Below are 71,832 nucleotides of genomic sequence, written 5' to 3'. Positions count from 1 at the left end.
TTGATTATATTTCTAACGCTAACCCGGCTTGTAGTTGTGATTAACTTTGTAAATTTCAGTTTCGCCCTATTCACCCCCCTCTAGTGAGAGCACCTAGAGGGGGGGTGAATAGGTGATCCTGTAAAATTCAAACTTATAGCCACAAAAAACTTGTTAAGCGTTAGCACAGTTAATGCCAAGTGGCTAGAGCGAAGATCTTGCACAATATGATAATCACAAGAAGTTCAACACAGAGAAGACACAGTGATTTATCCCGTGGTTCGGCCAAGTACAAAACTTGCCTACTCCACGTTGTGGCGTCCCAACGGACGAGAGTTGCACTCAACTCCTCTCAAGTGATCCAATGATCAACTTGAATACCACAGTGTTATGCTTTTCTTTTCTTGTCGCGTTCGCGAGGAATCTCCACAACTTGGAGTCTCTCACCCTTACACTTGAAGTTCACAAAGAAGCACGGAGTAAGGGAGAGAAGCAACACACACAAATCCACAGCAAAATGCGCACACACACGGCCAAGAAACGAGCTCTAAGGACTATCTCAAAGTTCTCACTAGAACGGAGCTCGAATCAATGAGAATGACAAACGAATGCGCAAAGACTGAGTGTGGATGATCAAGAATGCTCTAAGGTTGCTTGTGTATCTCCTCCATGCGCCTAGGGGTCCCTTTTATAGCCCCAAGGCAGCTAGGAGCCGTTGAGAGCAAAACAGGAAGGCCATCCTTGCCTTCTGTCGTCGGGTGCACCGGACAGTCCGGTGCACACCGGACACTGTCCGTTGCCCGATCTCCTTCCAAAAATGGCGCAGCCGACCGTTGCAGATCTGGGAGCCGTTGGCGCACCGGACATGTCCGGTGCACACCGGACAGTCCGGTGCCCCCTTCCGACCGTTGGCTCGGCCACGTGTCCCGCGCAGATCGCGCGGCCGACCGTTGGCCCGGCCGACCGTTGGCTCACCGGACAGTCCGGTGCACACCGGACAGTCCGGTGAATTTTAGCCGTACGCCGTCGGCAAATTCCCGAGAGCGGCCTCTTCGCCCGAGGCAGCCTGGCGCACCGGACACTGTCCGGTGCACCACCGGACAGTCCGGTGCCCCAGACCGAAACAGCCTCTTGGCTGTATACAGCCAACTCTTCTCTTTTCTTCTTCTTTCTGTTTCTGATACTTAGACAAGTATATTAGTACACAAAACCAATGTACTATGACTTAGAAACATACCTTTGCTCTTGATTTGCACTTTGTTCATCCATGGGCATAGATTCACATTTAAGCACTTATGTTGGCACTCAATCACCAAAATACTTTAGAAATGGCCCAAGGGCACATTTCCCTTTCAATCTCCCCCTTTTTTGGTGATTTATGCCAACACAACATAAAGCAACTAGAACAAGTGCAAAATCACTTCAAATAAAACTCAAATTCATTTTGTTTCAATTTTGGCATATATGGATCATCCTTTGCCACCACTTGGTTTGTTTTTGCAAATCAAACTCAAATCTCTATCTCTAAGTCAAACACACATGTTGAAGCATAAAGAGAGTCATTCCAAAAGAGATTGATCAAAGATTTCAAAAACTCCCCCTTTTTCCCATAATCACTACTTCTCCCCACAAGAAGCCAACTTTTGACAAAAGAGACAACAAAAGAGTTTTGACAGACAACAAAAGAGTTTTGACAAACCAAAAGCTCTACTCTACTATTTTCAAATCTCTCAAGTGGTAGCTGATCCATTTATTGCTTTGGCCTTTATTTTCTCCCCCTTTGGCATTAAACACCAAAACGGGATCAATCTTGGCCCTTTAATCCCATTGCCTCACAAAAGTCTTCAATAAGAATACAAAGGCAATAAGAGTACATGAGATGAACTTGGAATAGGTTACCCTCTAACCGGAGTGCAGTCGAAGTCTTTCATGGTCCAAGTCCACCTGTTCCCTTTCAATCCTTCTTTGAGGCTAAAACAACCAAACTCAAGCATATGGTTAGTCTCAAAGGGTCAAGTTGTAGCAGAACTCCCCCTAAATATGTGCATCACTTACACAAGGACTTGTGAGGTCCGGGGAATGTTTGTACAACTTGAGCACCACAATAAGCAACAAAATGCAGAATGAACATGATCAAGGGCATAAACACATGTATGCTACAATTCAATCCAAGTTCCGCGAATCTAAGACATTTAGCTCACTACGCAACCTGCAAAAGGTCTTCTCATCTAGAGGCTTGGTAAAGATATCGGCTAGCTGGTTCTCGGTGCTAACATGAAACACTTCGATATCTCCCTTTTGCTGGTGGTCTCTCAAAAAGTGATGCCGGATGTCTATGTGCTTTGTGCGGTTGTGCTCAACAGGATTCTCCGCCATGCGGATAGCACTCTCATTATCACATAGGAGTGGGACTTTGCTCAGATTGTAGCCAAAGTCCCTGAGGGTTTGCCTCATCCAAAGTAGTTGCGCGCAACACTGTCCTGCTGCAACATACTCGGCCTCAGCAGTGGATAGGGCAACGGAAGTTTGTTTCTTAGAGTTCCATGACAACAGGGACCTTCCTAAGAATTGACACGTCCCCGATGTACTCTTCCTATCGACCTTACATCCAGCATAGTCGGAGTCTGAATATCCAATCAAGTCAAAGGTAGACCCCTTTGGATACCAGAGCCCGAAGCAAGGCGTAGCAACTAAGTATCTAAGGATTTGCTTCACTGCCACTAAGTGACACTCCTTAGGATCGGATTGAAATCTAGCACACATGCATACGCTAAGCATAATATCCGGTCTACTAGCACATAAGTAAAGTAAAGACCCTATCATTGACCAGTATGCTTTTTGATCAACGGACTTACCTCCTTTGTTGAGGTCGGTGTGTCCGTCGGTTCCCATCGGAGTCTTTGCGGGCTTGGCGTCCTTCATCCCAAACCGCTTCAACAAGTCTTGCGTGTACTTTGTTTGGGAGATGAAGGTGCCGTCCTTGAGTTGCTTCACTTGAAACCCAAGGAAGTAGTTCAACTCGCCCATCATCGACATCTCGAATTTCTGCGTTGTAGGAAACGGGTGTCGCCTAAGAGGGGGGGGGGTGAATTAGGACTTCTAAAACTTTCGCTAAACTAGGCCACAATTAAATCCCTAGAGCAAAACCTATGCAAATAATCAAAACTAGAATGTGCAAACTAGGTTTTGTCTAAGTGTTGCTTTCTCTACCGCAAAGGCTAAGTTTCAATCTACACTAAATAAGTATGACTACAAGATTGAAACTTAAATGCTTAATATAAATGCGGAATGTAAAGAGCTAAGTAGAGAAGAAAACTCTCGTGGAAGACGCCGGTATTTTTACCGAGGTATCCGGAACCACGCAAGGTCCCGACTAATCCTCGTTGGTGCCCCTACGCAGAGGGAAGCCCACGCGAGGGCCAAGCACCACGGTCGAGTAACTCCGTAGAGAGCTGCGGGCCTTCTCCACGCGCAAGTGGTGCTCTGCTTCTGGCTCCTCTCGGACGCTCCCCGCCGTCTCCACTATCGAGCTTCCGGCTGAAACGTCGTGGGCCTCGTTCCCTCCGGTACACGGTGGCGGCCGTGACACAAACACGGTTGTCACGGTCTCGCAAGACTCTCGCCCCACTCGGTACAATTACAACGGCCCGCGCAAGAGCCGAGGGGTTGTGTGGTTTGTCTAAACTCACTCAACTAACTAGGATTCACCTAGAGCAAGCGCTAATGCGGTCTAACTAACCTAAGCACTTCGCAAAGCACCTACGCTAATCACCGAGTGATTCTATTAAGCACTTGGGTGTTTGAGCACTTGGAAATGTCTATAATATGCCTTGATATGTTGCTTGGGCTCCCACCCTAGAGAATGGCCGGTTGGGGGTGTATTTATAGCCCCCAACACAATTGTAGCCGTTGGAGAAAAGCTGCTGCTCTCTGCGGCACACCGGACAGTCCGGTGTGCACCGGACAGTCCGGTGGTGCACCGGACAGCGCACTGTAGCCTGTCCGGTGCGCCTAGCCGTTGCCTGTCCGACTCCTGTCAGAGCAGGTGACCGTTGGCGCCGCAGGCTCCGGGTGCCACCTGGAACTAGCCGTTGGGCTGCAGTTCCCAGGTGCACCGGACAGTCTGGTGTGTGGTCACCGGACAGTCTGGTGTGCCACCGGACAGTCCGGTGCTCAACGCACAGACAGTCCGCAGGCAGCACACGCCTCCTTTCTTGGACTTTTCTTGATCTTCTTAATGTCTTCTTTTGAGGTGTTGCTTTCCTCAATTCCTTAGTCCAAGTAGTTCTTGCATCCTGTGAACTACAAACATAAACACTAGAAAACTTGTTAGTCCACAAATTGTGTTAATCATCAAACACCAAAACTTACTTAGCCAATTGGCTCGGGGTCCATTTTCCTTACAATCTCCCCCTTTTTGGTGATTGATGACAACACAACCAAAGCAAGCAAATAATACAAGTATTTGAATTAAAATATGCAATCTACTTGCTAAGATGCATGATTATCCCCACAATGTGAAATTATGGATTTAAGCCTCCCCCTAACTCCATAATTCACTTACTTCCTATATTTGGACCAAATAACCAAAACCACTTGAAAAACCATTTGTAGATATAAAATTTTAAATTGGTGGTGTTTGGTGTTTGATAAAGTTTTCATTGCTTTGGTCCCTAAACTTCTCCCCCTTTGGCATCAACCACCGAAAAGGAAGACATTAAAAGCATGTAGGAAGTAAATAAAAGCTTGCCCTCAACAAGAATTGTATCAAATGATATCACTAGAAGGATATTAAAATAAACCATATGAATGATACCAGTTGAAAGGAACTCCCCCTAAATGAGTGTTCTCTTTAGAAAGAAGTTTCTCCCCCTTTTTAGAGATGAAGAAATACTCCCCCTGACAGAGATCCTCTACTTAGGAAAAAGCATGTGAAAAATTAGAGGTGCAAGACATGGTTCGAAAAGACTAACTTCCCTTATGCATAGGTAACAGAATATGAGTTAACTACTTATGCATTTTTAGCAATATGGAAGCATATGATATGAAATATAGTCTAATCAAATATTGGAGAAGACATGTAAATGATACTGAATGTAGTCTCAAAAGATAGCAATTGAAGATCAATGGCGAGCTTGAGAGACATGAGAGTTCTTGGAGATTTCGCAGTGGAAGATTGTTGTCTTTCTCTGGGGACTTCATTTTCCTTACAATGAGACTATCACATTAAATAGACTTGAAAAGGTGTTAGTCTCAAAGTGTTAGATTATAGAGTAACCTCCCCCTTAAGGTGTGCATACAAGTTTTGAATACTTGTAGGAGACATGCACTTTGATTTGATATCAAGAGGGGCAAATTATCCATAATCCAAACTTTGGCACATATAAGTTAAATGATACACTTTGTAGAAATCAAAATTTTCAATTGATGCATCATTTACTATGGAGTGATATAAAAGCTATGTGCCGTGCTTTAACTAAACATTTTAAGCCATGTAGGTTTGCTTAAGTATATGAATTTAAAAACTAGCAATCCTACCATATGATTTACCTAGTATGCATGATTTTGAACAAAAGTACATAACAAATGTAATACTAGGCAAGAAAGGTAAACTAGATAAAAGATAAATAGATACGCATATCTAAAAACGAGAAATACAATAAAACTAGTTACCTTAGTCATGGGTGGGAAATTTGGGTCCAAAATTTTCACTAACCCACTTGGCAATAATCTTGATCCAATATGATGTATCCCATGATATACATCCCAATTTAGCCAAGTCTCCAAATTTCCCGAAGACCTTTGGTCCACTTACTTCCCTTTCTGTATCCAAACCTTCTTGGTGCTTTTCATGGTTGAAATTATCTCCTTTGGCACCCAGATGCGTTTGGCCCCTTTTTCTTTGTTGGCTTGCTTGTTGGCCTTGATTGCTATCACCTTTCCATTCTTCTTCTTTTTGATTAAGTATGGTGTAGCATCCTTTTTGTTCACCTTTTTGATGTAGGTGTTGGAGATTTTGCTTGATGGCTTTTGCTTGAGCTTTTGCCTTTGATTATCCCTGGTCATCACCTTGCATTGGAAAGACTTGTGGCCTTCCATGTGGCATAGCCTACAAATCACAGTTTCTCCCTCTACAGGCTTGTTCACTCCCGCAGTGGTGTTATCCTGTGGAGGTTGGATTTGTTTGGCTTTGCCTTTCTTGTCATACAAAGCCTTTCCAAGGCGAGCCACTTCTTGCTTTAATTGCTCATTTTCCTTTGCAACCTCATCCGAACATTTCTCTAAAACAATATTCTCAACAATGACTTGGTTGCAGGAGTTAGAATCATCAGTTAAATCAAAGCAGGAAGTAGAAGCATCTTTCTTAATTATTTCAGGTATTTCAACTAAAGATGCTGCTGGGGTGCTACCAATGTTTTCTAGTTTAGTAGTTAGCTCATTATTGTGTATGCTAAGAATTTCCATTTTCTCTAGCAAATTTTCAATAGCTTCTTGGGAGCTAGCTAACTTAGCCTTAAGTTTTTCATTCTTTTTAATAAGGCTATCATCGGTAGCAGTGGATGGAGCACTAGATTCTAATAGCTCAATTTTAGTTGATAGCTCACTATTTAAGTTTGCAAAAGTTTCAAATTTTTCTAGCAAACCTTTATAATCATTTTGGGAGCTAATCAACTTATTTTTCAAAGTTTTAAGTTGAGCTTTTTGCTTAGTGCAAACATCCTGAAAAAAATTCTACGGCTTTCGCAAGCTCATCTAGAGAGGCTTTTCCCTCACCTTCATCATCACTACTACTTTCATCACTAGAGGATGGAGTGCTTTTGTTACCTCTTGCCATAAGGCATTTGTGTGATGACCGTGATGATCGTGACGAGGACCGGTGGCTGCGCGTCTTTGGAGGTTCATCTTCACTTGAAGAATCATCCCAAGTTCTAACACTTGTTAGCGCCTTGCCTTTGCTCCTCTCCTTTTTGGGCTTGGCCATATTTGGACAGTTGTCCCTAAAGTGGCCCTTCTCCCCACATGCGAAGCATCCTCTCTTCCTTTGCTTCTTCCTGTCAATGTTAAAGAGAAGATCCTCGACCTGCAGGGGCACACCCATTAGATTAATCTTGCGGATCATCCCCATTACCTTTCCGACGCGTCGGATTGTCTCTTCGTCCTCGGAGGATGATGTGCATGGTTGATTATCTTCATCATCATCACTTTCTTCTTCTTCCTCTTCTTCACTTGAGGAACTTGGAGTGGGAGCCTTCTTTTTGCCCTTCCTTTCATCACATGCAAAAGCATATGGTCTTGAGGAAGTTGGCTCCTCTCCCCGACTCATTTTACGCGACATCTCAAAGGCCGCGATTTTCCCAATCACAATGGTCGGGGTCATGTTGCTCAAGTCCTCCATGTTGTGAAGGATGGTGATGATGCTCCCATATCTTTGTTGTGGTAGCAGGGAGATAATCTTCCTCACAATGTCCGCATCACCTAGCTTATTAATGCCAATAGAATTGAGCTCATTGATAATTAGATTCAATCGAGAATACATGTCTCTAACAAGCTCATCATCTTTCATAGCAAAAGAATTATACTCATTTAAGACTAGGCAATGTTTTTGCTCACGGACATTGGATGTGCCGTCATGGAGCTCATGCAATTTTAGCCAAATCTCATTAGCAGATTTCAAGGTAAATACTTGATTGAAAATATCCATGCTAAGAGATTCATACAAGCAATTTTTGGCTCTAGCATTTAAATGGATTTCTTTTTCCTCACTCGTGGTGGGTTTCTCGGGATTCTTGAGGGGTTTCATCCCGTCACGAGTGACTCTCCAAACACCTAGATCAACGGCCTCTAGGTAGCAAGCCATTCTAGCACTATAATATGGGAAGTTAGTGCCGTCGAAGTGTGGTGGCCTATGGGTATCCATCCCTTCCTCTAAAAAGCGTCGGCTCTTTTAGCGGTGAAGCTAAAACGTTTCAAATGAGCCAAACCAGGCTCTGATACCACTTGTAGGAAACGGGTGTCGCCTAAGAGGGGGGGGTGAATTAGGACTTCTAAAACTTTCGCTAAACTAGGCCACAATTAAATCCCTAGAGCAAAACCTATGCAAATAATCAAAACTAGAATGTGCAAACTAGGTTTTGTCTAAGTGTTGCTTTCTCTACCGCAAAGGCTAAGTTTCAATCTACACTAAATAAGTATGACTACAAGATTGAAACTTAAATGCTTAATATAAATGCGGAATGTAAAGAGCTAAGTAGAGAAGCAAACTCTCGTGGAAGACGCCGGTATTTTTACCGAGGTATCCGGAACCACGCAAGGTCCCGACTAATCCTCGTTGGTGCCCCTACGCAGAGGGAAGCCCACGCGAGGGCCAAGCACCACGGTCGAGTAACTCCGTAGAGAGCTGCGGGCCTTCTCCACGCGCAAGTGGTGCTCCGCTTCCGGCTCCTCTCGGACGCTCCCCGCCGTCTCCACTATCGAGCTTCCGGCTGAAACGCCGCGGGCCTCGTTCCCTCCGGTACACGGTGGCGGCCGTGACACAAACACGGTTGTCACGGTCTCGCAAGACTCTCGCCCCACTCGGTACAATTACAACGGCCCGCGCAAGAGCCGAGGGGTTGTGTGGTTTGTCTAAACTCACTCAACTAACTAGGATTCACCTAGAGCAAGCGCTAATGCGGTCTAACTAACCTAAGCACTTCGCAAAGCACCTACGCTAATCACCGAGTGATTCTATTAAGCACTTGGGTGTTTGAGCACTTGGAAATGTCTACAATATGCCTTGATATGTTGCTTGGGCTCCCACCCTAGAGAATGGCCGGTTGGGGGTGTATTTATAGCCCCCAACACAATTGTAGCCGTTGGAGAAAAGCTGCTGCTCTCTGCGGCACACCGGACAGTCCGGTGTGCACCGGACAGTCCGGTGGTGCACCGGACAGCGCACTGTAGCCTGTCCGGTGCGCCTAGCCGTTGCCTGTCCGACTCCTGTCAGAGCAGGTGACCGTTGGCGCCGCAGGCTCCGGGTGCCACCTGGAACTAGCCGTTGGGCTGCAGTTCCCAGGTGCACCGGACAGTCTGGTGTGTGGTCACCGGACAGTCCGGTGTGCCACCGGACAGTCCGGTGCTCAACGCACAGACAGTCCGCAGGCAGCACACGCCTCCTTTCTTGGACTTTTCTTGATCTTCTTAATGTCTTCTTTTGAGGTGTTGCTTTCCTCAATTCCTTAGTCCAAGTAGTTCTTGCATCCTGTGAACTACAAACATAAACACTAGAAAACTTGTTAGTCCACAGATTGTGTTAATCATCAAACACCAAAACTTACTTAGCCAATTGGCTCGGGGTCCATTTTCCTTACATGCGTCATCACCCTGCTAAACTCTTCACAAGACTTTTTATTAGTAGAACCAAATATGATGTCATCTACATAAATTTGGCACACAAAAAGATCACCGTCACAAGTCTTAGTGAAAAGAGTTGGATCGGCTTTCCCAACCTCGAAAGCATTAGCAATTAAGAAATCTCTAAGGCATTCATACCATGCTCTTGGGGCTTGCTTAAGTCCATAGAGCGCCTTAGAGAGCTTACACACGTGGTCGGGGTACCGTTCGTCCTCGAAGCCAGGGGGTTGCTCCACGTACACCTCCTCCTTTATTGGCCCGTTGAGGAAAGCGCTCTTCACATCCATTTGGAACAACCTGAAAGAATGGTGAGCGGCATATGCTAGCAAGATACGAATGGACTCTAGCCTAGCCACAGGAGCAAAAGTCTCCTCAAAGTCCAAACCTGCGACTTGGGCATAACCTTTTGCCACAAGTCGAGCCTTGTTCCTCGTCACCACTCCGTGCTCGTCTTGTTTGTTGCGGAACACCCACTTGGTTCCCACAACATTTTGCTTAGGACGAGGCACCAGTGTCCAAACTTCATTGCGCTTGAAGTTGTTGAGTTCCTCCTGCATGGCCAATACCCAATCCGGATCTAGCAAGGCCTCCTCTACCCTGAAGGGCTCAATAGAAGAGACAAAGGAGTAATGTTCACAAAAATTAACTAATCGAGACCGAGTAGTTACTCCCTTGCTAATATCACCTAGAATTTGGTCGACGGGATGATCCCTTTGAATCACCGCTCGAACTTGGGTTGGAGGTGCCGGTTCCGCTTCTTCCTCCATCACATGATCATCTTGTGCTCCCCCTTGATCACACGCCTCCTGTTGATGAACCTGTTCATCGTCTTGAGTTGGGGGATGCACCATAGTTGAGGAAGAAGGTTGATCTTGCTCATCTTGTTCCTGTGGTCGCACATCACCAATCGCCATGGTTCGTATAGCGGCCGTCGGAACGTCTTCTTCATCTACATCATCAAGATCAACAACTTGCTCTCTTGGAGAGCCATTAGTCTCATCAAATACAACGTCGCTAGAGACTTCAACCAAACCCGATGATTTGTTGAAGACTCTATACGCCTTTGTATTTGAGTCATAACCTAATAAAAACCCTTCTACAGCTTTGGGAGCAAACTTAGAATTTCTACCCTTCTTCACTAGAATGTAGCACTTGCTCCCAAATACACGAAAGTAAGATACATTGGGTTTGTTACCGGTTAGTAGCTCATATGAAGTCTTCTTGAGGAGGCGATGAAGGTAGACCCTGTTGATGGCGTGGCAAGCTGTGTTCACGGCTTCCGACCAAAAGCACTCGGGGGTCTTGAATTCTCCTAGCATCGTCCTCGCCATATCAATGAGCATCCTGTTCTTCCTCTCTACCACACCATTTTGTTGTGGTGTGTAGGGAGCAGAGAACTCGTGCTTGATCCCTTCCTCCTCAAGGAACTCCTTTACTTGAAGGTTCTTGAACTCGGACCCGTTGTCGCTCCTTATCTTCTTCACCTTGAGCTCAAACTCATTTTGAGCTCTCCTGAGGAAGCGCTTGAGGGTCCCTTGGGTTTCAGACTTATCCTGCAAAAAGAACACCCAAGTGAAGCGGGAAAAGTCATCAACAATAACTAGACCATACTTACTTCCCCCTATGCTCAGATAGGCGACTGGTCCGAAGAGGTCCATATGCAACAGCTCCAGAGGTCTTGAGGTGGTCATCACATTCTTGCTGTGATGTGCTCCTCCCACTTGTTTACCTGCTTGACAAGCTGCACAAGGTCTATCTTTTTCGAATTGCACGTTAGTCAAACCTATCACGTGTTCTCCCTTTAGAAGCTTGTGAAGGTTCTTCATCCCCACATGTGCTAAGCGGCGATGCCACAGCCAGCCCATGCTAGTCTTAGCTATTAAGCATGCATCTAGACCGGCATCTTCTTTTGCAAAATCAACTAAATAAAGTTTGCCGTCTAATACACCCTTAAAAGCAAGTGAACCATCACTTCTTCTAAAGACAGACACATCTACATTTGTAAATAGACAGTTATATCCCATATTGCATAATTGACTCACCGACAGTAAATTATATCCAAGAGACTCTACTAAAAACACATTGGAGATAGAGTGCTCATTAGAAATTGCAATTTTACCTAACCCTTTTACCTTGCCTTGATTCCCATCACCGAATATAATTGAATCTTGGGAATCCTTATTCTTGACGTAGGAGGTGAACATCTTCTTCTCCCTCGTCATATGGTTTGTGCATCCGCTGTCAATAATCCAGCTTGAACCCCCGGATGCATAAACCTGCAAGGCAAATTTAGGCTTGGGTCTTAGGTACCCAACTCATGTTGGGTCCTACAAGGTTAGTGCAAATATCCTTAGGGACCCAAATGCAAGTTTTGTCTCCCTTGCATTTTGCCCCTAACTTCCTAGCAACTATTTTCCTATCCTTTCTACAAATAGCAAAGGAAGCATTTAAAGCACAATAAATTGTAGAAGGTTCATTCACTACTTTCCTAGGAGCATGAATAATATTCTTTCTAGGCACATGATGAGTAGCATTTCTCCTAGACATATTTCTACCATGCATATAGGAAGAACTAGACGCAAACATGGCATGAGAGTCAAAATCATCATAAGCATTATAATTCCTATAAGCATTTCTAGTTTGTCTCCTATCATGATACATAAAAGCATGGTTCTTTTGCACACTACTAGCCATAGGGGCCTTCCCTTTCTCTTTGGCGGGAATGGGAGCCTTATGGCTTGTTAAGTTCTTGGCTTCTCTCTTGAAGCCAAGTCCATCCTTAATTGAGGGGTGTCTACCAACCGTGTAGGCATCCCTAGCAAATTTTAGTTTTTCAAAATCACTTTTGCTAGTCTTAAGTTGGGCATTAAGACTAGCCAATTCATCATTAAGTTTTGAAATTGAAACTAGGTGTTCACTACAAGCATCAATGTCAAAATCTTTACACCTAGTGCAAATCACAACATGTTCAACACAAGAACTAGATTTGCTAGCTACTTCTAGTTTAGCATTTAAATCATTATTAACACTTTTTAAAGTAGCAATGGTTTCATGACAAGAAGATAATTCACTAGAGAGCACTTCATTCCTTTTGATTTCTAGAGCAAGAGATTTTTGTGCACTAACAAATTTATCATGCTCCTCATATAGAAGATCCTCTTGTTTTTCTAGTAGTCTATTCTTGTCATTCAACGCATCAATCAACTCATTAATCTTATTAATTTTAGATCTATCTAATCCCTTGAATAAGCATGAGTAATCTATCTCATCATCATCACTAGACTCATCCTCACTTGAAGAAGCATAAGTACTAGTATCATGAGTTCTTACTTTCTTCTCCCTTGCCATGAGGCAAGTGTGACGCTCGTTGGGGAAGAGGGATGACTTGTTGAAGGCGGTGGCGGCGAGTCCTTCATTGTCGGAGTCGGAGGAGGAGCAATCTGAATCCCACTCCTTTCCGATATGTGCCTCGCCCTTGGCCTTCTTGTAATGCTTCTTCTTCTCCCTTTTGTTCCCCTTTTCCTGGTCACTTTCATTATCGGGACAGTTAGCAATGAAATGACCAATCTTACCACATTTGAAGCACGAGCGCTTCTCCTTAGTCTTGGTCTTGATTGGCTGTCCCTTGCGACCTTTAAGCGCCGTCTTGAAGCGCTTAATGATGAGGGCCATCTCCTCATTATTTAGCCCGGCCGCCTCAACTTGCGCCACCTTGCTTGGTAGTGCTTCCTTGCTCCTCGTTGCCTTGAGAGCAATGGGTTGAGGCTCGTGGATTGGACCGTTCAACGCGTCGTCGACGTATCTCGCCTCCTTGATCATCATCCGCCCGCTTACAAATTTTCCGAGTACCTCCTCGGGCGTCATCGTCGTGTACCTGGGATTCTCACGAATATTGTTTACGAGATGAGGATCAAGAATGGTGAAGGACCTTAGCATTAGGCGGACGACGTCGTGATCCGTCCATCGCGTGCTTCCATAGCTCCTTATCTTGTTGACAAGGGTTTTGAGCCGGTTGTATGTTTGGGTTGGCTCCTCCCCCCTTATCATAGCGAATCTCCCAAGTTCGCCCTCCACCAATTCCATCTTGGTGAGCATGGTGACGTCGTTGCCCTCGTGAGAGATCTTGAGGGTGTCCCATATCTGCTTGGCATTGTCCAAGCCGCTCACCTTATTGTACTCTTCCCTGCACAAAGATGCTAAGAGAACAGTAGTAGCTTGTGCATTTCTATGGATTTGTTCATTTATAAGCATAGGGCTATCCGAGCTATCAAATTTCATTCCATTCTCTACAATCTCCCATATGCTTGGATGGAGAGAGAATAAGTGACTACGCATTTTGTGACTCCAAAATCCGTAGTCCTCCCCATCGAAGTGTGGAGGTTTGCCAAGAGGAATGGAAAGCAAATGCGAATTCGAACTATGTGGAATACGAGAATAATCAAATGAAAAGTTCGAATTGACCGTCTTCCTGTAGTCGTTGTCGTCGTCCTTTTGGGAAGAAGAGGATTCGTCGCTGTCGTAGTAGACGATCTCCTTGATGCGCCTTGTCTTCTTCTTCTTCCCATCTTTGCGCTTGTGGCTTGAGCCCAAGTCGGTAGACTTGTCATTCTTTGGCTCGTTGAAGATAGACTCCTTCTCGTTGTTGTCGACCACCATCCCCTTTCCCTTAGGATCCATCTCTTCGGGCGATTAGTCCCTTCTTGAAGAGAACTGCTCTGATACCAATTGAGAGCACCTAGAGGGGGGGTGAATAGGTGATCCTGTAAAATTCAAACTTATAGCCACAAAAAACTTGTTAAGCGTTAGCACAGTTAATGCCAAGTGGCTAGAGCGAAGATCTTGCACAATATGATAATCACAAGAAGTTCAACACAGAGAAGACACAGTGATTTATCCCGTGGTTCGGCCAAGTACAAAACTTGCCTACTCCACGTTGTGGCGTCCCAACGGACGAGAGTTGCACTCAACTCCTCTCAAGTGATCCAATGATCAACTTGAATACCACAGTGTTATGCTTTTCTTTTCTTGTCGCGTTCGCAAGGAATCTCCACAACTTGGAGTCTCTCACCCTTACACTTGAAGTTCACAAAGAAGCACGGAGTAAGGGAGAGAAGCAACACACACAAATCCACAGCAAAATGCGCACACACACGGCCAAGAAACGAGCTCTAAGGACTATCTCAAAGTTCTCACTAGAACGGAGCTCGAATCACTGAGAATGACAAACGAATGCGCAAAGACTGAGTGTGGATGATCAAGAATGCTCTAAGGTTGCTTGTGTATCTCCTCCATGCGCCTAGGGGTCCCTTTTATAGCCCCAAGGCAGCTAGGAGCCGTTGAGAGCAAAACAGGAAGGCCATCCTTGCCTTCTGTCGTCGGGTGCACCGGACAGTCCGGTGCACACCGGACACTGTCCGGTGCACACCGGACACTGTCCGGTGCTCGATCTCCTTCCAAAAATGGCGCAGCCGACCGTTGCAGATCTGGGAGCCGTTGGCGCACCGGACATGTCCGGTGCACACCGGACAGTCCGGTGCCCCCTTCCGACCGTTGGCTCGGCCACGTGTCCCGCGCAGATCGCGCGGCCGACCGTTGGCCCGGCCGACCGTTGGCTCACCGGACAGTCCGGTGCACACCGGACAGTCCGGTGAATTTTAGCCGTACGCCGTCGGCAAATTCCCGAGAGCGGCCTCTTCGCCCGAGGCAGCCTGGCGCACCGGACACTGTCCGGTGCACCACCGGACAGTCCGGTGCCCCAGACCGAAACAGCCTCTTGGCTGTATACAGCCAACTCTTCTCTTTTCTTCTTCTTTCTGTTTCTGATACTTAGACAAGTATATTAGTACACAAAACCAATGTACTACGACTTAGAAACATACCTTTGCTCTTGATTTGCACTTTGTTCATCCATGGGCATAGATTCACGTTTAAGCACTTATGTTGGCACTCAATCACCAAAATACTTTAGAAATGGCCCAAGGGCACATTTCCCTTTCATCTAGGCGACTTTCAAGTAGCCCTCTCTAGTGCATATACACTTTCCTCCATTTGCATATACACTTCCAACATGAGGAACCAAGCTTTACTTTGTAAGATCGAGTGATTTTTGTTAGATCTAGACATAGAGAGATGTGTGTTGCTAGAGTGCTTGTTTGAAGAGCTAGTGTGTGATCTTGAGCAAGAGTTTGTGTTACATTTGTCATTCGCCGGAGAGCTACCAAGTTGTGGTTAGCCTCGGGATTTTTGTAACACAACATGAAGATATAGTTGAAGCTTCAGTTTATCACATGAAGTGATAAACTTGAGCAAATGGAGGAAAGAGTTGAAATAGGCTCAAAGCTAAATTAGCTATCTCCAACGTGGATGTAGACAAGCATTTGAGGCTTGGCCGAACCACAGGAAAGTTCGTGTGTCTTGTTTCTTGCTCTATTTTTTATTCACACTTCTCATCTTATATTTGTTATAAGTATTTGTGAAGTGAATGGTATTACTTGGATAAGGCACTATTTAATTGCAATCGACTCTTCGAGTGAAGTAAAAAAGATCAATAGAGTTAAAGTTTTTATTAACACCTATTCACCCCCATGTAGCGACATCCAAGGTCCTAAGTAAATCAAAATGTACTTTCAACCTCATAATAGCAGTTTTGAAAGTGAAATCATAATCGATAAAACTTTGAGTCTTGTTCGTTCACTCTCTCGAGTGAACTCTACTCTTATTCCACCCATCATACATCGATCAATGCTCCTCAACCATATTTCTTGCTATAAACTAACAAGAGGAATAATGAGTGTTCACAATATTAGATTCTACATTAGAATTCTTACATATATAGAAAAAGATAGGTCCTAAACTCACCCAAGAATGTCCAAAAGAGTGTGAACCTTATGACGAGTCACAAGTTCGATCAAAGTCGACAGCATAACCCCTTTGTCCTCTAGTTGCACACGTAATAATGGTGCATTAGAGAACAATAGGATTCAACTGCTCTCGGCTATCCAAAAAGGAAAAAAAATCCAAACTAACATGTCGTACATGTGTAACACATGTATGTCATGCAAAATCAGAATCGACTATCCAAAAATGAAAAATTCTGAACTAACATGTCGCACATGTGTAACACATGTATGCCATGCAGAATCAGAACATGTGTCACATAAGTTTTGTTACACCAATGTATTTGTTAACACTAATGTATTCATTACACTAAGATATTTGTTACCACCACGTGCCCATCCTATTTTAGGCTTTTGCCCTCATGTCTGACACTGTTGGATAGGATGGCAAGCTAGTTTTCTTTTACCATCCCAATAGACATAAGACACAAGCTATTTGGTTCAGTACCAATGCAACCATCATACATCCATCGCTCGACTCTACTCAAATTTATGCTATATATTTTGCTTCGAGGTGTGTATAATTTGTAAGCCTTCGAATTTTATATTTCAGAGACAAACCACTTCCTCCTTATTCATCATGAAGCCCTTGCTTTCGTTGAGCAGGCCACTGAGCAGCAAATTCTTATTATTGGAATCAAGGTAAGCATGATCAATTCTAGTGCTAGAATTTGTTTTGGAGTCTAGCACATATGTTCTCAGTGCGTGAATGATGATTATACATTATAATATAATGCTTATTTGACATACAGGTCGTGGATCTTCTTGCACCGTACCAAAGGGGTGAAAATATTGGTCTCTTCGATGGTACACAAGAGTGGGTAAAACTGTGCTCCTCATGGAGTTGGTTAATAATGTTGCTAGGGCACATGGTTGGTATTGTCCATAGTTTCCTGCTCAATTAGGAAAAATTACATGGACCCATAAAATGATGGATGATTACCTTGGCAGACTGATGAGTCTGTGATGAGAGGAGAATAAGAGCAACATCGTACATGCTCCTACAGTCGTGTGTGCGCTACTCTACCAAAGCATCGATAACTGTAGTGGCTCCTGTCTCATCGAGGAGAGTTAAAGTAGTGACACAAAAAGTTTGTAGGAGAGGGCAACATAGAGGATAGGGTGGCAGTGGAGAAGAGGGTGGCAATGGAGGAGACGACGTTGGCGCATATTGAAGAGGAGAGTGAAAGAAACTCGAAGCAACAGTGGTGGCACACGACCAGTTATGTTGCTTAACTTTCGATGACACATAGATGTTGTTGGAAATTAAGTTAACTTCCGATGGCTCCAAAAGCAACCATCAGAAGCTAAGATAACATTTGATGACCAAAATAACTGTCGACAAACCTAGAATTAGCTGTCCAAAATCACTTTGGCCGTTGGAAGTCAGTCTGTTTCCTGTTGTGTGTGTGATGTCCCCTCATGCCCTGCTCAGGTGGCAAAACAGCCTCCACCCTACCATCACCCGAGCAAGGACAACAATAGATCACGCCATAAAATGTGGTGCATAACACCAACTAGAGAGCTAATGTAGATGACCTATCCATTGGGTTATGGCTCAACCAACCCCACGACAGACATTGGCATGCTTAGTACACCACCGTGGGGCGACCCTTTGGCCAAGGACAATGATAAATTCATTCGACGCGCCTCAAAAGCTTCACCAAGTGATTGTTGAAGAAAGTCACCTACTCGCTAATTCATCAGCCTTCCAAGTACCCGTCACCTACTAAGTATGTCTTCAACAAGGATCTCTAAACGCTCATGTAAACTAAATTAGTGATCGTAACGTTTGGTATATCTTTCAACAATAAACTGTAAGTCGACCGCTAAGGTAGCAGACATTGTCTGCACATACTATTTCTAGCATTTTACTGTGCGTCCGCTGTAGTGCGACAATCGACCAGCATGGGCATTGTGTTGCACTATTAACGTTGTGTGGGGGGGGGGGGACAAGGTCGCACATGCACCTCTTGAGACCAGGAGCTCAATAGGAGGCGACGAGCATGGACTGGGCTTACAGGTGTGCTGACGTTGAGCGTTGATTGTTGTCCATTTTATTTGGTCCAAAAAAATGTGATGATATGGTTAGAAAAATATAAAGAATAGTATATATATGACGAAATTTAGAGAACGCGGGTAAAGATATAAAACTATAGAGGACGGAATCTTTCGAAGCTGTTCAGACTGCTAGAGCTGCAATCTATAGAGACAAAATACTGTAGAAGCCACAGCAAGCTGCAGCGAACCAGCATATCATAGACCTCGGTCACAGCGCTGCTAGTTCAAAACCTGTCCAAACTACTAGCGGCATAGCCAACGTCTACCACTGATGGACCGATGCGGTGAGTTGCCGTCCGATCTAGTATATCTAGCCCTTATCCTATAAGGGCTCGGTTTTACCCTAATCTATATGAATTGAGGAGGATTGAGGGGGTTTCAATCCCTAGTAAGGTCTTGTTCGGTTAATCCCGTTACCTATGGATTGGATGAGATTGGAAAAAAAATATGAAGAAGTTTGACTTACTTGGAATTTAAACTCATCCAATCTCACTCAATCCACATGGATTGAGAGCTAACCGAACAAGCCCTAAGTCAAAATCCCTCCAATCCGTATCAATCCCCCCAATCTATATAGATTAAAAATAACCGAACAAGTCCTAAATGGTGAGCAGTGGCCGAGTAGTGCATCCCTTGACCGCCATGATGATGTTACGGCAGCCTAATGCGTTGGCTGGACAAGTTAGATAGACATGACGGATTGACGGATGGTTAGCATTGCTCTAATTGCACTTGCAAAGATCTTCTTCATTTGCTAGCACACGCAGGCACGTCTCACCGTCACCGCCTACATGAACCCAAAAAAAAACACTACAGATACACTAGCGAAGTCCACACCCTGACGCATCCCTCTCAAGTACTAAATGCGATCGTCGGTCGGCAAACTCGACGAGCGTTCCAACCACGCAGCAGCAGTCAGCAGGAATGGCCTGACCATACACACGCGCACAGCTCATCCGTGGGCTTGGGCACGAGGGGCTCGGCAGGTGAGGGAAAGATCTGGATGCCACCATGCATGAAGAGAGCGCAGGCTACCTACGCACGCATCAGCTTTCCCAGAGTCGGCAGGCCACCGCCTCACCGGCAGGCCCCCGCGGTTGCCGCGCGCGCACACGTCCGGGTCCGGCCGTCGCTCTCACGCGCGCAGTCTCGGCGGCCCCCGCACCGGCCGGCTCATCCCGCCTGAGCTGTCATGTACACGTACTACCGAGGTCCAGGAATTGACTGGCCGGTCCGGCCGGTGGAAGGATACGTGCAGTTGCGCGGCGTACCAGCCCATACCACCACTTGACACGGCCACACACGGGCTACACGCCGCGCGACACGTACATACTTGCATCCTGCAGGCAACCGGCTAGGGCTCTACACGAGGCCACATTCCACAGTTTGGTGGTGGTGGTGTCCGCCGCGGCATTTGGCATTTGGCACCCGGCCGGCCTGCCTGGCGGCTGGCTGCCCCGTGAGCGAGATATGCACAGCACCTGCTTGTCGCCCGGCACATGCATTATCTGAACATCTGTGCTTGTCACAAGACAGTACCAGAAACAAAGCTGCCGCGCCTAATTAGCGATTACCTTTAGCGCCCGGTTAATCATGGCGGACCGCCGCGGGGACGTACACGATCACATGGATGGCGGCATGGCGCCGAATGAAAGCGCTGGCTCCATGATTTGGCTGCGCCATCATGTTTTCCGGCCGAGGGAACAGATGGAAAAGAGAGAGGTTGTACGTGGAAGCAGCAGTAAAGCTATGGCTAGCGGAGTTTGAAACGAGAGACATACTGTTGAGCAAATTTGTTATGCGTGTTTTAAGGTTTGGACGAGAATTTATACCGGTTCTGTTGGAATATCCCTACTCCAGTATTCACTGGTTTTCGCTACCGGTACATGATTATTTGTAGTAGGGGTACAAGCTGAGCGAGAGATGCAGGAGCTCCCAAGTCTTTGGTTCGAGGGTTGTGTTTGCTTCATGAGCGTGTGTTTCATGCATGGTGTTATGTCCTGATTATGTCGGGTTGGATCGAGTCTATTCTCCTTAGATCGGTCGGATTGAATTCGAGTGAGAGAGTGAGAGTCCAAGATCGAGAGTGTGTCGGTTGTCCTTCTTTTATATGCCAAGAGAGGGATCAGTTATAAACGTGAAGACGAAGAATAGATGAAATGTATTGAAAGGATGATCATGCTCGCTCCGTTGACGTCATTCCTCCTCCTCGTCCATTCCCTTATAGCCATGACCTTGTTGACTCATCTTGATCAAAGGGGTAGCATGGAGCTCGTGGGAGCGCGGTGGTTCAGACCAGTGTCTGTCACTAGTTCAAGTGGAGGTCCCATGCCAGAGTTGGTAGTATAGTGCCGCCTCTGGCGGTGATTCTCACTTCTGGGATGGGCTAGCAAATCGATGAGTTTGTTCATCCGCTCGTGTCCGATTCGACCGACCTCTCAGGCGGGATGCGATTCACCCGGCCATAGGACCGGCATCGGGTTCGGTTAGTTGTCACCCAACAGAGGTGATAGTGGTTCGCTCGACCCATAGGCACTCCTGCTTCATGCCGGGGCTAAAGGCGTATGTCACCCTCTAGAGGTGATAGTGGTCCGCTCGCGCTTTGGAGGTTAGTTGGGCCTTGCTCGGGCCTCTTCGGGTCGGGTTTACTCATCATGACCCGTGGGCTTCGAGGCCTGGGGTTTTTAACCCCGACAAAGCTGCTAGACATAACTTAAACAAACACTCTAGGTACTCTTCCCCACTCCCTCTCACATATCTTGTGCCTCTCCCATTTCAAATCTTTAAAGAGAAATCTTTGAGTGAGAGTGAGAGTTGTGGGTCTTCATGCTTCATCTCCAAATCCATCTTGTTCTTCTTGATTCGAGCTTTTATGCAACAACAAGATATTTGTGGATTCATTACTCTTGGAGCGTCTAGCTTCTAGACGACTGACGCTTGAGAGTCTCCAATCTTGTGGATAACCTCAAGAAGATTGTATTACCGAGCAAGCTCTACTAGGTGACCTTACTTGGATCCTTGTGGTCACTGAGGGGAGGATTAGGGTTGGAAAAGACCTGACTCTTTGTGGGTGCGGAAGTAGGGGACATTTGTGGTGTGACCGAACCTCGTGATAAATCTTGTGTTTCTAGTGTTCTTATTCATTGTGTTTGTTCTTATTCTTCATAATATCACCTTCTGCTAGAAAGATGTGCGCATAACTTTTTTGTGTGTAGGTTTGGAAGAGTGTCCCTCTTAGATCTACTACAGACAACCCTTAGGAACATCAAGGACGTCACAAATCTCATGCTAAGTTGCTTACTTTTGAGATCAATTCGTTGTATTGTTGAGATAACCAGTTGAACTAGTTTAGAGCGATTGAACCGTCATTGGAGCAGTTGAGCTGTCCTACACCAGTTGAACCCGTCAAACTTAGTTTGTTTCTAGTTTTTGGTTAAAATTCCAGGTTTTGGCCTATTCACCCCCCTATAGGCCACTTTAAGTTATGTTGCATTGAAGACCACAACATAAGACATGACTTGAAGGCATTGGTGTAATTCATATGGTTTTGGATGGTGCAAGTTATAAGGCTCGAGATATTCTAACTCAAGAAGGTCATGGTCAGAAGATCAAGTTAATTGTATCAAAGTCAGAACTTGGAAATGCATTCATATGTTCATACTTTGATTAAGGAGCCAAAAAGCGAGAATTTTCAATGAAGAATTAGATTATGGGTCATTCTAGAGTTTAGAAAAGTTCTTAGTGACCATTAGAACATGTTGGAACTCAAAGACGGAGGAGAATTGATCAAATTAAGTGTTTGAGGTTTGAAGTCCAATGATCAGCTTGAATGAGGCAAAAAGGGCAAAACTTGGAAAAGGTGAGCTTCAGTGAGTTCACATGTTTGAATGAGTTCTAAAAGCCCTTATAAATGTTTTTGAGCACTTTGGATAGGATAGAAATATCATATATTGTAAACGCATGTTTTGGTGCCTGTTTTGAGTTGAAACAGGGAATTCAAGTTAAATACGAGATTTAGGTATGAATATATGACTTAGGCAAGTTGAGTATACTCTAAATATGTCTGTCTAAGTCATAGGGAAGGTCTCAAAGTCATTCAAGTCGATTTGGAGAACATTTGGTGAAAAAGGACTACAACTCAGTAGTCTGGGGTGCAGCGGACCTTAGGTCTGTGTGCACCAGACCATCTTACGAGAGGTGCCAGAAGAGGAAGTCATGGATTGGCACACTGGACCTTAGGTTCGTGTGCACCTGACCACTTTACTAGGGAGGTATGTAGAAGGACTTGGCAGCCTAGTGCATTGTACCTCGAGTACGGTGCATTGGACGTCTAGGGTCCTATGGCTACTTCACGGGGAACGGGTAGCGCAACAACTAGATTACGTGGCACGGGGTTTGGTGGTTCACTAGATCGGTCCTGTGCAAACGTTAGATGGAAGGTATCAATCAAGTTCATGGAGTCCGTGCTATAGGACTCGATCTGGTGCTCTTGTGAACAATGCAGTTCCCCAGTTCATTTGCAAATGACTCTTTGTGCCTTGGGGGCTATAAATATACCCCTCTCAATCCCCATAGTACCAACACATCACCAAGAAAGTAGCGAGCAAGTGCAAACTCATATCCTAGCCCTCTCTAGTGGATTTCTTTGTAGATCAAGTGATTAGTGTGTGATCTAGTCATAGAGAGAGGCACATGTGCTATAGTGTTGTCGTGTGAAAGAGTAGTAGTGATCTTGAACAAGTGTTTATTAGTTTAAGTATTCTCCATTGAGATACCAAAGTGTGGTTTGCCTCGGATCTATGTAAGGCATCAAGAAGATAGTGGAAGTCCTAATTTATCACCTTAGTGATAAACTTGAGCAAAGGGAAGAAGGAGTTGAAATAGAATCCAAGCATGCTGTCTAACTCCAACGTGGATATAGGCAAGCATTTGAGGCTTGGCCAAACCACGGGGAAAAATCACTATGTCATGTGTCCTGCTTTATTTCTTGTTTGCACTTTCCATCTTATATTTGTTATAAGTGTTTGTGAAGTGCAAGTATCTTGGACAAGGGCACCATTCGGTTGCACTCCGCTATGCAAGTGAAGTAAGAAAGTTGTATAGAGTTGAAGTGTTTATTAACTCTTATTCATCCCCTCTAGGAGACATCTAGGTCCTAAGTACCTCAAAGGTTCTTTCACCATATTTGTACCTTTGTCTGCCGTCTTTTCTCCGCTTGTCCCCTCAGCTTTAGCTGAGCCCTTTGAAAGGGAATTAGGCTTACACCTAGTCCCTAATTAATTTTGGTGGTTGAATTGCCCAACACAAATAATTGGACTAACTAGTTTGCCCAAGTTTATAAGTTCTACAGGTACAAAGGTTCATCATAAGCCAATAAAAAGACCAAGAAAAAGGGTTCAAACAAAGGAGCAAAGGACCAACCGGAGGCACCCTGGTCTGGCGCACCGGACTGTCCGGTGCACCACCGGACAGTGTCCGGTGCACCAGGGAAGGTCGACCTCAAACTCTTCACCTTCGGGAATTCTCGGAGCCGGCGCGCTATAATTCACCGGACTGTCCGGTGTACACCGGACAGTGTCCGGTGCTCCAAGAGGTCGCGGCTCCGAACTCGGTAGCCTCGGGAATTCACTTCGGCTGCTCCGCTATAATTCACCGGACATGTCCGGTGTACACCGGACTGTCCGGTGTGACAGCGGAGCAACGGCTACTTCGGCGCCAACGGTCACCTGCAGCGGCATTAAATGCGCGTCAGAGCGCGCAGAAGGCAGGCACGCGCGACATGGCGCACCGGACACTCTACAGTACATGTCCGGTGCGCCACCGGACATCCAGGCGGGCCCAGCAGTCAGAGTTCCAACAGTCAGAACCCTAACGGTCGGGTGACGTGGCTGTCGCACCGGACATGTCCGGTGTGCACCGGACTGTCCGGTGCACCATACGACAGACAGCTTTCACCAACAGCTAGATTTTGGTTGGTGGCTATAAATACCACCCCAACCGGCCACTTCAATGTGTGGGAGCCCAAGCAACATTCCAAGTCATCTAGTTGACATACTCAAGCCCTCCCGACCACATATATTCATTGATCCATCCTATACACAAGATTTAGTCCACTACAACCAACACAAGTGCCACAAAAGAGAGAGCAAGCAATTGAGAGCTACTCAATTGAGTTTAGCCCTAGTGCCTTGTGAGATTCGTTGAGAGATAGTGTGTGCTACATCTTTGTGTTCATTTGTGCGTGGAGTATTGACTCCCATCGAACTTCCTCCAAAGTTTTGGAGGCTTGTAAAAGCTAGCAAGAGACACCAAAGAGTGTGGTGGTCCTTGTGGGATCGAGAGTGATCCTTGAGAAGAAGAAGAGCTCACCGATCCTTGTGTGATCGGGGGAGAGAGGGAAAGGGTTGAAAAAGACTCGTCCTTAAGTGGACTCCTCAACGGGGACTAGGCCTTCGAGGGCCGAACCTCGGTAAAACAAATCACCCGTGTCCATTGTGTTTATTGCTTGTGATTTGTTTGTTTTCCCTTGCTCTAAGTTTTCTTGCACCATTCTTTGCTAATATCATTTGGTGTTGCTTCAAGTTAAATTCCCATTTAGTGAAGTAACACGTTGCAAGAAAGAACTTGCCCTAGTGCTCTTCTCATCTAAGACTTCTTGCTTTGTTATTCTATAACTTATTAATTGTATTGATTCATCACTCCCGCATTATTTAGCAATACTCTTTTCAAGCAAGAACTTAGTTTGTATACTCCTATATTTGTATATCTTGTTCTAACCACTAATCAAGGGATCTAGTTGGGGGATAAAGTTTTAATTTTCAGGTTTCGCCTATTCACCCCCCCTCTAGGCGACTTTCAATTGGTATCAGAGCTAGGCACTTCATCTTGAGTCTAACAACTCGAAGTGATGGCTCGTAGAAGATCCCAAAAGAACAAGAAGACTCCTTCATCGAACGCAACTCAAAAGGAGGTAACTCTTGAAGTATTATTTGATGATTGTTCTAATTATGACTCATGGTCCTCTAGTGTGATAAATGCTTTTAGAACTATAGATCCACGATTAGAACAAATTATAGACAAGAGTATTTTTCCCTCTAATTTCAATGGAAAAATTAATTCTGAGGAGGATCAAAGATGTTATCGCTTAAACTATCTAGCTTTTGACATCTTAACTAAATCTCTTAGTAAAGAAGATTATCGTGCCTTCATATCAAATCATGACGAATCAATCCATGATGCGCATGATATTTGGACTAGAATTAGAAGCAAATTTGATGAGTCCTATTATGATAGTCCATTTTGTGCTTCTACTTCCTTTGGTATTTGTGATACTAACCCTTGCAAGGAAGAAGAAGAAAATGAACGATGGAGACCAAACGATGAATCCACCTCTCCAAAAGGTTTGACTTCCCATTTCGATTCCCACATGTGTTGTGTGGCTAATAAAAATGATAGCGGAAGCACAAATGAGGATGAGGAGGAAGAAAGAAGCTTTGTGCATCTCTACGCTCGCCTAAGCCAAGAAGACAAGGCGGTCATGCTCAAACTTCTAGAAAGAGCGAGAGAGCAAAGCGAAGCTCGTCAAAGGCTAGAAGATATTCTCTCCATGAAAATGCTACACTTTGACGAGTTGACTAAAGAACATGAGGAGCTAAAGTGCTCTCATGTTGATTTGGTCCAAAGGTATGAAACTATTTCAATTGAGCAAGATAACGCTTTACATTGTATCGCTCAATTAGTAAATAGGAATACCTTGCTTAAGGACCAAGTAGAAAAGCTAAAAGTTGAAAATCTAGCTTTTCAAGAAAAATATGATATGCTCCTATGCTCCCATGAAAATCTTATGGATGATCATATCATATTAAATATTGCTCATGAGGTTGTGATAGAAAACTTAAAATTCCAACAACCTCACTCATGCACATGTATTCAAATTGATACTATATTACCATGTGCTAATGCTTGTTGTCCGTCGACAAGCAAATCTTCCTTTGAGCTAGAATTTGCAGGAACAAACGATGATTCATATCAAAAGCTCAAGGAAGAAAATGAGAGGCTGAAGATGAGCTTGACACAACTAAAAGGGAAGTGCATTGCTCAACCTTCTCAAGATAACCGTGACCACATGGTGAAGAAGCTTGAGACGGGAACAACCGTGGCATGCACTAAAACCCTTGAGGAAAATGTCAAGGATTTGAGGATTGCCAAGAGGAAGAAGCAAATGATGAAATTCAATACATCCTCCAAAAGCCTCAACCACGCCTCTACAAAAGGTAACATCCAAGGTATTGATCAAGCCACACTTCACATTAAGAGGTGTAGTGAATGCTTTGAAAAGGGGCACTTGATTAGGTCATGCCCCTACATTAAAAATGGCTTGATTATTAACAAGGATGATAGACTTTGTTTTAAATGCTCTAAGAAGGGACACTTGCTTAGATCTTGTCCCCATTTAAAACAAAAGGGCATAGGGTTAGAAAAGAAAGTTTTTACTAACCATGTAGCAAGCAACAAACAAGGAAAGAAGAAAACTTCAAAACTTGAAAAACGCCTATGCTACACATGCCGAAAGAAGGGACATCAATGCAAGGATTGTCCCATTGGTAACAATTCCACTCCTAGCTTGTCAATTAATTCTCATGTAACTAGGCAACCCAAAATTGCAACTTGTGCTAGAAAGGTAATGAGTTTACCTAGTGCTAACACAAAGGACTTTTGGGTTCCTAGATCTTTGTTGACTAACCGTGATGGACCCATCAAGCGATGGGTACCAAAATATGCTTGACAAGCTTTGCAAGAAAAGGAGATGATATGAAGCCTTGGGGTGCTTGAGAGAGTCCATTCGATTCTTATCAACTCAAGCTATCAATCTTCAATAATCTATATACATGATTGACCCAAGGTTATTTTTCAAATTGCTATGTCTTAAACTCATATCATCTCGAGGAAAATATTATATGTTGTAGGAAGTGAAGAGACATCATGTGCGAAAAGTCAAGACCTACAACATAGAGGAAAGTCAAAGGATGGTAACTTCTATGCTTTTAAGTGCAAGTATTTTAAATCATTATCTCTTATGTGTCTTGTGTAGTCACATAGAAATGTGTAGCACTTCAAATATCTTCAAATTTATATTACCATTCTTTGAAGAAATTTTCTCTCATATGGTAGATTGCATATTCATCATTTCCATTCTATAGCAATCTACATGCTTTAAAATATTGCAAGTATCTCATGGCATGTTTTTTCACTAAGTGTTTTATTATTGCCATGATTCTAGATATAGAGAGATATTTCATATTCTTAAAAGGATGAGGTGTCATGTAAGGAACTCTAATCCTTAGGACACTTATAAAAGGAAAACTCTCTCTATAACTAGAATAGTGATACTATTGATTTTTATTTAAGTAACCCAAGTAGTCTCACTTGTAGAGAATAAGTTTCTCTTTGGAAGTGTGTAATCTAACATGAAAAGAAAAATCAATCCAATGTTTTATGTTGTATTTCTACTTGCTCAAATTGGATATGATTCTTTCACATTTATCGCTTTCCAAATCATGAATTAGATTTATTCCTATAATCTCAAAGGATTATTTATGCTTGTTTTATGAGTTAAAATTGAGCATAACATCATCTATGGATAATCTAGTTCATACTATGAAGTTTCCATATTTTAGTAATCTAGCTTTTTCATTCCTTATCAAAATGGTTACAAAAATGGAAACTAGTGCTTGTGTTACTAACAAAGTATCTCTTGAGCCTACTTATGAATATCTACAAAAAGAAAGTGCACAAGCCTCATGGGTTGCTCTTCACCCAAAGGAAGAAAGGTAAAAGCAAAGGTACGGGAACTCATCTTCTTAAGATAGTTTCCATCTCAATGGTTATTTATTCTAAATTATCTTATTCTACCTATGTGAAAAATAGATTCTTTTTGGGACTTAATTTTTGCTAGGTGTGCATTCAATCTCATTCTCATAGATGCACTAGTCCATTAGAATCTATTTCATACCTTTGTTATACATATTCTCATATTGATTTACTTCCAAGTAATGATTAATAAACTCAATATGAAGAAGTAAAATTCCTATGTTTGATCAAAATACTTATAGGATGCATATTGTTGTATTCTAACGTTAAGGAATTTACTTCATGTCTATGTGACTTATGGATGATGAATTGCTTTTACCTCCTATCTAAAAGAAGCATCTTCCATCATATACTCCCTTGTGCTATTAACATCTTTCTTGAGTATTTTCAATAAGTTTGAAAGGAAAAGGAAACAACTACAAAGGGAGGACACTCAAATGAAAATGGAGGACATCAAGAACAACAACACCTACTTGGATAATAAGATCTACAAAACAATCAATGGTGTGGTTGTGAGTATTCTAAACCCTTTCATTATGAGAATGCTAGGCTTAAGTTGTTTATTGCAAAATTTATGAGCCTTGATCAAGATGTACAATGCTTCTCCAGATTTGTCTTTAAAGTAAATGCATCCATTCAATTCAAATACTCGATGCATATCTTTAGGGGGAGTCTATTCTTATATCTTGATTTTGTTGAGACTATTGCTTTATCTTAGTAATTTCATATAGTCTCTTGCATGAGAATAAGTTTCTCATGAAGTATGCTACTATTTTTTAAATTCCTGTCTTTCACTCTAAAGTAGCATATTTGCTGGATTCTCCTACTCTAAGCTTAATTGATAATCTAATGCGTATGTTGTTCTTTTGATCACATGTGTTATTTGTTTGATCATTGAATAACTTTCATTAACAACCATGCCTCTTAGTGCCTCATATTCTTTCAATCAATATCTCTCTTGATATGCACTAAGTTAAAAGGAGAATTCATGATTCATTTATACAATTGGTGATCCATTTGATATATGTTTACAATAACTTGAAAAGGATCACTAGTTGTAAAACTCTCTCTTGTGCAAAATATTTCCATATATTGTCATTGAAGATAGGTCTTAAGCATGTAAAGACTTTGAACAAAGCACAATGAAGAAGAGCATCTCTATGTGAAGGTACAAAAGGGTAAAACTATCTCCTTTCATTTAAAACTTGTACCTAAATCTTCCTTTTCCATACATTCTTTGGATATCCTATATAAAAGGAAGAGAAAGCATGTCCATGTATTATCCCTACTTCATACCTAGTTTAATTTCCCAAGATTCATTCCTGCTTTAGTGCATCTCTGGTAAAACTAGATGAAGTGCTTTTATTGTCAAAGAGCTTAAAGCTTAACCTTGTAACGAGGATAAGCTGCCTTTGTTTCAAAGGTGGATGGTCCTTAAGTCTCTTTGAAATCCTTAAGGGAAAATGCTTAAATTATTTCCAACATGCTTTCATAAGTGCATAAATTGTCATGAGCATCACACTTATACTATGACACAATGCACTTCACATTCTGTATGATATAGATATGTTCTCATTTACCTAATTATGTGCAATTGGCATTTGAGGCAAAAAAAATATGTTTTCCTCTCGCACATATTTAGGGGGAGCAATCTATGTTATATAGAACTATGATCATGTTTAATTTGATATATCCTCTTGATCATATCTCTTTTATATGCTATGACTAATGTGTTTTCAAGTGAATTTCAAACCAAGTCATAGGTACATTGAAAGGGAATTGGAGCCTTCGGCGAAGACAAAGGCTTCCACTCCACTCTACCACTCATCATTCGTCGTCGCTCCGCTTCTCTCTCCATCTTTGGTATAATCTTCACTCATATATTTTATTTGCCAAAGGGGGAGAAAATAGTAAGAAAAGGGCTTATATCTCACTCAAAGTATCCGTTTTTGGCGATTCATGCCAAAGGGGGAGAAAGTATGAGCCCAAAGCAAAAGGACCGCACCACCACCCCTAATTTTACAAATTAATGATTTTCAATTGGTAAATTTCAAATTGGTATCTCTTTGTGTTTTAAAGGGGGAGAAAGTGGTATTTTCAAAATTGATATCTTAAAACCCTCTTGAACACTAAGAGGAGAATTTATTTGAGGGGGAGTTTTGTTTAGTCAAAGGAAAAGCATTTGGAACAAGGAGAGAGAATTTCAAATCTTGAAAATGCTTCTCAAAATCTTATTCATTTACCTTTGACTATCTTGCAAAAGGACTTTGAAAAGAATTTACAAAAGAATTTGCAAAAACAAAACTTGTGGTGCAAGCGTGGTCCAAAATGTTAATTATAAAGAAACAATCCATGCATATCTTGTAAGTATTTATATTGGCTCAATTCCAAGCAACCTTTGCACTTACAAACTAGCTCATTTATGCACTTTTATATTTGCTTTGGTTTGTGTTGGCATCAATCACCAAAAAGGGGGAGATTGAAAGGGAATTAGGCTTACACCTAGTCCCTAATTAATTTTGGTGGTTGAATTGCCCAACACAAATAATTGGACTAACTAGTTTGCCCAAGTTTATAAGTTCTACAGGTACAAAGGTTCATCATAAGCCAATAAAAAGACCAAGAAAAAGGGTTCAAACAAAGGAGCAAAGGACCAACCGGAGGCACCCTGGTCTGGCGCACCGGACTGTCCGGTGCACCACCGGACAGTGTCCGGTGCACCAGGGAAGGTCGACCTCAAACTCTTCACCTTCGGGAATTCTCGGAGCCGGCGCGCTATAATTCACCGGACTGTCCGGTGTACACCGGACAGTGTTCGGTGCTCTAAGAGGTCGCGGCTCCGAACTCGGTAGCCTCGGGAATTCACTTCGGCTGCTCCGCTATAATTCACCGGACATGTTCGGTGTACACCGGACTGTCCGGTGTGACAGCGGAGCAACGGCTACTTCGGCGCCAACGGTCACCTGCAGCGGCATTAAATGCGCGCCAGAGCGCGCAGAAGGCAGGCACGCGCGACATGGCGCACCGGACACTCTACAGTACATGTCCGGTGCGCCACCAGACATCCAGGCGGGCCCAGCAGTCAGAGTTCCAACAGTCAGAACCCTAACGGTCGGGTGACGTGGCTGTCGCACCGGACATGTCCGGTGTGCACCGGACTGTCCGGTGCACCATACGACAGACAGCTTTCACCAACGGCTAGATTTTGGTTGGTGGCTATAAATACCACCCCAACCGGCCACTTCAATGTGTGGGAGCCCAAGCAACATTCCAAGTCATCTAGTTGACATACTCAAGCCCTCCCGACCACATATATTCATTGATCCATCCTATACACAAGATTTAGTCCACTACAACCAACACAAGTGCCACAAAAGAGAGAGCAAGCAATTCAGAGCTACTCAATTGAGTTTAGCCCTAGTGCCTTGTGAGATTCGTTGAGAGATAGTGTGTGCTACATCTTTGTGTTCATTTGTGCGTGGAGTATTGACTCCCATCGAACTTCCTCCAAAGTTTTGGAGGCTTGTAAAAGCTAGCAAGAGACACCAAAGAGTGTGGTGGTCCTTGTGGGATCGAGAGTGATCCTTGAGAAGAAGAAGAGCTCACCGATCCTTGTGTGATCGGGGGAGAGAGGGAAAGGGTTGAAAAAGACTCGTCCTTAAGTGGACTCCTCAACGGGGACTAGGCCTTCGAGGGCCGAACCTCGGTAAAACAAATCACCCGTGTCCATTGTGTTTATTGCTTGTGATTTGTTTGTTTTCCCTTGCTCTAAGTTTTCTTGCACCATTCTTTGCTAATATCATTTGGTGTTGCTTCAAGTTAAATTCCCATTTAGTGAAGTAACACGTTGCAAGAAAGAACTTGCCCTAGTGCTCTTCTCATCTAAGACTTCTTGCTTTGTTATTCTATAACTTATTAATTGTATTGATTCATCACTCCCGCATTATTTAGCAATACTCTTTTCAAGCAAGAACTTAGTTTGTATACTCCTATATTTGTATATCTTGTTCTAACCACTAATCAAGGGATCTAGTTGGGGGATAAAGTTTTAATTTTCATGTTTCGCCTATTCACCCCCCCTCTAGGCGACTTTCACCCTTGCTTCCCCTATGGGAATCTTTCCCGTCAGTCTGACAGTCCGACCACGTGGGCCTGAGGACAACACTTCCTAATTTCCTAGGGGCACCCTCATCCTGACTGGTCCCTTGTCTTCAGCAGGCATCCATGGGTTTCCTACCTTGATGCTTTCAGTGGTCGGTTCCAGCTTGTCTATCCTGCTTCCCTCGACGAGGGACCTTGATTTTCTTGATCTGTTACCCAAGGAGGCAGACCTAATTCATCCAATCTTAAGGGCCAGAAGCGTTTTTAGGAGCTAGAGCCAGACAAAGCGCTCCTTAAAAGGCCGAGAGGGATAGGGTGCGACCCTTTTCTTTTCTTCCTCTCTCATGCCTATTGTTCTCAAGTACCCATTTTTTCTCTTTTGCTAGAAGGATTTGAGGCTTTTCCACCATTGCTCCCTGCATGAGGAGAACCCTCGTGGGAGTGCAGTCGAGGTCACCTTCCCCTCTGATGGAAGATTCTTGTGCTTGGTCAAACCATGGGGCAACAGTGGTGGTGTCCTACCAGAGCACTTAGCCATAGCTGGTGAACCGTAAGTGGTCCGAGAGGAGGATATAGTCATACTGCTAATGACACCCTTATGCCTTTTGAGACTGTTAGCTACAATCGCTCCTATCTAGCCAGCAAGCCATACAAAGGGGCCTACCTCCGCTTCTCCCTATCTGGAGGGATCGGAGTCGCATGGAGGGGACTCCCCTGCTCCTACGACCTCATCATAGGTTTACCACAACCCGATGTGGATTGAGCTTCCAAGCCCTTCAAGCCCCATGGAGTGCTTCGTTCACCCTTGACAAGCATGCAGAGGGACGAGGCACTCAATGATTTGCTTGCCATGGCTGGGAGGCCCCAATTCCATGAGGTTGTTTGTTCATTCTTAGTGAGTCTTATTCATTTTTCGAAAGCCTTTGTTCCATCCCTTCATTCGGCAGCGTTTAAAAGTTTTTTTGTCAAACCAGTCACTTATTGAGGGACACATCTTTACTGATGCATCAAAACAATATAACTCTTCATAGCGGATTAGTTCATCTTAGCCATGGTACCTCGGTCCACAAGCCGTCGCTTTAACCTTCACCTTCGCTTAGTCCCTCGAAACATTTTCCTTGCTATCTTCAACCTATCAAGACATTCTTGAGTCACATCATATTTAACATTCATTGAGAGAATCATTTCTTCAATATTGTGAACCTTGCTTGAATGTCATCTAGATATAAATGCTAAGATCAATCAAGCTCTAGTTTTATTCTCATAGAAACATATATGGGCTAATAGTAATATGGTCAAGCCAATTCATGATTCCTCACATCTTATTCATTTTGGCTTAATCAATCCTCTTAATCACTTCAATCTCTATTCTCGTCATATTTATGCATAGTGATTTCTCATGTCTACATAGCTTAGAAATAACAAGAAGGGTTTCTAAATAACAATATGTAACTCAATATATACCAATCTCATTCATACATCTCGAAGAGTAAAATGCATATGTAGTCTTTAAACTTGATATATTATGTTATTTGGGTCTCCAACTCTCAAAACCAGGTAAATGGCTACTAAAACTTTGGTTGGCCTATCTTAAACCGGATTTGAGCATCCACATCGGTGGTATTTAGATAGTCCAAATTTGATTTTGGATGAACTAGTCAAGTTCTAACCCACCATTCTGGTTTTAAGGTCATTCTTAATACATAGTTTCATCGTACTGTTTTTAAAGCTATGACGTCAACATCTGTCTAGGTACCAATGTATCTAAAGTCATATCCCCATAAAACCCTAATATCACATATGTGACTCTCTCATATCTATTTTCATTAAGCTATATACCATATCATCCTAATTGCTTATAATTATGACATGTCATTTAACAAGAATGCAACTTTTATGGAATGTCCGCTAAAATAAAACTTCGGATACATTTTACTCTATCTATCATTGTAAGGCTCCCTCTAATGGTTCACGGAGTTTGCCTCCCACCCTCTCTATGGTGCGTACGACGCCACCCTCAGTCATCCAATCGTTCCCCTCTCCTTCCCTAGGTTTTTGGTGATAGAGTGAAATCCCCTTTGAAGGGGAGCTCTAATCTCTCCTTCACTGACCAGAGAGTTTAGTTGCGAAATTAATTTATTTTATGTTTAATTACCACATAACAATATGTAGTACAATGCTACAAATACTGTATAGTTTTTAAACTCTAAAAATGATATATATAAAAGTCAAATCAGTTAGGGCTAGTTTGGGAGCTACAAAACTGGAGGGGTTGAAGGGCTAAAAACTCTAAAAAATGATATATATATAAAAGTCAAATCAGTTAGCCCTCCAATCTCCTCCGGTATTTTAGTTTACAAACTAGTTCTTATCTTTAAAGTATAAAGAGTGAACTGAATAGAGGGAATTGTTGGAGAGGAGGATAAATAGGGGGAGAATAGTTTGAAGGGAGGTATATTTAAATATGATAGAAAATATAATAGAGTGTTTGGGAGGGGAAATTGTCGTGAGCCTAAACGAAGCCTTTGCCTAAGAAGGTTTTTAATGAGGCGGCCATTGCACTAATAGCTCCTAATTATAATTTTATATCTGTGTTTGTGTACTATCCTGTGAACAATCTGTTATTTCATGTGATCATTTCATATTTGTATTAATATAATATTATCTTGTGAATTGATAAATGAATTTTGTTGTCTTAATATATGTAAATAATATGTTATTATATGTGATTAATTCTGTTAAATGTATGTATTTATATACTGCTCTACTGTTGGTTTGGGCCAGTGGTCGGCTCGGCACGTTGAGGCCCACCGGGCCAACGGGCCGGCTCAGTACGATTTTTTCCTGTACGTGTCGGGTTTGGGCATGTCCCTAGACACGTGGGCTAGCACGACCCGACCCGAAGCATTAACGAGTCGTGGCTGACTTCGCCTTATTTGTACCGGGTCGAAACGGGTTTGGGCCGGGTCCGTACCGAGTGGCCCGTTTGGACATTTATACCTTTGCCTGAGTCAGGCGAAACGGAGGGTCACACGTCGGATCCCATGGCGAATCGCAGCCAGGCAGGCAGGCATGGCCCCCGCGCCCGGTGCGGGCTGCGGGACACGGACACCGACGGCAGGCCCCATCCAACATCTCCTCCTCCCCGTCCCTCTCCTCACCTTCCTTCCCTCCCCCTCCCTGCTCGGTGCTCGCACACGCTGGCGCGGCTTGCCCCCACGCTGCGCTCCCACCACCACCACTATATAATCCCCGATCGCCTCACGCACACGCACCGACCCACCGGCCGACGAGGGGCGACCGCCGCAACACAAATCCACACGCCCGCCGCCACCGCCGCCATACGGACCCACTCCTCCTTTGCCCTGGTGCGAGCAGGCTTCGGCAGCAAACCCCGCAGACTGCTCCCGGACGAGGGAGAACGCGCGGGGCTGGGCTAGCCGCTACCCGCTAGCCAGGGGACCGGGGCGGAGGCAGCGAGGAGGTACGTATGGACAAGTACGAGGCGGTGCGGGACATCGGGTCGGGGAACTTCGGGGTGGCGCGGCTGATGCGCAACCGCGAGACTCGAGAGCTCGTCGCCGTCAAGTGCATCGAGCGTGGCCACCGGGTTAGTTGTTTTTGTTTGTTCGTTTCTTAAACTTCCTCTTTACGGTTTGTTCGGCTTGGTGGTGGATTAATTACTGGCTCTGGGTGGGTTACGAGTGGGTTCTAATTTTGTTGGTTTTGGATCCGTGCTGCGCAGATTGACGAGAATGTGTACAGGGAGATCATCAACCACCGCTCGCTGCGCCATCCCAACATTATTCGCTTCAAGGAGGTTCGTCGTTATGGACCGGAACGTTTAATTGCCTGCTTGATCATTTCCTTTCGCTTTTTATTTTTATTACAGGGTGTTTATTGCCGTTTTAGTGTTATTAGGGAGCGGCTTCAAAGGAGGGCGGATAAAGGATTTTTGAATATATATATATATATATATATATATATATATATATATATATATATATATATATATATATATATATATATATAGTTCATAATTCGGGATGTTGCTAATTCCTCTTAACTGCATATAGTAGGGGGAATCTTTTGATTGGTGCTGCTTAATTAGGTGCCAACTTTTGCTGTTTTCCTATGTCCTTTGCCCCTTTCTTTTTAGGCTATTCCCCTTGTGCTTCTTGCGTATTTAGTATGAGTTTTAGTGTCAGGGATGCATCCGCCTTAGACAGTCGTTAGGCAGCATGCTTTCTGTCTCAGATTGTTCACACAAATCTCAAAGTTATAAGGTGCAGAGTCTTCTATTTGAACTGTTGTGAATTTTAAATGTACGAGGAAACAGACAATGCCTCCACTCTGTTTGCTTCAGTAGTACCTTTTCTCCTTCTGAATCACATGGTTTTAATTGTTTTGGGAAAAAACTTCTGCAGGTGATACTTACACCAACACATCTTATGATTGTGATGGAGTTTGCAGCAGGTGGAGAGCTTTTTGATCGGATCTGTGATCGTGGGCGGTTTAGTGAGGATGAGGTCTCGGAATTTGTTCCTGAGTTTATGTTAATGCTTTGATGGAAGAGTGATACATAATTATTTTTTTCTGCTTAATGCAGGCCCGGTATTTCTTTCAGCAGTTGATCTGTGGAGTGAGCTATTGCCATTACATGGTACAAAACGCACAAGCAGAAAAATTTCTGTTCATTCGACAAACAAAATCACAATCTACTCTTTTAAGAACAAAAGAATTGTATCCCTTGTGTTTATTGTTTTTTAGAAGACCACACTGGTTGTTAACGTAAAAGGTGTACTCAATGTATCACCGTGTATGTGTATTATTATTTCTCATAATTCATTCTGAGGACAAAATTTTCAAATACCAGCAAATATGCCATAGAGATCTGAAGCTGGAGAATGTTCTCTTGGATGGCAGCCCAGCTCCACGGCTTAAGATCTGCGATTTTGGCTATTCCAAGGTGGTTTGATGGATCCATGGTTAATGTAAAATGCTGTACTTAGTAAATCTTCATAAATTCTCGTTAAATATTTTTTCCCGTGTCTGGAACAGTCATCAGTGTTGCATTCAAGACCCAAATCAGCAGTAGGAACGCCAGCATATATTGCACCTGAGGTGCTATCCCGTCGCGAGTATGATGGAAAGGTGAACTTATCTCCCCTTGATTCTTTCATGAACTGCATGTTTTCTTGTTTCTATTACACCTTCGCAGTATATTCTGTTAGGTCACTTGCAATCTTTATCTAGGCATTGTTCATGACTTTGTGCAAGTATCCTTTTGCCATTCTCTCCTTTTTATATGTTGAAGATTTGCAGTGTAAGCATAACATCTGATTCACCCAGTTGTTTTAGGTGCATAAATTAAATGGTGGTAATCAAACTTCCCCATCACAACCACATTGTGGGGATATATTTGTCCATGATTGTGACATTACATGCTTGGCTTCTCAATATAGTGAAAAGGCAGGTTGAATGTTCAACCATTCTGTTACAACTTACAAGAGTTGGTCCTTCTGAAATTCTGCATGTGCAGGGAAGAATCTTAGGAAATATCTGATCTGTAGGCTTATTTGTCAAGCTTAACAAGAAATTGTGCTGCGAGTTTATGTGTTCCTTTGGTCGAGCCAAATAGGTCGTGCCCTGTTTGGTTCCGTGCAGTAGCTATCTGCTCATAATTATCTCTTGATCCAAATAGGTATAGATAATAGACTAGCTAATTATTAGCTGGACCTCTAGATAACAACTATCTCACTAGTTGGACCAAATCAGATAATAGCAGCAAATAGGTGGACCAACAACTCAACCTTATCAATTAACTAGTCAATAGCTAGCTAGCTAATATTAGCTCTGTGCTAGTAGCTAGCTAACTACTATGAATCCGAACAAGCCTAAGATGATGCGTCAGACCCTGTTGTTGTGAGTTGTGACACATGCCGTTGGTGTACAGTCTTGTCCGGCAACTAGCTGGACTTCACAGCTATTCTTTGATAGTGCATTTCATTATTAGCTGTAAGTCACAAATGATGAAATAACAAAGGATCCGAAATTCTCTTGATAAATGCTTCTAGTTTGGATGAGTCATTGTCATCATGAGGTGCTGGAACATTTTCTGTTGGTTTATTGAGGTAATATGTACTACAATGGATGTTGACACCAGAAAAGTGGAGCGGGGCTAGTTGATGACAGACATCCACAAAAAAGAGGTTCTTATCCTACAGATTCTCCATGTTCGTATAAAATAGTTCACCTTTGGACTGTGGATGGAGGATTTTAGCTTCTAGTTTCTTGTCAACAGCATTGTCATGAATAAATAGGTTCCAATAGATCTATTGCTAGCTAGTTTATAAGGACGAATAATTTTCTGTAGCCTTATTTACTAGAACACAGTAAGTGCAACTAAATCGATAAAGAAGATTACTATGAAGTATGGACATGGATCATGATTACATCAATAAAGAAGACTATGAACATGTGCATCGCACAATCTGAGCGTCGCACAAAAAAATCGAGTTCACTCCATTTTATAGGAACTGTGCTTTCATGTCCAGCATTAAGTTTGACATGAAGATTTCTGTGAACCAACTTCCTTTCAAGAAAATTTCTAAGAACAGTTTATACATCCACAACTAGTTGGCCAACCATTGATCTTCATGCATATTTCATAGTGCTAACTGCTAACTTGAACAAGATTGTAGATCCTATTTATGTTTTGAATTTGATGCTTCTGCTGACTTCTTCTTGAACATAAAATACATGTGGAGCCTATTTGGTTCCTCTTGATTATTATGGATTTTATTTTGCATTTGGTTTGATTAGGTTAACTACATGGTTCTAACTAGCCCCCTATATCGCCGCTAAGCCACTATAGCTATGCTATATGATTTTCAGAGGGCCTACCACTATGATATTGTCATTTGTTCATTATTACATCTAACGATGCTTTAGCTCTGCTAAACACCATTATTTGGCTTACCCGTGAAATTGTTTTAGCACTGCTGATTCTGACAGAGTCAAAACATTCATTCTTTGCTTGTTGAATGAACAATGAATGTTGATTATAGCCGTGACTGAATGATTATGATGTAATGGGCATGGTGACATGTCACCTAGAGCTTTTGACATGTATTCAAGTATTTGAGTTCATGAAACTTCCTTTCCATGTTTTTAGTTTTTTATAGCTCCTGGAGGGGGCTGTTAAATATCGTAGCCTGCTATTTAAACCTTGGTTAAGTTCATTACGGTTTATGCTGACTTGCTTTGTCACACAACCCACAAGCAACCCATGTAGTGGTTATATGTTTTATATTTTTAATGCAATAGCAAAAAACCGAATTGTACCACATGAAAAAAAGGCACCAGATCAATCAAATATCAGTTTGTCTTGACACCTCAGAAATTCTCATGTAGGATTAGTGATTTTTTGAAGCTTTGCTAGTTTAACACAAAATATAAACAGCAGTAAGTCTTATGAAATGCAAGGAACAGATTATTGATTCCTTCATCTAATCTAATCCCATTCTGAAAATGTATATCCTGACCTTGTAATTCACTCTATTCTAATAAAGTTTGTTAATATTTATCTAACAGATTATTCATCTCCACTCATTGATTACAGTGGTACTTGTTCATGCAGCTTGCAGACGTATGGTCCTGTGGGGTGACTCTTTACGTCATGCTTGTGGGAGCATACCCATTTGAAGACCCAGATGACCCCAAGAATATACGCAACACCATTCAGGTGACATGCTATATGCCAATAGTATAGATATCTTGTCCAATTTCTGCTATTTTTTTTTCGACGTCTACTTTAGCCCCTCATTCCAGTCATTCTTCACCTGCAGCAAATAATGCAAGTGCAATACAAGATACCAGATCATGTCCACATATCTACGGAATGCCAGCAACTTATTGCCCGTATCTTTGTTGCCAATCCAATGAGGGTAATGATCTCAACCTGTAAATTACAATCATGGCGTGTGGGATAGTGTAAAACGTGGTAGTTTGAAGCATTGATGATGCAGTACTTTTTACGAATATTCTCCAGAGAATCACAATGAAGGAAATAAAGAGCCATCCATGGTTTTTGAAGAACCTACCACGGGAACTCACGGAGACTGCACAAGGCATGTACTACAGGAGGGATAACAGGGTCCCTTCTTATTCAGACCAAACGTCGGAAGAAATCATGAAGATAGTTCAAGATGCAAGGACCATGCCGAAATCATCCAGATCAGGCTATGGGTGGAGCAGTGAGTATTCGGATGAAGAAGAAGAGAAGGAAGAGGAACACAGACCAGAGGAGCATGAGGAAGAGGAAGATGAATACGATAGGAGGGTGAAGGAGGTCCATGCAAGCGGAGAACTCCGTATGGACGCTCTTCACATATGAAAGCTAGTGGAAGAGAAAGTTGCATGTAGATAACTGGGTTGTTGCGGATCTGAAGGATCCAGTGGGATGTATGCAGTTTTGGCTTGAGAATTTGCTTCTGTTTGTCAATTTTCATGTAACATAATTTAATACACCGAGACAACAGACTACCATGTTCTTATATTGGTAAATATGAAGCATGTACCTTCTATCTGCATTGTACAGTCTGCTAGGTTCCGGTATGATAATTCTAACGCATGTAAGTGGTGGGATCGATGCTATCCACCAGATCACCGCCACCTGAGCATCCAGCATAGATACGAAAAGCGGACAACAGCTGGTTGATCGCTCTGAAGTTTTACACAGTGGTAAACCCAGGGGTGTATCAAAGGTTTCAGTGCCATGAAACTGCAACATATATTTCCACGTAAGGTATAGCATCATATGCTGCTCTCAAAATATTACACATCAACACTGCCAATATCTAGGTGTGTCTGACGATAACAATCTGCACAATCTGCATCAGACGCATAATGGAACTATTCTGATTCCGATTCGACAACTACTGAAAGAAAAACGAGGGTGCAGCACTAACCGCATGTAGGCTCAATAGGACAGCTGCATGTCTACACCATTAACTGCATTGGAATTTGATAATTAATGTGAAATTCAAAGGAGTACAAGTTACCTCTTCCAAAGTGCTTTATTGTACTCCCTCCGTTCTTTTTTATTTGTTGCATTTTAGTTTAAAAATAAGCAAGCGGACGACAAATATTCGGGAACGGAGGTAGTATCATTTGCTACGACAAATTTAGCAAATTTTCAGTCGCGGACAGGGAATTGTTTTGTGCCAAGATTGGTTGAATGCTACAATTTAACATGTACATAGCTGACTGTTTGGATCAGGACTGTACTTTACAGTATGTTTGACCGGTTATCATTTCAATTAGCACGGATTAGCATTAGAATATACACTTACACAAAAAAGTGACGCTCCTGAAAATTAGTCACCTTTTGAGATGACAACAAAGACATCATCTAGTGACCACTTCCTAATCTGAGACTTATATTCTGGGTTAATGATAGCCTGGTCGGTGTTAGCAAGACGGTAGCCAATCACAATCTCATCTCTCTCACGCGCCCTAACCATAATATCAAAGAAACTCAATTCCTCTTGCTCATAAAGGTAAAATTCAGCAGACCGAATGCACATCTCATTTCCCTGTAACATGCAAAGTATCAAAAATCGGATGCAAAACATGTCAAGAGGGTAGTCAAGAGATGAAGAACGGTGAATTTTAGAAAGTACCTCCTCAGCAAAAAGTTCTTCAAGAACTCTGTTTATTTGTTTGTCTTCCGCTACCATTGCTAGTGCCATACTTACAAGCTCATTTGATAGAACATAATCGCTGATTTTGGAGACAGATACAAGGTTTCTTGTTCTAGAATCAAGTATTTCGCTGATGATTATAGATTTGTCTGATGCATGTTGCATTTCTCTAATCCAGGCACTGTGAGAGAAGCCATTGTAACGATGAGGTGACTTCAGCTCCTTCGATGGGAGACGCTTAGACTGTAGAAGAAGGCACACATCAGTGATGTAGAAGTCATTCATTTATGCTCTATTGCACTGTGTCTAGACTCACCTGAATGTCACGAATAAGAAGAAGTGTGGCCAAAGAACGCGAATCAGAATGTACAATGGAGTCCTCTACTGACTCATCTGCAAGAATTAAAATCTGTGGTTTCAAAGTTAGCATTGAGATACTACTGCAGAAGTAAATCAACAATGAAAGCAACTCAGAGGTGGTATTTTTTTAAAGCTGACAGTGGTGCAGTTGTTTTTCTTAGTAGTTTGGAGTGTTCCTCTAGCAGTGAGTCTTGCTGGCTCTTTGGGCAGAGCGGTTGTTCGGTTTCTGGCCCGGTTTCACCATAAAACTGGGCCAACTCTTTTTTCTGTTAATATATGGGGCAATGCTCTTGCCGCCCTTTCGTTTTTCTTTTGAGAAATATAGATCACGGCATGAACATGTTCTTAATGTTATAATTCTATGTAAACAGACTAAATTTGTACTAGTAGGCTCCAAAGTTTTATTTTCAGAAATCTGATGAACATCTAGCATAAATTTTGAATGCAATTTGTACCCGTACTAAAAAGATTATTTCACATAATTGCGAAAATAGAATTATATTGAGGGTCTGTTTGGTTGGGTTGTGGCTGTGAAAAAAGTTGCTGTGAGCTGTGGAAAAAGCTGATGTAGGCTGTAAACTGTTAAAAAGCTAAAAACCGTTTGGTGAAAACCACTAGAAGTCGTTAAAAATTCTTCGATATATGTTTTCATAGTTCCATCCGAAAAGCCACTAAAAGCAGGTGCAAGGGTGCTTTCAGATTTGCACTACGAGAAAGTCGACTTTTAGAAAAAACTGCTTCCTGGATCCAGCCCTTTGGTTGGCTTTTGGCTCTTAGGGGGCAAAAGCCAAAGCCAAAAGTCAAACCAAACACACTCTGAAGCTCAAGATCAAGAAGAATATGTCCATTCTAAATTGCATGTCGTTTTTCTTGTCCTAAGTCAAACTTCGCTACTTTGACCAACTTCATAGAAAACTGCCCTTTATATCTACGCCATCAAATTGAATTGGTTACTTTCATTAAATACAGCATGGAAAGTCTTGTAGTGCACTTGTATGGTTGTAGATGTTAGGTCAAAGTTAGAAAAGTTTGACATAGTAAAAAACTAAAACAACCTCCATTTTGGAACAGAGGGAGCAATGACCAATTCATCAACTATTTCATTTATTGAATAAACATTGTGCAGAATATCTCTAAAAGAGAGTAATTTGTACTCACAGAGTCAAATGTCTCCAGAGGCAAGCTTTCCAAGTGTCGCCTGATAACAGCATTGCCTTCTTTATGTACAAGTTTAATGTTTATTAACCCGCCTATATCCAAACCACCGTCAGTCAGTTTTATCTCCCTCTCCTTCTCCGGCACTTCATTGAACATCCATAATTCAGAACCTGGAGCAAGAAATGCTTCCAGAACCTAAATAATAGCACTAGCTTTCATTACCACAAATGTGAAAGACATCAATCAGGGAACGTAATTTAGTAAATTTACCATTATCATATCATGGATGTCACGGCGCCAACCACAGAACAAAATTTTCTCTGGATATTTGGGAGGGGTTGGTATGTTAGGCAGAAAACCCTTATTCACCTGAAAATAGATAATATCTATGAGGTAAAACTCAAGGTGAAAAAAAATATGCTGCATGATGATCAACACACAAAATCAACTATTATTGAACCTGAAGTGAGGAAATTTACCTCTGGTAGAGGGGCAGGAGCATAAGTATCATCATCTTCTGCAATAACAAGGACCTCATCTCCTTCTCTTAAAACATAACCATCATCAGGATTCATCAAGATCTTTCCAGATTTTGAAGCAACCTTGACTCCACAAGGTACGGCATCAGGAAATGAGATCAACACATCCCCAAACCGCATGCCATCCAATTCTGGCCATTGCTTAATATAAAACTCTGCATTTTCAAATCCCAATATGTCTTCCCATATCTGCAAAAGTGGTTGACGCGTTAGTATTTTGAGTGTTCTGATCCATCCTGAGGGAAAATAACTCAGGACCAAATAAAATTTGGTTTCCCTGGTACCTTCAAACTTCAGTCACATATTCAGTAAACAATGGAACATTAGCACCTACCAACCTCCACATTTTTTTCCTTTTTTCTTCTTTTTTTGTGTGTGGGGGGAGGGGGAGGTCAAATGGCTAACATATATAATGTGCCTAGGTAGTGCCATTAACATTGTTAGATGATTGTGTATCTATTCCTAATGTAATGGGGCTTGGCCTAGCCCATGTACTTGGCTATATATTAATATAGCCTCTACCTATTAGGGTTAGGTTTTTTTGTTAGAGTGGACGCACTAACCAGTTCAACTCAAAAGTCTAAGTAGTTAGGAGAAGGTAGACAATCCACTTATACACTTCAACGCAAACATGGAAATAAAGGGGTGGAGCACAAATGAAGCCTCTGTCATGATTCGAACTCAAGACCTCTGGCTCTAATACCATATTAGAGTGAACACACTAACCAGTTCAACCCAAAAACTTAAGCTGTTAGGAGAAAGTAGACAATCCACTGATACACTTCAACAGTTTTCCCTCTCCTAAAATGGTACCAGAGCCACAGATCCTTCCTCTTCTCTCTCTCTCTCTCTCTCTCTCTCTCTCTCTCTCTCTCTCTCTCTCTCTCTCTCGTGAGCGTCGTCGGGGTTGTCTCCATGGCCGGCAACGAACCTTCCCGTTAGTGGGCCACCGTGGTGGTCGGCGTGCCACTGATGCTCGTGGCCAACCCTGTCGTACCAGTGGCCTTCTCCTCTGCCACCGGTGTGGCCTAGCACCCCTCCCCCATGGTCGCGGGCTTCTTCCCCGACGTAGACGCCCCCACACGGCCCTTTCCTTCGCCGACGATGTGACAAGCACCTTCAACTACAGCCTCCTTCTTCGGCCCTCTCCGACTTATGAGCTAGTTGTCTACACCGGCGATGATTAGGCCGGCTGCCCCGATACGCGTCGGTCGACCTCTAGCTATGTCGTGTTCTTGGGGACCAACCTCGTCTCCTGCTTCTCGGAGCGGCAGCTCGTCGTCTCCTGCTTCAACGCTAAGGTGGAGTACTATGATGTGGCCGACAGCGTGGCTGAGACGTCCTAGTTTCGCCAGCTACTCCAAGAGCTTTATAGCCCCTCGCTCGTGCCACCCCCATCTATTGTGACAATGTCAACGCGATCTACCTCTCCACCAATCCTATGCAACACCAACGCATGAAACACGGGGAGATCGACCTCCACTTTGTCCGCGAGCGTGTCGTCGTCGGTGATGTCCGCATCCCGACCACTTTGCAGTTCGCTGACATCTTCATCAAGGCCTTCGTCCATGGTTGTTATGGTCGCTAGCTCGGTGAGGGATTGGAGAGGGGTATCGATGGGCAGGAACGTCGGCCGGGGGCCTCTGCCCACGGTCGAGCAAGAGAAGGGTTTCTCCCTTCTAATTCTTGCCTACTTTATTTCTCATCCATTCATTACATAAATAGGCCGGCTGGTCATCCGTGTCTAGCTAGAGATCCTTATCTCCTTAAAACTCTCAACAAACTAACTGATAACCTTCCTAGATAATCTCAACTAATCTCCTAAATAATCTCAACTAATCTTCTAATCTTGTCTCTAACTATCCTTATCTAATCCCCCTTGGAGGGCCCATGGTTGCTGCTGCCTCAGCCCCTCCGTGGGCCTCCTTAGGCCCTGACACTACACCCCTTCTGGACAAGTAGCTCGTCCTCGAGCTGCAGCATGACGGGTGCTCAAAGACCGAGTCTACTTGACCCAAAACCAGACACTTAGAAGACAAGCCTTTTACATCTCGGCTTATCTTATTATTCCGAATATGATTTTTTTTACCCCATAAGACAAGGCGGACACCCTCCGCGTATTGGACTTGCACGTGTGCAACCACCTGGATCCCGTGGACGCCATCTGGACGAAAGGTGAGCACATGGACGGGCACCTGGAATAGGTCGCAACAATAACCAGCGGAGGCGCCCTCGTGGCGGTCGGTAGCGGAATGTGGTGGCGCTAAACAGTGCGCCGTTGCCGATGACGAGGGGAGTGCCTTCCCTACCGTCGCTGCCGTAGAGTTGAAGTTCGTCGCCCGCGGGACACGTACCATGCTCGCACTTGGAGATAGCGGCTCAGTGCCGCTGCTGATGGTCGGCCGACAGGGCGAGGTCGTGCCCGTGTGCTGCGGTCAACCGTCACCAAGGCTGCCTCGAGCATTTGCCGACGCATCTCACGCACTCTCTGTCGTGCAAGGAAGCCACGAGCAGCAGCCTGTATGCCCACAGTCGCCGACGTCTGGAGTTGTGCGCACAACGCCAGCTACTGTTGTTCATGTTGCACTGCTGCCTTGATTTGCAGCAGCCCCTACTCAACCATCCGGAGCGAGTCTTGCATCTTTGTGAGAACAACCCTTATGTTGGTCCACAAGTCCCCCATCGATGGAGCTAGTGATTGTTGAGCCGTGGCTGCCCCTGGTGGCGTGGTCCATGGGGATGGAGACACCGTCAACGAAGATGATGTGACGAAATTTGGCATTATCCCGAGAGATGGGCACGCCGGCGTCCAGGATGTGGTGACAAAATTGGCAGGCGATGCTGCCCATGGATGGGAACGCCGATTGCCAGGATGGCGTGACGAAGGTGGCATGTGGCACAACCCATGGAGATGGGGATGCCCGTTGCCAGGACGGTGTGACGAAGGTGACATGCGGCGCAGTCCATGGAGATGGGGACGCCGGTTGCCAGGATGATGCCACAAAATTAGCAGCAGAAACCATGGGATCGAATCGAAACCCAAGCTAGACGATATCAGATGTTATGGTCACTAGATCGGTGAGGGATTGGAGAGGGGTATCGATGGGCAGGAACGTCGGCCGGGGGCCTCTGCCCCCAACCGAGCAAGAGGAGGGTTTCTCCCTTCTAATTCTTGCCTACTTTATTTCTCATCTATTCATTACATAAATAGGCTGATTGGCCGCTCCTGTCTAGCTACAAATCCTTATCTCCTTAAAACTCTCCTAAAAACTCTCAACAAACTAACTGATAACCTTCCTAGATAATCTCAACTAATCTCCTAAATTATCTCAACTAATCTTCTAATCTTATCTCTAACTATCCTTATCTAATACCCCTTGGAGGGCCCATGGTTGCTGCTGCCGCAGCCCCTCCGTAGGCCTCCTTAGGCCCTGACAATGGTGTTCTCGAAGTTTCAGTCCAGTCTCAACATCTATATAGGCTAGAGTTGTGACTGCGGGGGTACGGGGTAGATGATTGTGTATCTATTCCTAATGTAATGGGTCTTGGCCCAGCTCATGTACTTGGGTATATATTAATACAGCTCCTACCCAATTAGGGTTAGGGGTTTCCCTATCCTAACAAACAGTACAACTTCAGAACTTTGATTCATGTAAATCCGAAGCAATAGCAACAGAGCCTTTTGTATACATGTACATTTGTGTAGAGAGAAAAATGATGTCACACAGAAATCCTAAAATAACATGATTCAAGTAAAATTGTAGGGACAAATATAGTTCACTGAGATGTACCTGTGCAAGGCCAGGTTGGAGTGCACATTGTATCATCAGACGTCCAATCACGTCATGGGCAACAACTGTTTCAATTAGTTCACCACCAACCAGTTTCACTAAAGGTTCATTATCAAGATCACTCATCTCTACAACAACATGGCCTCTTAGACCCTCCTTGACTCCAGTCAGACTCAGCACAACACGCAATGCCCGTGCATCACTCTAGGGGACACAGATAATGTGAGCATATGCAATAATATTAAAGGTTATCTCCAAAAATATTAAGGCAACATATACTGTAAAAAAGGTTATGGTGCTAACATGCTAACATCAAATCTTGCCCATTGAATCCATCATTTACAGTTGAGTGCAATCACACCACCTCTTCCTTAGACGACGCTCTATTCTGTGAAAATGTTCATGGTTCTTTAAAAAATAGTCTAAGAGAGAAGGTGAGATTGCACTCAGCCGTAGATGGTGGATTCGATGGACTAGATTTGATGTTAGCATGTTAGCACTCTAATACGTTTTACACTAGATATGTTGCCAAATATTAAATGTCTGTAGAACAAAATTACTGACTTGGTCTGCGTTTTCATCAGATGCTAAAACAATAATGGCCCGTGCTTTAGAAACAGAAACCTGAAAAAAAGCATCAGATGTTTGTTATTTGAGATCTTAATATGAAATGAGATGAAATCATCAAAAGGAGTACTGCATAGAACATGGAGCAAGTATAACCAGATGAGAAAAAAATAGAGGGGGAGACCGAGCCCACATAAGGGCTTGTTCGTTTTTCTCTCAATCCATGTGGATTTGGTGGGATTGAATGGGTTTAAATCCCGAACAAGTCAAATTCTTTCATGATTTTTTCCAATTCCATTCAATCCACGTGGGATAGGAATAACCGAACAAGTCTTAAGTGGGGTCTGGAGAAGGGAAGGTAACCAGATGAGAATAATCTCTGAAAAAGTTACCTTCTTCAAGTCTGCTAGAATTAGAGGACTGCCACTCCTGCATATTACAGATGTTCCCATGAAGTCAAATTCTAACTTTGCTATGTCCATCTCCATCTCTTCCTTGTCCCTTTCAGCTAGAACAACAACTACACCACCACCAATACTCTTGTTTGCTATAGCTAGCTGCTTCAGAAGAGAGCCCTGGTCCATAGTGCAGATATGGTGAGGCGAGCTATCCAATCATATCAACCTTGAAGAAGATAGAATTTAGCATTTACTGCAGAGTTTCTCTCAGTGGTATTAGAGGATAAAGTACAAAAATGAAGGGCATATTATCAGATCATATCTCTTTTTTACATACTAAAACAGATTTCCATCAGAATGTTACCAGCTTATCACTCCATCCGAGGATTAGTATGTGGTTGATCTCTATCACCTCACTTTTTCCCTTGCGCCAAGAATCCACCTTCTCTGATATTGCATCTGACACAAGCCCAAGCATTGTGGCAAACACCAGCATGCCTCCAGAGCTAATTGACACGGATACAATCCTCGGCCCCAAGCCAATCTGGTCGGCATGGTTTCCAGAATCTGCCACAAAAGTCCAGGAAAGCCAGAGAGCCTCCAGGAATCCACTTCCACTAACAACATACAGCGCAATTCCACCCAAAGCAATGAGAATTATGGTGGCTAATAGGAGGGCAAGAAGCTTGGCATATGGGTGTCCTGAGAAGAACACATCAACTTTGTAGGCGATCCTCTTCTTGAGAGGTACTTCTTCCTCACCACTTCTTCCTCTCATGGAATTTGTTTGTCTGCGTCGGAGCAGATCAATGTACTTAAACAGAAACAAAGGAATTGCAAGAGCAAAGATGGTACTAGATTGAGCTAAATTCCATCTCCGCGAACCAAAAAAAGCAGAGCCATGGTCCCTGTCAATCCAAGACACCTTCTCGGTACCATCACGGTCCCCAGCATTGGCCTCGCTGCATGATCTGATCTTTTCCTGGCATAATTTAAAGACTTCTAAATTGTTAGTGGCGTGAACCGTGATGCAAAGCAGTTAGCACATAATTTCGCAGATCACAGAGATATAACCTGGAGGCCCATAACTTTTATCCATTGCCAAACAGCGAGGGTAGAGCTTGCGATAGTTATGACCAGCAGCTGCCATAACTCAACGGAAATGGACCAAAATAGCACGCAGTCATCAGTGTGTAAAAAAAAAAGCACATCAGTCGTGAAAGTTACGACCAGCTTTTATGGCAGGCAAACGATACAGCTAGCATGACTCACGAGTGAGAGATACGGAGAGAGATCAAATCGCGGAGCGCGTGGGGGCGGGAGCGTAGGAGGAGGCGTCCTCCGCTCCTCAAGCAGCGCCGGGCGCTTCACCACGGAGGCCAGGCTCTTCTCCTCCTCCCGCTGCGACACCGCCACCCTCGGCGGCACCGGCACGGTGGGGTTAGCGCTTCGGCGTTCGGTAGTCGTCGCGGTCTGCTGCTGCCGCGGCGGGCGGGGGCGCGAGGCGTGCGGACCTAGGAACGACGGGTAGCACCAGTCCCGGTCAAGCACGCCGCCGTTGGGTGCCGCGTAGGAGGGGTCGTCCACGGCGACGGTGAGCCGCCGCGGCGCCGAGGACGCCCCCGCCGCTGACGCCGTATACGGCGGGAGGGGCGCCGTGGAGGAGCGGCGAACGAGGATGCTGTCCCTTAGACCGCCTCCGCCGCTTCCGCCTCCTCCTCCTGCTACCCTATCAGCGGCCAATATGGAGGCTGCAACAGAACCAGAGATGGTGCGCGACTTGGTGAGCTGCGGCCGCGGCGGGCGCGGGTCAGGGTTCGCCCCGTCCCCGGACCTTGGATCAGGGCTCGGACTCTGCGCCTCGCTGCCACCATCGCTCTCCGCCATTAGCACTAGCAGCGAGCTCGAGCTCCCCTCCCCTCGTGGTAATAATAAACCACACCCAAATGGCCCTTTAACCCTGCGATGATTACATACCCGCCCCCACTAACCCCACTTCACCAGCGACTCTGACCCGCGGGCCACCTCTTAGCGTCCCTACCTGTAAGACACACCCACCGCGCGATGCGGAGCCGTTTGGCCTTTAGCTAATGGAGGCACACGTAACTGTAAACCGCTACAGCAAGTCGAGATCAAGCAGGGAACGGCCGAAGCCGAACAGGAGGAGGCACAACCAGGCGGCACGGCAGCGCGGCGATCGCACGGGAGTCACGTGCGCGGCCGCAAAGGCGGCCGATCGCGTGATCGCCCGTGCCGCTCTGCGCCTCTGCCCCATCGAACACCCACTTGGTCCTACACTCCTACCGGCCTATCTCCACAGTCCGTCAGTCCCTGCGGGATCCACGGCCACAGCACAAGATCTTCGCGCCGCTGTTGTTCAGCCGGCGAGCATCCAGATACCACCGGAGTACCGCACCACGGTGGGGGCGGGAGGGAAGCCGATGTGACCGTTGTTTAGACGGATTGTGGTTACAAATAATCATGCCGACATATTACATTACAAACAGCATGCACGTTATTAAAGGTGTCAATGGAGAGCCGATATCCATTAACTCATTAGGAATTCTTTTATAAGGGTAAGTTTAGAAACCCCATTTTTTAAGATTTTTATTTTTTAAAAGAGATATTAGTTTATTTCTCTTGTAAAAATGGGAATTTCTTGGAAAAAAGAGTTGGGTATGTGGGTATGGGTACGGGAAATCAGAATTCAAACCCGATTAGTCATGGGTAATATTTACCTAGTAAAATAAGTGTGCATCCCAATAGTAAATAAACTCAACAACTAACTCTATTTCTACCAATCTTTTAGGTAGTGTTTGGTTAAGCATCGTCGACCCGTTGTTTTTGTTGTTTTGCATAGTTAGACAATGTTTTCTTGTTACATGTTAGATTTATGTGATGTATTGTTGTTGGGTGTCGTGTGGCTATTAATGTCATATAAAATACTAGGTGAGTACCCGTGCGTTGCAACGGGGACATATAATAACATGATAATTGTCAGTGTTTTGGGTCCGACCGCACACCCGGGGTTGCCCCTCAAGGTGTTTTTAGGAGTAGGACGGTGTTGCCGACTGTAGCTAAATGGTTCGTGCTGGACGCACGAGGAAAAATGGATAGTGGTTTACAGGTTCGGGCCGCTTTGACATGCGTAACACCCTACGTTCTGGCGAGAGTGTTTTACTTGGTGGGTTACAAGAGAGTTCTCTGACCCTGAGAGCGCAGAGAATTGGGTGGGTGGCTAGTAGTGAGTTCGATCGTTCTGAAGGGGTGCCCCCTAGGCCTTATATATTCGACCGTGGGGCAATACATGCAGATATGATAACAATGTGCACCTAAGAAATAGTGGACTGATTGAGTCTATCTTCCTATAGTTCCGCCGACTCATCCTCGCTTGGTTTCGCTGTACGGGGTTCCAGCGCGGGAAGGTCGGGTCTCTGTTGTGATTACTCGCTCGAAGTCGTTGGGCCGTCTGGATTCGCGTCGGTTCGGCCTTGTGTCAATCCGCTTCACTGGTCATTCCTCCCCAGGCCCACGAAGGGATGACCTTACGATTTATTGGGCCCTTGGGCCTTTCGTGAGGTCTTTATCCTTCCAGTGGACCCAGGGGATATCTGTCCCCCACAAGCCCTCGATCTTTGGGTTGATTTTGAAATAATCGGCCCAAAGATCCTAGGTCCAGCTTGCGATCTTTGTTTGTGACAGGAAATGTTTCTCTGGGTAATCCGATAGAAACGATTCCTTACTGTCTCCTTCTGCTCTTATCACTCGAAAATTGGTGTTCTGTCCCAGACTCGCGCTTCGGAGGTCAGCATTCCGTACTGTAGGACCTTGAACTTCATTGGGTGCACCTTTGGTGCACCCAATGGGTGTAGCCCCCGAGCTTCGAGTGGATTTCTGAAAATAATCCACTCGAAGGTCTTCACTTCGAGTATTATCAGAAATCATTTTTATTTTCCACTTGTACTTTGTTGGAGGTCTGCCTTGTTTTGATTTTGCCCTATGCTTTAGAGGTCAGCATTGTCTTGATTTAAGATGACGATTCATTGGGTGCGCCGAAGGTGCACCCAATGGGTGTAGCCCCCGAGCTTCGAGTGGATTTTTTAAAATAATCCACTCGAAGGTCTTCATTTTGTGCTCTTTTGCTGAGAATCATCCTCTCTTTTTGTCGAATGCCTTAGAGGTCGACATTATATCCTTGATATTATGCTTTAGAGATCAGCGTGTATTTTGTCTTTGAGGCCGAGTTCATGATCTGCCCATATCTTGCTAGGTGGTGCAATTTATTTGATCTGCAACTGATTGGACGTTCGATAGACGTCCCCTGGCTAGTCTTCATGTCGCTTCTGTCGATCAGACTTGTACTTCACCGGCTATGTTTGGTTTTCCTTTAATCCTTGCTGATATCTCCCTTTTGTCTTGAGGTATTCATTGCACGCACTGCTCGGATGTGACAGTTTTGAAAAAATATACTGATAATTCCTGGGCATCCCCCCAATGGGTGTAGGCAAGGGACGACTTGGTACGCTGAGTATTTAGTGAGAGCACCTAGAGGGGGGGTGAATAGGTGATCCTGTGAAACTTAAACTTATAGCCACAAAAACTCGTTAAGTGTTAGCACAATAATCGCCAAGTGGCTAGAGATGAGTCTCAACAAAACACAATACCACAAAAGATCAACACAGAGAAGACACAGTGGTTTATCCCGTGGTTCGGCCAAGTACAAAACTTGCCTACTCCACGTTGTGGCGTCCCAACGGACGAGAGTTGCACTCAACTCCTCTCAAGTGATCCAATGATCAACTTGAATACCACAGTGTTATGCTTTTCCTTTCAATATCCCGTTTGCGAGGAATCTCCACAACTTGGAGTCTCTCGCCCTTACACTTGAGATTCACAAGGAAATACGGAGTAAGGGAGGGAAGCAACACACACAAATCCACAGCAAAATGCGCACACACACGACCAAGAATCGAGCTCAAAAGACTATCTCAAAGTTCTCACTAGAACGGAGCTCGAATCACTGAGAATGACAAACGGATGCGCAAAGACTGAGTGTGGATGATCAAGAATGCTCTAAGGTTGCTTGGTGTCTTTCTCCATGCGCCTAGGGGTCCCTTTTATAGCCCCAAGGCAGCTAGGAGCCGTTGAGAACAAATCTGGAAGGCCATCCTTGCCTTCTGTCATCGGGCGCACCGGACAGTCCGGTGCACACCGGACAGTGTCCGGTGCCCGATTCCTTTCCTTAAATGGCGAAGCCGACCGTTGCAGATCTGGGAGCGGTTGGCGCACCGGACATGTCCGGTGCACACCGGACAGTCCGGTGCCCCCTTCCGACCGTTGGCTTGGCCACGTGTCGCGCGCAGAATCCGCGGTCGACCGTTGGCCCGGCCGACCGTTGGCTCACCGGACAGTCCGGTGCACACCGGACAGTCCGGTGCACACCGGACAGTCCGGTGAATTTTAGCCGTACGCCGTCAGCAAATTCCCGAGAGCGGCCTCTTCGGCTGAGGCAGCCTGGCGCACCGGACACTGTCCGGTGCACCACCGGACAGTCCGGTGCTCCAGACCGAAGCAGCCTGCTGGCTGTACACAGCCAACTCTTTTCTTTTCTTTTTCTTCCTGTTTCCAATACTTAGACAAGTATATTAGTACACAAAACCAATGTACTAAGACCAAGAAACATACCTTTGCTCTTGATTTGCACTTTATTCATCCATGGCATAAATTCACATTTAAGCACTTGAGTTGGCACTCAATCACCAAAATACTTAGAAATGGCCCAAGGGCACATTTCCCTTTCAATCTCCCCCTTTTTGGTGATTTATGCCAACACAACATAAAGCAACTAGAACAAGTGCAAAATCACTTCAAATAAAACTCAAATTGATTTTGATTCAATTTTGGCATATATGGATCATCCTTTGCCACCACTTGGTTTGTTTTTGCAAATCAAACTCAAATCTCTATCTCCAAGTCAAACACACATGTTGAAGCATAAAGAGAGTCATTCCAAAAGAGATTGATCAAAAGATTTCAAAAACTCCCCCTATTTCCTATAATCAACACTTCTCCCCACAAGAAGCCAACTTTTGACAAGAGAGACAATAAAAAAGTTTGACAAAACAAAACAAAAACTCTATTCTACTATTTTCAAAATCTCTCAAGTGGTAGCTGATCCATTTATCGCTTTGGCCTTTATTTTCTCCCCCTTTGGCATCAAGCACCAAAACGGGATCAATCTTGGCCCTTTAACCCCATTGCCTCACCAAAATCTTCAATAAGAATACAAAGAGGCAATAAGAGTCTAAAGATGAACTTGGAATAAGTTACCCTCTCATCGGAGTGCAGTGGAAGTCTTTCATGGTCCAAGTCCACCTTTTCCCTTTCAATCCTCCTTCGAGACTAAATCATCAAACTCAAGCACATGGTTAGTCTCAAAGGGTCAAGTTGTAACACATCTCCCCCTAAACATGTGCATCACTTTGCAACGGACTTGTGAGGTCCAGGGAGTGTTTGTACAGCTTGAGCACCATAATAAGCAACAAAATGCAAAAAGGAACATGATCAAAAGCATAAATACATGTATGCTACAATTCAATCCAGGTTCCGCGAATCTAAGACATTTAGCTCACTACGCAACCTGCAAAAGGTCTTCTCATCTAGAGGCTTAGTGAAGATATCGGCTAGCTGGTTCTCGGTGCTAACATGAAACACTTCGATATCTCCCTTTTGCTGGTGGTCTCTCAAAAAGTGATGCCGGATGTCTATGTGCTTTGTGCGGCTGTGCTCAACAGGATTCTCCGCCATGCGGATAGCACTCTCATTATCACATAGGAGTGGGACTTTGCTCAGATTGTAGCCAAAGTCCCGGAGGGTTTGCCTCATCCAAAGCAGTTGTGCGCAACACTGACCTGCGGCAACGTACTCGGCCTCAGCGGTGGATAGGGCAACGGAGGTTTGTTTCTTAGAGTTCCATGACACCAGGGACCTTCCTAAGAATTGGCACGTCCCCGATGTACTCTTCCTATCGACCTTACATCCAGCATAGTCGGAGTCTGAGTATCCAACTAAGTCAAAGGTAGACCCCTTTGGATACCAGAGCCCGAAGCAAGGCGTAGCAACCAAATATCTAAGAATTCGCTTCACCGCCACTAGGTGACACTCCTTAGGATCGGATTGAAATCTAGCACACATGCATACGCTAAGCATAATGTCTGGTCTACTTGCACATAAATAAAGTAAAGACCCTATCATTGACTGGTATGCTTTTTGATCAACGGACTTACCTCCTTTGTTGAGGTTGGTGTGTCCGTCGGTTCCCATCGGCGTCTTTGCGGGCTTGGCGTCCTTCATCCCAAACCGCTTTAGCAGATCTTTCGTGTACTTTGTTTGGGAGATCATCCCATACGCTTCATCACCCTGCTAAACTCTTCACAAGACTTTTGGTTAGTAGAACCAAATATTATGTCATCGACATAAATTTGGCACACAAACAAATCACCATCACATGTCTTAGTGAACAGAGTTGGATCGGCTTTCCCAACCTTGAAAGCATTAGCAAGTAAAAAGTCTCTAAGGCATTCATACCATGCTCTTGGGGCTTGCTTAAGTCCATAGAGCGCCTTAGAGAGCTTACACACATGGTCGGGGAACCGATCATCCTCGAAGCCAGGGGGTTGCTCTACGTACACCTCCTCCTTGATCGGCCCGTTGAGGAAAGCGCTCTTCACATCCATTTGGTACAACCTGAAAGAATGGTGAGCGGCATATGCTAGCAAGATTCGAATTGACTCTAGCCTAGCCACAGGAGCAAAAGTCTCCTCGAAATCCAAACCTGCGACTTGGGCATAACCTTTTGCCACAAGTCGAGCCTTGTTTCTCGTCACCACCCCGTGCTCGTCCTGTTTGTTGCGGAACACCCACTTGGTTCCCACAACATTTTGCTTGGGACGAGGCACCAGTGTCCAAACTTCATTGCGCTTGAAATTGTTGAGTTCCTCCTGCATAGCCAACACCCAGTCCGGATCTAGCAAGGCCTCCTCTACCCTGAAAGGCTCAATAGAAGAGACAAAGGAGTAATGCTCACAAAAATTAACTAATCTAGATCGAGTAGTAACTCCCTTACTAATGTCACCCAAAATTTGGTCGACAGGATGATCCCTTTGAATCACCGCTCGGACTTGGGTTGGAGGTGCCGGTTGCGCATCTTCCTCCATCACATGATCATCTTGTGCTCCCCCTTGATCACATGCCTCCTGTTGATGAACCTGTTCATCGTCTTGAGTTGGGGGTTGCACCATAGTTGAGGAAGAAGGTTGATCTTGTTCCAATTGTTCCTGTGGTCGCACATCACCAATCGCCATGGTACGCATAGCGGCCGTTGGAACGTCTTATTGGGTTTGTTACCGGTTAGTAACTCATACGAAGTCTTCTTGAGGAGGCGATGTAGGTAGACCATGTTGATGGCGTGGCAAGCCGTGTTCACGGCTTCCGACCAGAAACACTCGGGGGTCTTGAATTCTCCAAGCATCGTCCTTGCCATATCGATTAGTGTCCTGTTCTTCCTCTCTACCACACCATTTTGTTGTGGTGTGTAGGGAGCGGAGAACTCGTGCTTGATCCCTTCCTCCTCAAGGAACTCCTCCACTTGAAGGTTCTTGAACTCGGACCCATTGTCGCTCCTTATCTTCTTCACTTTGAGCTCAAACTCATTTTGAGCTCTCCTGAGGAAGCGCTTGAGGGTCCCTTGGGTTTTAGACTTATCCTGCAAAAAGAACACCCAAGTGAAGCGGGAAAAGTCATCAACAATAACTAGCCCATACTTACTTCCCCCTATGCTCAGATAGGCGACGGGTCCGAAGAGGTCCATATGCAGCAGCTCCAGGGGTCTTGAAGTGGTCATCACATTCTTGCTGTGATGCGCTCCTCCCACCTGTTTACCTGCTTGACAAGCTGCACAAGGTCTATCTTTTTCGAAATGTACGTTAGTCAACCCTATCACGTGTTCTCCCTTTAGAAGCTTGTGAAGGTTCTTCATCCCCACATGTGCTAAGCGGCGATGCCACAGCCAGCCCATGCTAGTCTTAGCAATTAAGCATGCATCTAGACCGGCCTCTTCTTTTGCAAAATCAACTAAGTAGAGCTTGCCGTCTAATACACCCTTAAAAGCTAGTGAACCATCACTTCTTCTAAAGACAGACACATCTACATTTGTAAATAGACAGTTATATCCCATATGACATAATTGACTAACAGATAGCAAATTATATCCAAGACTCTCCACTAAAAACACATTAGAGATAGAATGCTCATTGGAGATTGCAATTTTACCTAGCCCTTTTACCTTGCCTTTATTCCCATCACCGAATATAATTGAATCTTGGGAATCCTTATTCTTGACATAGGAGGTGAACATCTTCTTCTCCCCCGTCATATGGTTTGTGCATCCGCTGTCGATAATCCAGCTTGAACCCCCGGATGCATAAACCTGCAAGGCAAATTTAGGCTTGGGACTTAGGTACCCAACTCTTGTTGGGTCCTACAAGGTTAGTCACAATTGTCTTAGGGACCCAAATGCAAGTTTTATCACCCTTGCATTTTGCCCCTAACTTCCTAGCAATCACCTTTCTATCCTTTCTACAAATAGCAAAGGAAGCATTTAGGGCATGATAAATTGTAGAAGGTCCATTAACTTTCCTATGAGCATTAACAACATTTCTCCTAGGCATATTGTGAATAACATTTCTTCTACCAACCTTTCTATCATGCACAACATGAGAACTAGAAGCAGTCATAGCATAAGAATCATAAGCATGTGAATCAAAAGCATCATAACTTCTAGAAGCATTTCTAGAATTTTTCCTATCATGATACAAAAAGGCATGGTTCTTTTTAGCACTAGTAGCCATAGGGGCCTTCCCTTTCTCCTTAGCGGGAATGGGAGCCTTATGGCTTGTTAAGTTCTTGGCTTCCCTTTTGAAGCCAAGTCCATCCTTAATTGAGGGGTGTCTACCAATCGTGTAGGCATCCCTTGCAAATTTTAGCTTATCAAATTCGCTTTTGCTAGCCTTAAGTTGATCATTAAGACTAGCCACTTCATCATTCAATTTAGAAATTGAAACTAGATGTTTACTACAAGCATCAACATTAAGATCTTTACACCTAGTGCACGTTTCAACAATTTCTACACAAGATGTTGATTTACTAGCAACTTCTAGTTTAGCATTTAAGTCATCATTAACACTCTTTAAAGTAGCAATGTTTTCATGACAAGAAGATAATTCACTAGAAAGCACTTCATTTCTTTTAACTTCTAAAGCATAGGATTTTTGTGCCTCTATAAACTTATCATGTTCATCATACAACAAATCCTCTTGCTTTTCTAAAAGCCTATCCTTTTCATTCAAGGCATCAATCAATTCATTGATTTTATCAATTTTATTTCTATCCAATCCCTTGAACAAACTAGAGTAATCTATTTCATCATCACTAGACTCATCATCACTAGAAGAATCATAAGTGATATCATTACGAGTGATTACCTTCTTCTCTCTTGCCATGAGGCAAGTGTGACGCTCGTTGGGGAAGAGGGATGACTTGTTGAATGCAGTGGCGGCGAGTCCCTCATTGTCGGAGTCAGACGAGGAGCAGTCCGAATCCCACTCCTTGCCAAGATGAGCCTCGCCCTTTGCCTTCTTATAATTCTTCTTCTTCTCCCTCTTGTTCCCTTGGTCCTGATCACTATCATTGTCGGGACAGTTAGCAATAAAATGACCAAGCTTACCGCATTTGAAGCATGAACGCTTCCCCTTGGCTTTGGTCTTGATTGGCTGTCCCTTGCGACCTTTAAGCGCCGTCTTGAATCTTTTGATGACGAGGGCCATTTCTTCATCATTAAGTCCGGCCGCCTCAATTTGTGCCACCCTGCTAGGTAGCGCCTCCTTGCTTCTTGTTGCCTTGAGAGCAAGGGGTTGAGGCTCGTTGATCGGTCCATTCAAGGCGTCGTCCACGTATCTTGCCTCCTTGATCATCATCCGCCCGCTTACGAATTTTCCGAGTACCTCCTCGGGCGTCATCTTCGTGTACCTGGGATTCTCACGAATATTGTTCACGAGATGAGGATCAAGAACGGTAAATGACCTTAGCATTAGGCGGACGACGTCGTGATCCGTCCATCGCGTGCTTCCGTAGCTCCTTATTTTGTTGATAAGGATCTTGAGCCGGTTGTATGTTTGCGTCGGCTCCTCGCCCCTTATCATCGCGAATCGTCCGAGCTCGCCCTCCACCAACTCCATCTTGGTGAGTAAGGTGACATCATTCCCCTCATGAGAGATCTTGAGGGTGTCCCAAATTTGCTTGGCATTGTCCAAGCCGCTCACCTTGTGATACTCGTCCCTGCACAAAGAGGCTAGCAACACAGTAGTAGCTTGTGCATTTTTATGGATCTGTTCATTAATAAACGAAGGACTATCCGAGCTATCAAATTTCATTCCACTTTCCACAATCTCCCAAATGCTTGGATGGAGAGAAAATAGGTGTGTACGCATTTTGTGACTCCAAAATCCGTAGTCCTCTCCATCAAAGTGAGGAGGCTTGCCAAGTGGAATGGGGAGCAAATGAGCATTTGAGCTGTGCGGAATGCGCGAATAATCAAAAGAAAAGTTTGAGTTGACCGTCTTTTGTTTGTCGTAGTCGTCGTCCTTGTGGGAAGAAGTAGACTCGTCGCTGTCGTAGTAGACGATCTCCTTGATACGTCTTGTCTTCTTCTTCCCATCTTTACGTCTGTGGCCCGAGCCAGAGTCGTTGGATTTGTCATCTTTTGGCTCGTTGACGAAGGACTCCTTTTCCTTGTCGTTGATCATGATTCCTGTTGGGGACTTGTTCTCAAATGCTATGAGTTAAGAACAAGGCAACACAGAAAATGTTAAACGATAAAGTCCTTCGTCCTTTGAAGCATTATTTCCCCTGGGATATAATGATCTCCGGACGAAGGTCATGAAGGACGAACCTTCATCATCACAGTATACAAAAGACGAAGCATATGAAACATAAAAGATAACATGAATATTCATATGATATTATTCATTTAACTTTGTTATATTATCATAGAGAAATAGAAACAATATTGTATTATAAGTGTACCTTCGGCTTGGAAGGAGATGAAAATACAAGTGTGACGCAAAAAGCGAATGCCAAGTCAGCGTGAACAGTACGGGGGTACTGTTCACCTATTTATAGGCACGGGATACAACCCATACAAAATTACATACATGCCCTTTACATTTGATGATAATTCCATAGCAATCTATCGAGGTCTAAATGGCCTTTTCATCTTTAAGTCGGTTCCCTTTTCTGCGAACATGCCGAAGCTTTCCTGCTTCACAGCTTCGGCACTGTGCCAACCTTCGTATCTTTTGAGGTTCTCCCTCTTTGATATAAGTCCGAAGGTACCTGTTCACACATTACACTCTAGAAACACTGTTAAATCATGTTTTTGAGGACCTTCGGAAGCCGAAGGCCCCCAACAGTAGCCCCTCGCAATATTAATTTGTTTGAAATAATAAATTCAGATTGCGATATGAACGAAGGCTTTATGCCGAAGGTCCGAAAAAACACCTTCCCTTTGCTAGAATAGCAACATTCAATGACAAGTGGGGTCTTTCAACTTTCAACGCATCAAGCGTATAAATACGGCCATACCGCAAACTTATTTTGCACGCTTTCTGGCCAACCACTCCTGCTCACTCATTTTTTAGCTCTTGTGCACTGTGATCTGCTAAGTTTTTAGCTTTGAAGCTTCGGCTTTTAAAAACAGTTTTTTAGTGTTTCCGAAGATGTCTGAAGCTGCTAAGAAAGCTGCTGCTGAGATGAAGCTGAGTCTTGATGAAGAGAAGAACTTAGGGTTTCTTATAGCAATGTCGAAGACCAACACAGAAAAGATCACCAGGGAAATTCTGGAAGGGCTGTCTGAAGATACTGGTGACAGTGAAAGTTATGATGTGGACAGCGGTGGCGAAGACTCCGAAGATCGCCCCTGGCGACCAAGCCATTCGGTTTATGGTAAATCAACTATCAAAGAGAATCATCTTGTTAATATGAGAGGAAGGTATTTCCGGGATCTGTCCATTGTGAGGGCGGACGAGGGGGAAAAAACTTGTCCACACCCTGAAGAAAATGAAGTTGTGGTGTATCGAAGCTTTTTGAAAGCTGGATTGCGATTCCCCTTGAGCAGCTTCGTCGTGGAGGTGTTGAAAATCTTCGAAGTCTATCTTCATCAACTTACTCCCGAGGCAATTATAAGGCTAAATATCTTCGTGTGGGCCGCGAGAAGCCAAGGTCTGAAGCCTGACGCAAGAAGCTTCTGTAATGTTCATGAATTATTATATGAAACAAAGCCTTGGGGCAAAGAACAGTACCATAACAACTTTGGCTGCTACAGCTTCGTCTCTCGGTCCGGGGCAAGCTGTCCCGTACCAACCTTTCGGAAGAGATGGCCCGGGGATTGGATGACAGAATGGTTTTATGTGAAGAATGACTTATCAGCACGAGAAGACATCAAAGGTATAATTATGCGTCCTATTTGGCAAAGCTTCGGCCTTCGGAGGCCGAAGGTTGAAATGAACGAAGCCGCCGAAGAGTGCCAAAGAGCCTTCGGCGTTGTCTGCTCTTTTATAGGAACAAGGGACTTAGTACAAGAGCATATTGCCTTCAGGGTGTGGCCACTTGCGGAGAAATGGGAAATGCCACAAGAAACCATTAAAGAGGCCGACGAAGGTGGACTTGTCAGATTTAAGTACACTTTTAAATTTGGAGATAAATTTATTGAGCCAGATGATGAGTGGTTGAAAAGCATTGACAATTTAAGTGATGAGCTGCTTGGGACATACTCGAAGGCCGAAAATACTGCAATGTCAGCAGCCTTCGGAGGCCGAAAAAAGAAAAGGCTGAATCGGGTATTTGATGCCATCGGGTTTGTCTACCCTGACTATTGCTACCCCATTCGAAGGCAGAAGAGAAAAAATACAACCTCTGCAAAAGAAGAAACTGCAGCTGCTCCTAGCGAGCCAGAACCGAAAAGGAAGAAGATACAGGTTCTTACGCATCGACCGCGTTATATTGAACCAGCTTCGGTGCCTGAGTTTACCGGAGAGACTTCTTCGGCCACCGAAGCTGAAAAACCAGCCGAGCCAACCTTGCTGCCAGAAGTCACAGAAACAGCCGAAATACCAACGAAGGCAAAATTGGAGCAATCAAAAATTTTGTTACCAGAAACGAAAGAGAAGGCCGAAGCGCCATTCACAGAAAAAATGGAAGAGGTAAAGGAAGCAACCGAGGACTCCAAAACATCAGAAGTTTTGAGTCCTGTGGCAAACATTGAAACAGTAAGAAATCAAAAAGTGCCAGCAGTGACTCCGAAAAGAAGGAGAATGGCTAATGTGCTAGATGTGCTGGAAACGATCAAATCTTCAAGCACCCCTCCGAAGAAGGCTGCCGTCACTCCTGAAACAACAGTCGAAGCTTCGGGTTCTAAAGCTCCAGAGCAAGATACTGAAGCCGAAGCTGGGCCCTCAGAGCCCTCAAAGGCAAAAACCTTGGAAAGTGAGGCAGAAAAAATAATAAAGCCAACTTTTGCTGAAGGAACTGGTGTTGTTACCCCCGAAGCATCCAAAATTCGTGATTATATTTTTCGTCATGCTTCGGGGAAAAAATTATCAGAAAAAGAAGAACAAGAGGCCCAACACTATGCCCAAAAGTTGAAATATCCAAAGGGGGCGTTGATATTTAATGGCAGTGGAGAAGAAGATTTCTTGTATTGCCTCCCCGACAGCAAGGAAATTTCTGTCTGTCGGGAGATGAGCAGAAGCTTCGGATTCCCAACTTTAGAAGACGGACTTTCGGTGCTGTCAAAGAACGATCTGGCTGACAGCCTAGCTTACAACAGTTTAAAGGTGCGACAAATGGAATTCTTATATTTTTGTTGAATTCAAAATTTTTCGTTTGTTTAAAACTATTGACACAGACATATTCCTGTCTGCAGGGCCTGATACTCAGCAATGCCCTCAGAGCACAGAAAGATGCTGAGGACGAAGGATGTACTATAGCCCTGAGCAACCTTCGTTCCGAAGTAATTGAACTGAGGAACGAAGGTCTCGAAAAAGACAAAATATTATACTCATTGATAGATAAAATAAAGGAGGACGAAGCTGCTTTCAAAAGTCAAGCTGAAGCTCAGAAACGCGAAATCGAAGACCTTCGGAAACAACTGGCCAGAGCCAAAGAAGAACGTATACTTGAAGAAACAAAGCGTGAACTCAGCGATCAATGGGCAGATCATCTAGAAGTGACTGTTGAAGAGCTTCGTTCGTCCAAAAAGAAATGCTACAATAAATCTGTAGATTGTGTTAAAAAATTAAAGGCTAGCTTCGCCAAGGTCGGCGCATTCTCAAGTGAAGAAAATTTTTCGAGGGGCAATCCCGAAAGTGTCATTGAATGGATTGACCACGAAGCTGAAGCCTTCGAAGAAATTTTAAATAGCCGAGGAGATATATGTGCCTTCTCTGGCGCCAGAGGGATTGCCACCATTTTAGAGAAGAAGGGCTGTGAGCATGTAAAAATTTTAGCACAGTCCGAAGCTGCTTTGTCCCTTGAAGATACAAAAGATCCTTCGGCCGAAGCTAGCATAATTGGTGGAAAGTTTTTTACTGATATCTGGGATAACGGTGGCCGAGAAATGGCAAGAGAAATTATTCAGAGAAGTGAAAAGGGCATCCATGATGCTAGAGAGGTGGCTAAGGCTGCTGAAAAGAGCACAGAGCCCGAAGGTCAACTAGGTATTAACTGATAGTTTGTATTGTGTTGTAATTTTTAGTTTTAAGCCTCATTTTCCGCTTGTAATAGCAGCATAGCCGTGTCCTGTTCTTCAGATCCAACTAAAGCGCCTTCGGGCCCACAGCCGAAGGGGGACGACGAAATTAAAAAGATGGCCAAAGATATTATGGATGAAGTTGTCGATCGACTGTTGAACGAAGCTGCAGAAGTGGTACTTAGGGAAGACTAGATGCTATTTGTAAAAACATTTTAAATGTAACATGTGTAATATCTTGTAATCCTGTATGTAATATATTTGTTTTATTTTTCTTTATGGTTCAATTCTTTACGATGCATGAAACCTTACATACGTACCTTTTTTGAGTCTTTGACGAAAAAACACCTTCCCTTCTTTTCATGCTTCGTGAAGAATATCCAAGCTTCGTGAAAAAAAAATTCTCCGAAGCTATACTTCGAAGATGAAGATTGTGTCTCCTTGTGACCACGATTTTCACTCTTTCAAATCATACTTCCGAAGATCAATATTGTGTCCCCTTCTTGTGACCACGATTTTCACTCTTTCAAATCATACTTCCGAAGATCAATATTGTGTCCCCTTCTTGTGCCATATGCAACATGATGTATGATGCTTATGCTATGCAAAATGATGTGATGATGTTATGTTACGTAGATGACATTTGTTCCGAAAGATACACACATATCCCCACACAATATTTTTGTATCAGCACTGATTCTTCGCTGTAAGCTCTGCATTCCCTTAGGAACGTCTTTGGAGCTTCTTCGCCTTTTACTTAGGCGGTATAAGCTCTGCATTCCCTTAGGAACGTCTTTGGAGCTTCTTCGCCTTTTACTTAGGCGGTATAAGCTCTGCATTCCCTTAGGAACGTCTTTGGAGCTTCTTCGCCTTTTACTTAGGCGGTATCAGCGTTGACTTTTCGCTGTATGCTCTGCATTCCTTTTGGAACGACTTTGGAGCAGAAAACTTACACTGCGCTCCCTTCGGAACGACTTTTTGTGACTTCGTCAGACTTACTCTGCGTTCCTTAGAACGACTTTTTGTTGCTTCGAAGGATTTTCGATAGTCCGAAGGTCCTTTTTATTGTCACAAACCTGTGAAGAAAACATATTTTTCTTGTAGAAATCAACGAAACTAATTACATGAAACCTAAACAATGTCCTTTATTACAGAGAATAAAACTGAATGAAAAAGATTGCTATTAAGGTAGGATATTTGTCAATAGATGTGCTTTGACTCTGGCACGGTGCTGTTGACCGTGCGAGCTTCGGACTGTTCTCTGAAGTCCCTTTGATGTGGAGCATATTGGCTCCCTTCTGGCTGCTGGCCTTGTTGCAACGGAGGTGGAGGCGGAGGCTGTTGCCAGGAAGCTGAAGGCTGACTTGCCGAAGCAGCAGAGACTGCAGGATGGTTGCCCACATATTCTGGGATGTAGGGCGAATGATACGAAGCTGTATGCATGACCTGCTTCGGCTGGGCTTGTTGTGCTGCTGCTTCAGCTATTTCCTTTTGCTTTTGTATAGTAACATGGCACATCCTGGTAGTATGGCCTTTGTTCTCACCGCAGAATAAGCAAAAGATTCTTCTCGGTTGATCGCCAAATCTTCCTCCGAAGCCCCTGGCGCCTCTGCCTCTTGGAGCTGGTGGCCGAAGAGAGCTTTGCTGTTGTCCAGAGGCCTGTGAGGAGCATTGTGGCCTTTGCTGTTGGCTTCCTCTATCATCATTTTGTGTAGAATTGTGAATTGATCTCACATGCCTCGGGTAAAACCTCCCTCCGAAGCCCCTGGTCATTTCAGAAAACCTGAAAGCCTCCTCCCTTCTTTGGCGAAAGTCATTGTCGGCCCGAATGTATTCATCCATTTTCTGGAGAAGCTTCTCCAAAGTTTGAGGAGGCTTCCTGGCGAAGTACTGAGCTGACGGACCTGGCCGAAGCCCCTTGATCATGGCCTCAATGACAATTTCATTGGGCACCGTTGGTGCCTGTGCCCTCAAACGCAAGAACCTTCGGACATATGCCTGAAGGTATTCTTCGTGGTCCTGAGTGCACTGGAACAGAGCCTGAGCAGTGACCGGCTTCGTCTGAAATCCTTGAAAGCTGGTTAACAACAAGTCCTTCAGCTTCTGCCATGAAGTGATCGTTCCTGGTCGAAGGGAGGAATACCAGGTTTGAGCAACACTTCTGACAGCCATAACGAAAGATTTGGCCATGACTGAAGCATTGCCACCGTACGAAGACACTGTTGCTTCGTAGCTCATCAAAAACTGCTTCGGATCAGAATGGCCATCAAATACGGGGAGCTGAGGCGGCTTGTAGGACGGAGGCCAAGGTGTAGCCTGCAACTCAGCGGACAGGGGAGAAGCATCATCAAAAACAAAATTCCCATGATGGAAATTGTCATACCAGTCATCTTCGTTGTGAAAGCCCTCCTGATGAAGGTCTTGATGCTGAGGCCTTCGGTGTTGCTCATCCTGAGCAAGATGACGAACTTCTTCAGAGGCTTCATCTATCTGCCTCTGTAGTTCAGCTAGCCTGGCCATCTTCTCCCTCCTGCGTTGAACCTGCTGCTGAAGGATTTCCAGATTTTGAATCTCCTGATCTAGATCATCCTCCTGAGGTGTTGGACTGGTAGCCTTCCTCTTCTGGCTTCGTGCTTCTCTAAGAGAAAGGACGTCTTGATTGGGGTCCAGCGGCTGCAGCGTGCCAGCCCCTGGTGCTGAAGCCTTCTTCGGCGGCATGACGAAGCTGATGCTTGCCGAAGGTGTCGAAAAGCTCAAGAAATGGAAGTGAGTTCACCGGAGGTGGGCGCCAATGTTGGGGACTTGTTCTCAAATGCTATGAGTTAAGAACAAGGCAACACAGAAAATGTTAAACGATAAAGTCCTTCGTCCTTTGAAGCATTATTTCCCCTGGGATATAATGATCTCCGGACGAAGGTCATGAAGGACGAACCTTCATCATCACAGTATACAAAAGACGAAGCATATGAAACATAAAAGATAACATGAATATTCATATGATATTATTCATTTAACTTTGTTATATTATCATAGAGAAATAGAAACAATATTGTATTATAAGTGTACCTTCGGCTTGGAAGGAGATGAAAATACAAGTGTGACGCAAAAAGCGAATGCCAAGTCAGCGTGAACAGTACGGGGGTACTGTTCACCTATTTATAGGCACGGGATACAACCCATACAAAATTACATACATGCCCTTTACATTTGATGATAATTCCATAGCAATCTATCGAGGTCTAAATGGCCTTTTCATCTTTAAGTCGGTTCCCTTTTCTGCGAACATGCCGAAGCTTTCCTGCTTCACAGCTTCGGCACTGTGCCAACCTTCGTATCTTTTGAGGTTCTCCCTCTTTGATATAAGTCCGAAGGTACCTGTTCACACATTACACTCTAGAAACACTGTTAAATCATGTTTTTGAGGACCTTCGGAAGCCGAAGGCCCCCAACAATTCCCTTCCCCTTAGGATCCATCTCTTCGGGCGGTTAGTCCCTTTCTTGAAGAGAACGGCTCTGATACCAATTGAGAGCACCTAGAGGGGGGGGGGGGGGGGTGAATAGGTGATCCTATGAAACTTAAACTTATAGCCACAAAAACTTGTTAAGTGTTAGCACAATAATCGCCAAGTGGCTAGAGATGAGTCTCAACAAAACACAATACCACAAAAGATCAACACAGAGAAGACACAGTGGTTTATCCCGTGGTTCGGCCAAGTACAAAACTTGCCTACTCCACGTTGTGGTGTCCCAACGGACGAGAGTTGCACTCAACTCCTCTCAAGTGATCCAATGATCAACTTGAATACCACAGTGTTATGCTTTTCCTTTCAATATCCCGTTTGCGAGGAATCTCCACAACTTGGAGTCTCTCGCCCTTACACTTGAGATTCACAAAGAAATACGGAGTAAGGGAGGGAAGCAACACACACAAATCCACAGCAAAATGCGCACACACACGACCAAGAATCGAGCTCAAAAGACTATCTCAAAGTTCTCACTAGAACGGAGCTCGAATCACTGAGAATGACAAACGGATGCGCAAAGACTGAGTGTGGATGATCAAGAATGCTCTAAGGTTGCTTGGTGTCTTTCTCCATGCGCCTAGGGGTCCCTTTTATAGCCCCAAGGCAGCTAGGAGCCGTTGAGAACAAATCTGGAAGGCCATCCTTGCCTTCTGTCATCGGGCGCACCGGACAGTCCGGTGCACACCGGACAGTGTCCGGTGCACACCGGACAGTGTCCGGTGCCCGATTCCTTTCCTTAAATGGCGAAGCCGACCGTTGCAGATCTAGGAGCGGTTGGCGCACCGGACAGTCCGGTGCCCCCTTCCGACCGTTGGCTTGGCCACGTGTCGCGCGCAGAATCCGCGGTCGACCGTTGGCCCGGCCGACCGTTGGCTCACCGGACAGTCCGGTGCACACCGGACAGTCCGGTGAATTTTAGCCGTACGCCGTCAGCAAATTCCCGAGAGCGGCCTCTTCGGCCGAGGCAGCCTGGCGCACCGGACACTGTCCGGTGCTCCAGACCGAAGCAGCCTGCTGGCTGTACACAGCCAACTCTTTTCTTTTCTTTTTCTTCCTGTTTCCAATACTTAGACAAGTATATTAGTACACAAAACCAATGTACTAAGACCAAGAAACATACCTTTGCTCTTGATTTGCACTTTATTCATCCATGGCATAAATTCACATTTAAGCACTTGAGTTGGCACTCAATCACCAAAATACTTAGAAATGGCCCAAGGGCACATTTCCCTTTCATTTAGCAAACTGCTTCTGAGTAGTAACTTGATGTGACCGCGGGTGTAATCATATCGCCCGCGCAGTTGACTGGAGACCCAATGGGTGTTGTGTTGCGTGAAACAGCGTCAGCCGCCTGACGTGTCTTCAGACGGTTTGAATTGTATATTGAATTTTTGCGACTGTTCAGTGACCGTGGTAGGAGGTGAACGGTTGCCTTCTTCTTCTTCTATAAATAGTGTTCTTGCTTCCCCGGTATTTTCACATCTCTTACTGCTCTCTGCTGTTTGTTCTCTTCTTCTTCCTTCCTCTCCACTATGGGCAAGAGCAAGAAAGGTAGCGGTTCTTCACACCATTCTGGCGACAAACGCAAGCGCGAGCCGACTCCTCCCTCGGAGGACTTCGGCGACTCGGAGTACTCGGAGGAGGAGTTCTCCTCCGGGTCCGAGGGATCTCCGGCTCCCGTCTCTCTCCCGACGTCGTCTGATGATTCAGACGACTCCCAGGGGATTGCCACGGAGGTCTGGACCTACATCCGGGTCGTCGAGCGCGCCGGGCTCGAAGGCTCGGATGAGTCGGAGTACTCCTCGGACGAGGAGAATTCCTCGGACTCGTCCGAGGAGGGCAGCGGCGGCGATGGTGGTGATGACGGCGATGACGGCGGCGACGGCAATGGCGGCGGCGACAGCGGCAGGGGTGGTGACAACGACAGCAAGGGCGGCGACGGCGGCGGCAGCAAGGGCAGCAATAAGGTTAGTGGCTAGATGCCACTGGTTTTTTAAATGTTAGTATAGATTAGAAGTAGTATAATGAAATAATATAGTAGTAGTTAGTAGTATAGAGTAGTGAAGTGTAATGTAGTAGTAGTAGGGAAAACATCAACTCATAACGAGTTGATTTGTAAGTTCCGTAGCTTCTCTTTATAATGAAAAGTGATTTCGCTCCACTTCTGTATGTGTTATGCTGCTTTTTCGCCGTACGCCGATCATATCAATGCGCGAGGAGTATCTGTGATCATCAAATCACATTTCTGATTGCCTTATTTGTAATGATAGCACTTTGGTGGTTGCGGCCGAGTCATCCGAAATCCCATTGCTGCTTTAGGAATGACGACCGAGTTATGGTGGGCCGTGTTGGTGTTTTAGAGGTAATCAGCCGAGTGATTAATGGCAACGTCGGCGTTTTAGAGGTAACAGCCGAATGACTTATTGTGATGTCAGCGTTTTAGAGGTAACAACCGAGTTAGAATGGGCCGCGTCGGCCGTTTTGGAAATAACGGCCGAGGGATGACATGGCATGCCAGCTTTTTTAGGAATAGCGACTAAGTGATGACATGGCAGGGCCGGCATTTTCTAAAAATAACCGTCGAGTGATGACTGGGTGCTTTCTGGAAACGGTATCTGGCCCAGGAAAACCCCATATGTACTGCATTGTAGCGCGCCTCTGCTTTCTGTGCCCTAGTTCTTTCTTTTCTGCATCCAAGCTTTCTTTGCGCCCGTGCGATACTGCTTCTGTTCTGCTTGCCAGCAAGATAGAGATGGCGCCCAAGCGGAAAGCATCAAGTTCATCCGTTGCTGTTATTCCTCCCATCGATCCCAATAGTCAGTTGCCTTTCGCAGGTAACAATATGTCTGTTGTTTCTGAGTCTGATCTTCTCCATCTTGTGTCCATCGGAGTTCTTCCTCCGATGGAGCTCTGTTCTTGGCAGATTTGCCGTGGGGTTACTGTTCCAACAGAGGATACCCACGAATCCGTTGTATATGTTCCTTTTCTTCTCCGCGGTCTTGCTCTTCCTGTTTCCCCCTTTTTTCGCGGTCTCCTTGATTTCTACCACTTGAATCTGACCCATCTGAACCCTAATTCCATTCTGTAAATCTCCATCTTTGTTCATTTATGTGAGGCTTTTCTCGGCATCCTGCCACACTTTGGACTGTGGAAATATTTGTATCACTGTCGGCCTGGGATGGCTGGGGGACAGCATCAGCTGGTGGGGGGCGCAAGCTTGGAGATGCGCCGCGGAAGGAAAACTGATTATCTCGACATCCCCCTCAAGGACAGCATTAAAGGATGGCGCTTGGAGTGGTTTATTGTTGAGAATCATGGAAATTCTCTCCCCCCACGGTCAGGGAGACAGCCGGATGTTCACACTCTGAGCTGGACCGAATCCCCCACATACCAGGATGTGGCTTAAGCAGGAGTTCTGCTAGCTGAAGTTGGATTATTGAAGGAGAGGGGTCTGACTGCAGAAGCTGTGGTTGCTGACTTTGTCTTCAAGAATATTCAGCCATTGAAGGATAGGGCATACCCGGCTTACCTGTACCAAGGCCTAGCTGACTCCACCCGGGTTACCAATAGAAGAATTCCTGCTGTGGATTTGGTGAGCCGGCTTGAAATGATACTTAGGGGCAAGG

At 44.5% G+C, this 71,832-nt stretch overlaps 2 protein-coding genes across 5 annotated transcripts; one reads left to right on the top strand and one right to left on the bottom strand.

The window, feature by feature from the left end:
• Nucleotides 1-35,317: 35,317 nt before the first annotated feature.
• Nucleotides 35,318-40,894, top strand: LOC100384302 (uncharacterized). Of its 3 annotated transcripts, none has more exons than XM_008675061.3 (9): nucleotides 35,318-35,910; nucleotides 36,046-36,120; nucleotides 36,728-36,829; nucleotides 36,910-36,963; nucleotides 37,177-37,269; nucleotides 37,362-37,454; nucleotides 39,925-40,047; nucleotides 40,151-40,249; nucleotides 40,354-40,894. In XM_008675061.3, the coding sequence occupies exons 1-9, from the start codon at nucleotides 35,791-35,793 to the stop codon at nucleotides 40,696-40,698; spliced, it is 1,104 nt and encodes a 367-aa protein (XP_008673283.1). In that variant the 5' UTR covers nucleotides 35,318-35,790; the 3' UTR covers nucleotides 40,699-40,894. The 3 variants fall into 3 exon arrangements, with proteins under 3 accessions (XP_008673283.1, XP_020405542.1, NP_001170331.2); XM_020549953.3 differs by having other exon boundaries at nucleotides 39,943-40,047; nucleotides 40,331-40,888; NM_001176860.2 differs by having other exon boundaries at nucleotides 35,466-35,910; nucleotides 39,943-40,047; nucleotides 40,354-40,887.
• A 181-nt stretch (nucleotides 40,895-41,075) lies between these two features.
• Nucleotides 41,076-51,309, bottom strand: LOC732770 (probable ion channel POLLUX). 2 transcript variants are annotated; one of them, XM_008676553.4, is made up of 12 exons: nucleotides 50,093-51,309; nucleotides 49,895-49,963; nucleotides 49,185-49,802; nucleotides 48,815-48,997; nucleotides 48,420-48,479; nucleotides 47,856-48,059; nucleotides 44,005-44,253; nucleotides 43,796-43,894; nucleotides 43,526-43,720; nucleotides 42,324-42,416; nucleotides 41,987-42,250; nucleotides 41,076-41,899 (listed from the first exon to the last, which is right to left on the bottom strand). In XM_008676553.4, exons 1-12 carry the CDS (start codon nucleotides 50,705-50,707, stop codon nucleotides 41,681-41,683), a joined length of 2,868 nt encoding a protein of 955 aa, XP_008674775.1. In that variant the 5' UTR covers nucleotides 50,708-51,309; the 3' UTR covers nucleotides 41,076-41,680. The 2 variants fall into 2 exon arrangements, 1 of the variants encoding a protein (XP_008674775.1); XR_004857286.1 differs by having other exon boundaries at nucleotides 41,518-41,899; nucleotides 42,324-42,400; nucleotides 50,093-51,088.
• Nucleotides 51,310-71,832: the final 20,523 nt, after the last annotated feature.

This window comes from Zea mays, chromosome 3 (assembly GCF_902167145.1).
Source record: "Zea mays cultivar B73 chromosome 3, Zm-B73-REFERENCE-NAM-5.0, whole genome shotgun sequence".
Classification (NCBI taxonomy): domain Eukaryota; kingdom Viridiplantae; phylum Streptophyta; class Magnoliopsida; order Poales; family Poaceae; genus Zea; species Zea mays.
Note: the sequence above shows the minus strand (reverse complement) of the source record. Positions and strands in the feature narration are given on the sequence as shown.

Bases quoted from the DNA above. Each gene is read 5' to 3' on its own strand.
- LOC100384302 (XM_008675061.3), top strand. From the start codon at position 35,791: ATGGACAAGTACGAGGCGGTGCGGGACATCGGGTCGGGGAACTTCGGG. The intron at 35,911-36,045 runs GTTAGTTGTTTT...CGTGCTGCGCAG, and splicing joins GCATCGAGCGTGGCCACCGG to ATTGACGAGAATGTGTACAG. The intron at 40,250-40,353 runs GTAATGATCTCA...AATATTCTCCAG, and splicing joins TTGTTGCCAATCCAATGAGG to AGAATCACAATGAAGGAAAT.
- LOC732770 (XM_008676553.4), bottom strand. From the start codon at position 50,707: ATGGCGGAGAGCGATGGTGGCAGCGAGGCGCAGAGTCCGAGCCCTGAT. The intron at 48,998-49,184 runs GTAACATTCTGA...ACTATGGACCAG, and splicing joins TCGGATGGAGTGATAAGCTG to GGCTCTCTTCTGAAGCAGCT. The intron at 48,480-48,814 runs GTAACTTTTTCA...GCTTTTTTTCAG, and splicing joins TTCTAGCAGACTTGAAGAAG to GTTTCTGTTTCTAAAGCACG.